Here is a 72,089-nt window from a genome sequence, read left to right as displayed (position 1 = left end):
AGGAAGAGCCACAACCGACTGACGTTACAGTACACGCACTAGCTAGCTACTCATACCCGCAAATGATAAAAGTTGGAGGCCTTCTCAAACAACAACCGATCACTATTCTCATCGACATGGGCAGTACTACTAACTTCCTAAATAGTAAGCTTGTTGTTCGGATAGCATTACCTATCGAGAATCGCTGCAGGTTTGATGTTAAGGTCATCGACGGACGGATTTTGAATTGTGATCATAGGCGCCCGCAGGAGAAACTATTGCTGAAGGACCAAGAGATAATTGCAGATTTCTTCCTTCTCACTCTTAACAATCATGAGGCAATGCTCAATATTAAATGGTTGACGACATTAGGTGATATTTTCTGAAATTTTATGAAACTAATTATGAAATTTTACAGTAAGGAGAAACAAGTGACATTGCACGGGAAACGTGGGGGCGACATAACAATGATTTGCACACAACAAATGGAGAATGTTTTGTATAAAGCATGCAGCGGCTTTTTGGTACAACTTGAGCACCAAACTAAGGAAGAGCCAATAGAATTTGAAGATCCAAATCTACTTCCTTTGCCATTGTATAACGATTCTTCCAGGCAAATCTTCAGCAAATACTTGGCCATATCAGTATCTACATATCCAGAAGGATGAAATAGAAAGGATTATAAAAGAGATGCTCGAAACAGGAGTTATTCAGCCGAGTTGCAACCTCTACTCTTCACCGGTGCTACTTGTACATAAGAAGGACGGAACATGGCGAATATGCGTTGATTACCGAGCTCTCAATGGCATAACCATCAAGGATAAATACCCTATTCCAGTACTAGATGAATTGCTATATGAAAGGGAGCACAAATCTTCACAAAGATGGACATTTGATCCAGGTATTATCAAATACGAGTGTACGAAGAGGTCATACCGAAAACCGCCTTCCGAACACACAACGGCCACTAGAAATTTTTACTTTCTTCAACAAAAGTTGGGATATCTTGGGCATATCATATCAGAGGAAGGTGTGACGGTGGACCCCTTCAAAATTGGAGCAATGCAAAACTGGCTGACCACGAAAAAAATAAAATTGCTATATGGCTTTCTGGGTTTAACAGGCTACTACCGCAAGTTCGTGAAAAACTATGAAAAGATCAGTGCACCACTTACTTCCTTACTGAACAAAGATGTCCTCCAATGGTTGGACAGAGCCTCCATGGCCTTCGACAAACTTAAGGCAGCCATGACGACAACGCCGGTGCTAACACTACCAGATTTCAACCGACCCTTCATTATTGAGGCCGACACATCTGGAGTCAGAATTAGAGTCATTCTCATGCAAGATGGTCGAACACTTGCATACACTAGCAAGGCATTATCTCCCTCCTATCAAAATAAGTCAACATATGATAAGGCGATGCTCGCCATTGTGCGCGCAGCAACGCGGTGGAGACCCTACTTGATTGGTCGACAATTTCAAATTAAAACCGACCAAAAAAGCCTTAAGTACTTTTTGGAGCGAAAGATATCATCCCTTGAGCAGCAAAAATGGGTAACAAAACTTCTTGGATTTGATTATGAAATAACTTACAAAAGGTGGAAAGAGAATATTGTTGCAGATGCGCTTTCGCAGTGACTTCCAACAAGCGACTTCCTTTAGGATATTAAGATGGAATGGCAGGAAGATTCAGATACTAGTAAGATTATAAAAAAATTGGAGGAAGCACCAAGCCCCATGGCTCATTACAATCGGGACTCAAAAGAATTATGCTATAAGGGACGCATTGTGCTTGTGACAAATTCTACTTGCATCTTCAAGAGCAGATTTTGGACAAAGTTATTCCATATGCAGGGTACTAAATTGAAAAGGAGTACGACATATCACCCACAAACCAACAGCCAGACGGAAGTTTTAAATAGGTGCTTGGAGATAGCCCAAAGCCACCCACCAAATATTACTACCCAAAGAGAACTCCAGACCCAGCCAAGTGCCATTATTGATCGACGGATCGTGACTCGATGACGACGACCCACTAATGAAGTGCTAATACAGTGGGCGAACCTACCAATAGAAGATGCCACTTGGGAGAACTATGACGACTTGAAGATCAAATTCCAAGAATTCACGAATCATCAGCCTCGAGGACAAGGCTGATTTGAAGAGGGCGAGTCTGTTAGGACTCTAGCTTGGAGAGTCCTAATTGAGAGGGACATTCATGTAAAACTGTTAGGACTCTAGCTAGGAGAGTTCTAATTGAGAGGGACATTCTGTTAGGACTCTAGCTAGGAGAGTCCTAATTGAGAGGGGCATTCATGTAGGAGGTGTTTTCTTAGAGAAGAATTAAGATTTGTAAGGGAATAAGAGTCTTGACTAGGAGTCCTATTAGGAGTTGGTTAGAAGTAAGAGTCTTAAGTAGGAGTCCTATTAGGAGTTAGGGTTTAGAAGCCCTATAAATAGCCATGTATTCCTTCTCTTTTCATAAGCGATAGATGAATCTTTTCTGCAGCCTTTGAGCAGCAACTTGGAGGGAGGAACCCCTATAGAGTTCCAAGGAGGCCGATCCCCTAAAGAGATCAACCCCAAGTTTAGAATCTACAAGGGTTCTAACATTCTAACACCTAGTATCAGAGCAGCTTTCTTGGCGTCTCGCTGCCCTTCCACAGCCATCCATCAACCCTCCGCAACCATCCAAAGCAATTCCCACAATTGCTTAAGAGATCGTCACCGAATTCCGCCATTATCTCCACCACCGCAGATCATCCTTTGATCTCCCCGTGAATTGTAATAGGTTCTGGTTTCCTACCTTACTGTTGCTGCAATTTAGTTATCCTTATTCAAAAATCAAAAAAAAAAAATCGTTCCTATATTGCTGCATAAACTTTTCGTTACAAAGTTTTCATCTCTACGACGAAAGATACATTGCAGAATTCCAGCCGCATAGCACCATCTATTTGATCTTGCTACTGTGCTTTTTCTATCCAAATTTCTACGAAATTTTTATGACATCTTTGACACTTCTAACAGTGGATTTCCCTTTAGTTTCATCAAAAAATTCTCAATATAAACTACTGATCTTTTTTGTCCAATCTGCTGCACTTGAATTGCAGAATTCAAGCCGCATAGCACCATATGTTTGATCTTGCTACTATGCTTTTTCTATCCAAATTTTTACAAAATTTTTATGACATCTTTGACACTTCCTAACAGTAGATTTCCCTTTGGTTTCATCGAAAAATTCTTAATATAAACTAATGATCTTTTATGTCAAATCTGCTGCACTTGAAAATCTATGCTGTAGAAAATTTCAGCTGCATATCGTTGCCTTAACCCATCTATTTACAATCTTTTTTGAATGAAATTTCTTATATACGTCATATATCATCATGGCTTCCATCTAAGATTGATCTATTAAGAAATTCATCTCTAAAAATAAATTTATGTTGCTGCAAATTTTCATCGTACCCCGCTGAAATTTTTCGACGATAATTCTGCAATTGCAATTTGCACCAATTTCCTTGCTGTTATACTGCCGAAATTTTCTTGATTGAATTAGATATCCTTGCTGTCATATAAAATGTGATTTTGCTATCAATTCCCTCCTCAATTCTCTCAAGTTTTTGGTGGAAATTACGTCGAGAAACTGTTGTTACTTCGACGACAATTCTACTCTTACAAGACAACACATACTTGCTGCAACTTCCACGGATTTCTGTCAAACCTTTGCTACCATCTACCATAGATCCAAAACTTTCAACCACAGCCCTAAAACTCTACTAAATCACACCCTCAAACTACACCCAAAATTGCCACAAAACAAGCCTAAATCGTAGCCTACATCCACCGATCCACGAACCCTTTCGACCATCACTTCTCTCAACCTATACATGCCTTTAACCTAATAACAAAAGAGAGATCTTAACATCATAGATTTTGAGGCATATACTATGGCATCTAAGGAGGCAATCAATGCTAAATTCGAAGCCTTGGAGGCGCGAATGGAGGATAAGATTCGGACGCTCTTTACCGAACTCAGATTGGGCCGTCGACTAAGCCCGAAGAAATCATATCAAGGAGGCTCAATCACACCAAGCCCGAATATATGACTTCCAAGGGAGGGGAGGCTATATGACTGACCCCAACTATCCATGCATGAGAGTGGACTTCCCTAGATGGGAAGAAGGAGACTCGATTGGTTGGATCTCGCGTGCGGAGCGATATTTTTGGTACCACAAAACCGCGGATGTATCTATGGTGAAAATTGCAGCTATACATCTTGAAGGGGATGCTATACAGTGGTTTTACTGGTTTGAACATACTTATGGCGTCCTTTCATGGCGTCAATTCAAAGGACTGCTGATTCGCTTCAGACCAACCGATTACGAGAATATTGACGAACAACTAGCAAAGATCCAACAAACCTCCACTATTCAGGAGTACCAAACCAGGTTTGAAAGGTTATCTAATCAAACTCGTGATTGGTCTAAAAAATAGCTATTGAGGACCTTCATTGAGGGCTTGAAGCCGGAGATCCGAGGAGAAGTTAAAGTGCGACAACCCTATACGCTTATGGCAGCCATCTCTTTCGCACAACATCAAGAGGAGCAATTGAACCATGAAGCTCGGAGGACTAGGGTCGCTTCTCAACCAGTAATATTGAAGCCCTCAGCCCCCCCTATTATTGACCAAGTCCCTACAGCAAAGAGGTTAACAAGAGAAGAGCTTCGGGAGCGATATGCGAACGGGTTATGTTGGCATTGTGACGAGCCGTGGAGCCGTGAGCATCGTTGTAGTAAAGGGGGACTTCTTATGATAGAACTGATAGAAGAAGAGATCATTGAACATCCAAAAGAGATCCTTGAACATGAAGAAGAAGATGCAGAAGAAGAGCCACAACCGACCGAAGTTACGGTACATACACTAGCTGGCTACTCAAACCCGCAAACGATGAAAGTTGGAGGCCTTCTCAAACAACAACCGATCACTGTTCTTATCGACAGGGGCAGCAGTAATAACTTCCTAAATAGTAATGTTGCTATCCATTTGAACTTACCTATTGAGAATTGCAGCAGGTTTGTTGTTAAGATCACCAACGGACGGATTTTGAATTGTGATCATAGGCGCCCGCAGGAGAAACTATTGCTGCAGGACCAAGAGATAATTGCAGATTTATTCCTTCTCCCTCTTGATGATCATGAGGCCATGCTCATAATTAAATGGTTGATGACATTATGTGATATTTCTTGGAATTTTATGCAACTAATTATGAAATTTTACAGTAAGGAGAAATAGGTGATACTGAACGGGAAACGTAAGGGCGACATAACGACGATTTGCACACAACAAATGAAGAAGGTTTTGCATAAAGCATGCAGCGGCCTTTTGGTACAACTTAAGCAGCAAACTAAGGGAGAGCCAACAAAATTTGAAGATCCAAATCTACTTCCTTTGCTTGCTAAATTTTCAGATATATATGACGAACCGTGCAACCTACCTCTTACCCGTCGGCATGATCATTGTATAACGATTCTTCCAAGCAAATCTGCAGAAAATGGTCAGCCATATCAGTATCCACATCTCCAGAAGGATGAAATAGAAAGGATTGTAAAAGAGATGCTCAAAACAGGAGTTATTCGGCCATGTTGCAACCCATACTCTTCACCAGTGCTCATCATAAGAAAGAAGGATGGAATATGGCGATTATGTGTTGATTACCGAGCTCTCAATGGCATAACCATCAAGGATAAATACCCTATTCCAGTAGTAGATGAGTTGCTAAGGGAGCACAAATCTTCACAAAGCTGGACCTTCCATCTAGGTATCATCAAATACGAGTATGCGAAGAAGACATACCGAAAACCACCTTTTGAAAACACAACAACCACTATGAATTTTTGCTTTCTTCATAACAAGGTGGAATATCTTGGGCATATCATATCAGAGGAAGGTGTGGCAGTAGACCCCTTCAAAATTGGAGCAATGCAAAACTAGCTGACCCCGTGAAACATAAAATTGCTACATGGCTTTCTGGGTTTAACAGGCTACTACTGCAAGTTCGTGAAAAACTATGGAGAGATTAGTGCACCACTTACTTCCTTACTGAAAAAAGATGTCTTCCAATGGTCGGACAGAGCCTCCACTGCCTTCGACAAACTTAAGGCAGCCATGACGACGACGCCGGTGCTAACACTACCCGATTTCAACCGACCCTTCATTATTGAGGCCGACGCATCTGGAGTCGGAATTGGAGCCATTCTCATGCAAGATGGTCGACCACTCATATACACTAGCAAGGCATTATCTCTCTCCCATCAAAATAAGTCAACATATGATAAGGAGATGCTCGCCATTGTGCGCGCAGCAACGATGTGGAGACCCTACTTGATTGGCCGACGATTTCAAATTAAAACCGACCAAAAAAGCCTTAAGTACGTTTTGGAGCGAAATATATCATCCTCTGAGCAGCAAAAATGGGTAACAAAACTTTTTATATTTGATTATGAAACAACTTACAAAAAGGGAAAAGAGAATGTTCTTACAGATGCGTTTTCGCAACTAACCGAGCAAGCTGAAGTTTCGACCGTTTTACTTCCGACCAGCGACTTCCTTGAGGATATTAAGATAGAATGGCAGGAATATTTAGAGACAAGTAAGATTATAAAAAAAAAAAAAATTGGAGGAACCACCAAGCTCCGTGGCTCATTACAATTGGGACTCAAAAGAATTACACTATAAGGGATGCATTATGCTTGTGACAAATTCTACTTGCATCTTCACAAGCAGATTTTGGACTAAGTTATTCCATATGTAGGGTATTAAATTGAAAAGGAGTATGGCATATCACCCACAAACCGATGGCTAAATAAAAGTTGTAAATAGGTACATGGAGATAGCCCAAAGCCACCCACCAAATATGACTACGCAAGGAGAACTCCAGACCCAACCAAGTGCTATTATTGATCGACGGATTGTGACTCAACGATGACAACCCACTACTGAAGTGCTAATACAGTGGGCGAACCTATTATCAGAAGATGCCACTTGGGAGAACTATGATGACTTGAAGATCAAATTCCCATAATTCAAGAATCGTCAGCCTCGAGTACAAGGCTGATTTGAAGAGGGCGGGTCTGTTAGGACTCTAGCTAGGAGAGTCCTAATTGAGAGGGACATTAATGTAAAACCTACCTAAGCCGACCCCTATTAAAGAGGTAAAGAGGCCGGCTAGGGTTAGGAGGTTGTTTCTTAAAGAAGAATTAGGAGTTGTAAAGGAATAGGAGTCTTAAGTAGGAGTCCTATTAGGAGTTGGTTAGAAGTAGGAGTCTTGAGTAGGAGTCCTATTAGGAGTTAGGGTTTAGAAGCCCTATAAATAGTCATGTATTCCTCCTCTTTTCATAAGCAATAGATGAATCTTTTCTGCAGCCTTTGAGCAGCAACTTGGAGGGAGGAACCCCTATAGAGTTCCAAGGAGGCCGATCCCCTAAAGAGATCAACCCCAAGTTTAGAATCTGCAAGGGTTCCATCAAAGAATTATGAGTTGTAAGGGAATAGGAGTCTTGACTAGGAGTCCTATTAGGAGTTGGTTAGAAGTAAGAGTCTTAAGTAGGAGTCCTATTATGAGTTAGTGTTTAGAAGCCCTATAAATAGCCATGTATTCCTTCTCTTTTCATAAGCAATAGATGAATCTTTTCTGCAGCCTTTGAGCAGCAACTTGGAGGGAGGAACCCCTATAGAGTTCCAAGGAGGTCGATCCGCTAAAGAAATAAACCCCAAGTTTAGAATCTGCAAGGGTTCTAACTGTAAACCATTGTGGAGGACTCAGTCATGTGCAAAATGTGGATTAAATTATGAGACAAGTCAGTGTTTTCAGATGACTGGAGTCTGTTTTGCTTGTGGAAAGTTAGATCATCAAGTAAGAGATTACCCATTTAACAAGAAGAAAGAGCCACAGTCTCCTAGACCCTCAGCCCATGCTAAAGTGTATGCTATCACTGAACAAGATTCTAAAGCTTCTAAATCAGTGGTTGAAAGTATTCTTCATGTTTCTAAAAGAAAAGCAAAAGTTTTGTTTGATCCCGGTTTCAACTTATCCTTTGTTTCACAATACTTTGCTTGTCACTTGAATATTCTACCTAGACCCCTGGATGATATGTTATATGTAACAACTGCTGTAGGGGATTCTTTGGTAACAAACTTGGTTTACCCATCTTGTTTGATCTCTATTGGAGAACATGAACTCCTTGCTGATTTGATTCTCCTAGAGATCCAAGATTTTGATATTATACTTGGCATGGATTGGCTATCTTCCTATCATGCTAGTGTTGATTGCCACACAAAAATAATTACTTTTTGTATACCATATCAGCCTATATTTTACTTTGAGGGCATTAGGCATGATTTGCTTCCTTGCTTGATATCAGCACTTCAAGCTTATCGTCTTATGCAGAAGGGCTGTTTTTGTTATATGGTGTGTGTAAAGGAGCATTCAAATCAAGAAACCCATCTAGATGAAATTTCAGTTGTCAAAGAGTTCCCTGATATATTCCCAGATGACTTACCTGGTTTACCTCTAGATAGAGAGGGTGAATTTGTTATTGATTTGGTCCCCAGGACAACCCCAATATTTAAGCCTCCCTACAGAATAGTACCACTCGAGCTAGAGGAATTAAAGAAGCAACTACAAGAATTATTAGATAAGGGCTTCATACAACCCAATGTCTCACCGTGGGGTGCTTCGGTATTATTAGTGAAGAAGAAGGATGAAACATTAAGGCTTTGTATTGATTATCGACAGTTGAATTAGGTGAACATAAAAAACAAGTATCTCATACCTAGAATTGATGATTTGTTTGATCAACTGTAGGGTGCACAAGTATTCTCTAAGATTGATCTGAGGTCAAGTTATTATCAATTGAAGATCAAGGAGGAGGATATTCCAAAAACAGCTTTTAGAACTTGATATGACACTATGAATTCTTGGTGATGCCTTTTGGTTTGACTAATGCCCCTGCAGCTTTTATGGCACTAATGAATAGGATATTTCAACCGCTCTTGGATGACTGTGTAATTGTATTCATTGATGACATATTGGTGTATTCAAGGAGTAATCAGGAGCATGAGGAATACTTGAGAAATGTATTGTCTATACTAAGAGAAAAGAAGTTGTATGCAAAGTTCAGCAAATGTGAATTTTGGTTGAATAAAGTTGTTTTCTTAGGCCATGTGATTTCAGGGAAGCGTATATCTGTTGATCCAAAGAAAGTGGAAGCTATAGTTGAATGTGATGTACCAACAAATGTAACAGAAGTTAGAAGCTTCTTGGGCATGGCAGGTTATTATAGGAGATTTGTGGAGGAATTTTCTCGAATCGCTCAACCTCTCACCAACCTCACTAAAAAGAATGTGAAATTTGTATGGGGTGATAATTGTGAGCAAAGTTTTCAAGAGTTAAAAAGAAGATTGACTAGTGCCCTTATTCTCACTATTCCAAGTGGTAGTGAGGGATTTGTAGTTTATACTGATACTTTAAGAAAGAGTCTTGGATGTGTTTTGATGCACGAAGGGGGAGTGATTGCTTATGCTTCTAGGCAACTAAAAGGTTATGAATTGAATTATCCAACTTATGATTTGGAATTGGCAGTAATTGTTTTTGCTCTAAAGATTTGGAGATATTATTTATATGGTCGACAATTTGAAGTCTTTACTAATCACAAGAGTTTAAAATATATTTTCACTCAGAAAGAGTTAAACATGAGGCAGAGAAGATGGATAGAACTTCTGAAGAATTATGATTATGCCATCCGTTATCACTCGGGCAAAGTCAATGTAATAGCTGATGCACTTAGTAGAAAATCTACATGTTTTATGGCTAGTCTGGTCGTGAAGAAATGGAAGTTATTAGAAAAAAATTTTGATTTGAATGCTATGAGGAAAGAGCAAGACTCAATGATATTGATGGCCTCTATTCAGATACAATCTGATCTTATTCAACAAATTAAGGAAGGACAATTACGAGATCCACGTTTAATCTACTTGAGGAATGAAGTAAAAAAGTAATTGAAGCTAAAATTTCAAGTGACAAAGGATGGCCTATTGAGATTTGGGGATAGAATATGTGTACCAAATGAACCAGATATCAAGAACTAAATCCTAAAAGAAAGTTATACTTCAAAGTATACCATGCATCCTAGGAGCACTAAGATGTATAGAGATATCCAAAGTCATTATTGGTGGGAAGGCATGAAGAAGGAAATTGCAATGTATGTTTCAAAATGTTTGACTTATCAGCAAATCAAAGCAGAACACCAAAGACCTGGAGGGTTGTTGCAACCTTTAGATATTCCTGAATAGAAATGAGAAAATACACAACCGAAGGATAAGAAAAAGGATGGTACAGTCCATCCAAAGTCGTAAGATGAATACCTTACCACCTTTTCATTTCTTTATTACTGATGAAGATAACATGTTGGAATGTTCGCTGACTTAATAAGCCGGAGAAATGTCGAGAGCTCAACAGAATAATCAAGTCTGCCGCATGTGATATTGTTATTCTAGTAGAAACGAAAATTAAACAATCGCGCGTTCAAGCTCAAAAGAATTTAATATGGCCGGACGCAGAACTGTTTACCAATGACTCAAATGAAACTTTTGGTAGAATATGGGTCTTATGGCATCCTAACTCTATTAATGCTTGGTTTATTTCTACTACTGATCAATTCATTCATCTTAAGGTAGAGGACAAAAAGAATGGCTGTCAATTCAATTTCACTGGTATATATGCTTCAAATAGTATGCAAGAAAGAAATACTCTTTGGTTTGACCTGACTAATATTGCAAATGACTATCTCAATATACCTTGGATTGTTCTTGGAGACTTTAATACTGTTCGGTACACAAATGAAAAAGAGGGGGGTAGACAACTTTCAGAAAGCCAGCTTCAAAGTTTTAATGATTACATTGACACTGCAGCTTTGTTTGATAGGTGTTAATCAAGGTGCAGCTAACAAAAAAATAATGGCTCGACTTGATAGGTGTTTGATTAATCATGAATGGTTAATAGTTTACCCAGATTCACTTCTTGAGTATGGTGCTCCTTCGTTTTCTGACCATTCTTTAATATATATACACGCAAACAAAGCGACACCAAGAGGCAAGAAACCGTTTAGATTATTTAACATGTGGAGTACTCATCCTCAATTTCTTGATGTTATCAGATCTACTTGGAATGTTATAGTGCATGGATCCCCCCCTTACATCTTATGTCAAAAGCTCAAAGCCTGTAAAGCAGCATTAAAGGAGTGGAATACAAATACCTTTGGCAATACTACCACCACAGTTCAATTTTGCAGGAAGGAACTAATGTCATTGAAACATGAGCTGCAACTTCAGCCAAATGATGAGAATATTATCTACAAAGAGACAGAAGCTAGAAATAACTTCATGCAAGCCTTAAAATAGGAGGAAAGTTTTGCAAAGTAGAAGTCTCGACAGCATTGGCTTACACTAAGATAACAACACTTGCATCGATAATAATCTTATTGAGAATTTAGATGAGGTTAAAACACACACAAAGCAATTTTTTTATTCCTTACTCAATCAAACAGGGAAAACTAATAACATTCATGTGGAGCCGACTAGAAAACTTGATTCGGAAGCTATTTCAATCCTCAATGCCCCAATTACAGACGACGAAATTGTATGTGTTGTCTTTAAGTCACCAAAGCACAAAAGCCCAGGTCCAGATAGATTTCCAGCTGAATTTTACCAAACTGCTTGGTCTATTATTGGAAATGATGTGATCAAGGCTTGCCAACATTTTTTCTCTTCAGGTCATATTCTTAGAGAGATGAATTGTACTTTTATTTCTTTAATTCCGAAGAATGCATGGGCTGATTCACTAGAGAACTATCGACCCATATCATTATGCAACTTTATTTACAAGATCATCTCCAAAGTATTGGCAAATAGAATACAAAAGGTAATACACAAGATCATTAGCCCAAATCAAGCTGCTTTCATCAAAGGGAGAAGTATACATCATAACATTTTGCTTGCTAATGACTTGGTCAAAGATTTGCATTCAAAAGCAAGAGGGACAAAATTATGTTTTAAAGCTGATTTACGGAAAGCCTTTGATTCAGTTAATAGGAAATTTATCTATAAGATGCTCCTCGATATGAACTTCCCACAGCAATGGGTTAATTGGATTCAATCTTGCCTGGAAACTCCAAAGTTTTCAATACTCTTTAATGGCTCACCTATTGGTTTTTTTGGGAGCATGAATGGCATCCGACAAGGTGATCCACTCTCTCCGTATCTCTTTACTATTGCGATGGAAGGACTTAGCTGTATGTTGGAACATGTAGTCTTAAATGGCAACATTAAGGTACCCAATGCTGGCTCTATTCATATATCACATATAACATTTGCAGATGATTTACTTATCTTTCTCCAAAATGATCCAACTTTAGTAAAGAACCTGGCTACTATTATGAATGACTTTGGTATGGTTTCTGGACTTCAGTTAAATCATGCGAAAAGCAAAGTATATATGAGCCCTTACGTTGAGGATAAGGTCTTTATTGCACAAACTTTGGGGGTTAGTGAGGGAAGCCTACCAGTTCCTTATTTAGGTCTCCCGCTCATATCCACAGGCATTCACAAAACCCACTGTCAGCCTATCCTGCAAAAAATAAAGAATAGAATTTCTTCTTGGAAAAATAGGCTTCTATCAAAAGCAGGACGACTCGAACTCATCAGTTCTGTATTGCACTCCTACTCTATATATTGGTGTAATGCATTTCTTCTACCTGCTGGACTTCTCCAAGATATTGAACGGTTATTAATGAACTTCTTCTGGAATGATACAAATGATAAGGCAATGCATATGGTAAATTGGGATAGCATTTGCAAACTGAAAGATGAAGGGGGGCTAAACTTGAGAAATACTAGAGATTGAAATCAAGCATGTCTGGTACAACAATTGTGGGATCTTTTGCAAAACAAATGTTCCTTATGGTCACAATATGTTTCTGCTAGGTATCTTTCAAAGGAATCAATCTGGGAAATTTCAACAAGAACATACCACTCTGTAGCTTGGAAAGGAATTTTAAAGGCAAGGAATTGACTAATCAAACACATTTCGTATGCAATTTCTTCTGGAACTAGTACTAATATGTGGTACGATCCTTGGGCGAATGGGAAGAGTATATTTCAATTATATGGCGACAGAATATGAAAAGATCTTGGGGCTCCCAAAGATTGGAAGGTTTCCGAGTTCATTGCTAATGGTACCTGGTGTCTCCCTAATCCTATTTCTCCCGAAATGTTATCACTTTGGCCGACTATCATAGCTATTCCAATCAGGAACAACTCTTCAGATATACTTATTTGGCCTCATGACAATGGCAAATTTAGTGCCACATCCGCATAGAATCAAATTAGGCAAAGAAATAACAAGTGGGTCCCAAGCAGTTGGACATGGGATCGACCGGGATCACAAAGACACTCCTTATGTACATGGCAGGCCCTTCTCAATAGACTACCTACAATAGACAATATGAAAAGAAGAGGTATCTATCATGTTAACCGATGCTCCCTTTGTTTGCAACAAGAAGAAACGGTTAACCACCTCTATTTTGCTTGTGATTATACAAAATGGATATGGAAGGAGATTCTCCAGCGATTTGAACTCAATAGACTGCCGCAACCAAACTTGCACCAAGAAATAGGCGACCTTATGCAATGTTGTTGAATCTCGGATTTTGATGATATAATCAATTGGTGGGTTAATTGATCTAATCCATATTATTGAGTTAAGTGTGCAGGATTAACTACGATAATCAGAAAACATAAAGCAAGGATACCGGAGTCGAGCTCGATGGACGTTTAAGAGACCGAAGAATCATCGGAGATGCTGCCGGAACCGTCCGAGAAGAAATCGGGAACGTGTCGGAAGTTCGCCGAAGAAATCGTCGGAGGCTCGCGGAGATCACCAAGAAGGCTCGGCTACTCGTTAAAGTCATCACAAAGATTGGGAGCTTGCAGGGAGTCCGTCGGAAGAAGTTCGTCGGAAAGCTCGCCGGAACAAGACTCGACGTTCGCGGTTAAAAAACTTGCTTAGGATGTTTTTTTTTTGTAGTTCACCTGTAATTAGGATTAGGATTAAGAGATAATCCTATATCCTGGTTAGGGGCCAACTGGGCCCAAAGTCAAATTTGGTTTGGGCGAAAAATAAGCCAAACCAATGAATCGGAAAGCCAGGCGGTGGAACCGCCTGGCTGGGCGGTGACACCTCCTTGGCTGGGCGGTTGCACCGTCCAGCACCCGAGCGCTGGGCGGTGGCACCGCCTGGCTGGGCGGTGGAACCGCCAGCACCGGGAACCCTAAGAGAATTCAAATTTTGGAGCCCAAAATTTGAATCCTCTTGAGGCCTATAAATACCCCTCAAATCTCAGCTGAGGTTACAACTTTTGAGAAGCATTTTGATTGAGAGAAAAGTCTTAGAAAGTCTTAGCAAGTCTTGTTTTCAATTTGCTAGAGAGTTCTCCTCCTTCTTTCTTATTGAAAATTTGTAAGAGGTTGAGCTGCTTGTAAAAGGTTGTAAGAGGGGTGTTTACCCTTCCATTTCAAGAGACTTGCTAGTGGAAGGTGGGAGCCTCATCGAAGAGGGGCCTCGCAAGTGGAGTAGGTCATTTGACCGAACCACTCTAAAAATCGGCGTAATCTCTGGTTTGATTTTTATTATTGTCATTTACATTACTGCAAATCTTCTTACTGCTTTAGTTCCTTATTACTCTTGCTGCGCAACTTTAAGAATACGCCTTCAAGTTAAATTTCTCAAGTTTCATTCTTAACGTACGAAAGATTTTGATTAAAATCGAAGTTTTAATCCGCTGCACTAATTCACCCCCCCTCTTAGTGCCGCTCCGATCCTAACAAGTGGTATCAGAGCAAGGTTATCTCTCATATTTGGTTTAATACCCAAGAGAGATGGCTTACTCCGGCATGCAAGAGGGCCATTCTATTGCACGACCACCTTTGTTTAATGGGTCGGATTACACATATTGGAAGACTCGCATGAGAATCTTCCTCATTTCTATGGACTTTGAGCTTTGGTCTATTGTCGAGAATGGATTTCAAAAATCTTCTCTTCCGATGAGCGAATGGAATGAATCGGAGAAGAAGGTTTTTGCTTTAAATGCAAAGGCTATGAATGCCTTGTTTTGTGCACTAGACAAAAATGAATTTAATCGTGTTTCAATGTGTGATTCGGCTTTTGATATTTGGAGAACTCTTGAGGTCACTCATGAAGGCACTAGCCGAGTGAAAGAGTCCAAAATCAACATCCTTGTGCACTCTTACGAACTTTTCCGAATGAAACCAAGTGAGTCCATCGGAGACATGTACACCCGGTTTACGGATGTCATCAATGGACTCAAAGCTCTTGGTAAAGATTTTACTAACTTTGAACTAGTAACTAAAATCTTAAGATCCCTCCCTAAAAGTTGGGATCCAAAAGTTACGGCCATTCAAGAGGCCAAAGACCTTAAAGCATTCCCTCTTGAAGAACTCATTGGGTCTCTAATGACCTACGAAATGACATGTCAAGCTCATGACGAGCTCGAGAACCCCCTTCCAAAGAACAGGAAGGATATGGCACTCAAATCACAAGAAGACCACTTGAAAGGAACATCAAGTGATGAGGACAGTGACAATGACATTGCACTTTTGACTCAAAAGTTTAAAAAATATTTAAGAAAGAACAGATTTAAAAATAATACAAAAAATAAATTTGAACAAAAGAAGGACCAAGTGATTTGCTATGAATGCAAAAAACCGGGACACTACAAGAACGATTGTCCTCAAGCCAAAAAGAGGACATCAAAGAAGAAGGCGTTCAAGGCAACGTGGGATGATTCAAGCGCATCCGAAGAAGAGGAGTCCAACACCGAGCAAGTTGCTCATTACGCGCTAATGGCTTTAGGAGAAGAGGTATGTGATTTACTTAATGAAGATTTATCTTTTGAAGAACTCTCTATCGCTTTTCATGAATTATTTGATGAATGTAGAACTGTTAGCAAGAAGTTAAGTATCTTAAAGAAAGAGCATGCTTTGCTACAAGATAAGTTTGATAATATTCAAACTCCTCCATGCTCTAAGTGTGAGCATTTAGAAGCAATAAAAAATGAAAATTTGCTTCTTAAAGAAACCTTAAACAAGTTTAAGGTTGGTAGCAAAGGATTAGATATGATCCTTGCACACAAGGGTCACATCGCAAATAGAAATGGAATTGGATTTGTAAAAGGATTACATCAAAATCCTACCACTTTCATAAAAGGACCTACATTACATGTTTCCTCTTATATGCAATGCAACTTCTGTTGCAAATCCGGACATATTGCCTACAAATGTCCTTTTAGGAAAATGAGTTCACAAAAATTAATATGGGTTCCTAAAGGAACTATAAAGGATTCGATAATAAATAACAAAGTTAGTGGGTCAATTTTTGAGGCACCCAAAATCAAATGGGTACCTAAAAATCATCCTCTTTTGTAGAAAAACCCACAAGCTAGGAGCAAGAGATGGTATCTCGATAGTGGATGCTCAAGACATATGACTGGAGATCCATCTCATTTCTCTATGCTCACTAGCAAAGAAGAAGGGTACGTCACCTTCGGAGACAACAACAAAGGCAAAATCATTGGCAAGGGAACTATTGGTAACAAATTTAGTTTTTCCATTGATGATGTTTTACTAGTTGATGGATTGAAACACAATCTCTTAAGTATAAGTCAACTATGCGATAAAGGTTATATCGTTAGGTTTGAATCAAATATGTGCATTATTGAAAAACCAAATCATAACATGACTATGATTGCTTTAAAACAAAATAATGTCTATACCATCAATCTTGATGAACTAAGTAATGAAATGTGCTTCTCCGTCGTAAATGATGATGCTTGGCTTTGGCATAGGAGATTAGGCCATGCAAGCATGAAAACAATATCTAAGATCTCATCTCAAGAATTAGTACGAGGAATTCCAAATTTAAAGTTTATTAAGGACAAAGTATGCGATGCATGTCAACTAGGCAAACAAATAAAAACAAGCTTCAAACCAAAAAATCAAATTAGCACTACTAGACCATTACAATTGATCCATTTGGACTTATTTGGACCAATTGATACAACAAGTCTAGGTGGAAGCAAATATGCTTTTGTGATTGTGGATGACTACTCTAGATACACTTGGACCTATTTCTTAGCTCACAAAAGTGATTGCTTCAAGTGTTTCTCTAAATTTTGTAAACTCACTCAAAACGAAAAAGGCTTCACGATTTCATCAATTCGGAGTGATCACGGTGGTGAATTCCAAAACCGTGACTTTCAAAATTTTTGCGAAAGTAATGGGTACAATCACAACTTCTCAACTCCAAGAAATCCTCAACAAAATGGAGTAGTTGAAAGGAAAAATAGAAACCTACAAGAAATGGCAAGAACTATGTTGAATGAACAATGTTTACCTAAGTACTTTTGGGCCGAAGCTGTAAATACGGCTTGCTACATTATGAATAGAGTCCTAATAAGACCATCCTTATCCAAAACTCCCTATGAATTATGGAATAACAAAAAACCAAACATCTCCTATTTTAAAGTTTTTGGTTGTAAATGCTTTATTTTAAATGAAAGGGATGCTTTAGGAAAATTTGATGCTAAATCCGATGAAGGCATCTTTCTTGGTTACTCTTCCGTTTCTAAAGCTTTTCAGGTTTTTAATAAAAGAACTTTAGTAATTGAAGAGTCTATTCATGTAGTTTTTAATGAAATTTCCGATTTAAAGAAAAATGATTTTGATGATGATCTTGGTTTTGATAATTTGAATTTAAATGAACCCTCTCCTCAAAATAGCCATTTGAATGCATCTTCTTCCGAAATTTCTTTACCAAAAGAATGGAAGTATGTAGATGCTCATCCAAAAGAGCAAATTATAGGAGATACATCAAAAGGGGTTCAAACTCGTTCTTCTTTCAAAAATTTTTGTGCTAACGCCGCCTTCCTTTCTCAAATTGAACCTAAATGCATTGACGAAGCCTTAAAAGATGATTTTTGGATCATTGCAATGCAAGAAGAATTGAACCAATTTGAGAGGAATGAGGTATGGAAGCTTGTTCCTAGACCAAGTGACCACTTAGTCATAGGTACTAAGTGGGTCTTTAGAAACAAGCAAGACGAAAATGGTATTGTGGTTAGAAACAAGGCTAGATTAGTGGCCAAAGGTTTCAACCAAGAAGAAGGTATCGATTACGAAGAAACCTTCGCTCCCGTGGCTCGATTAGAAGCCATAAGGATGCTCCTTGCCTATGCTAGTAGTAATAATTTTAAACTATTTCAAATGGATGTTAAAAGTGCTTTCTTGAATGGTTTTATTTCCGAAGAAGTATTTGTCGAACAACCTCCCGGATTTGAAAATTCTCTTCTTCCTAATCATGTATTCAAATTGACTAAAGCTCTCTATGGCTTAAAACAAGCTCCTAGAGCTTGGTATGAAAGGCTTAGTTCCTTTCTTATTTTAAATAATTTTACCAAAGGCAAGGTTGATACTACATTGTTTATTAAACATTTTGAAAATAATTTTCTTATTGTGCAAATTTATGTTGACGATATTGTGTTTGGCTCTTCGGATGAATCACTATGTGAATCATTTGCCAAATGTATGAGTCTTGAATTTGAAATGAGTTTAATGGGTGAATTAACTTTCTTTTTGGGATTACAAATCAAACAACTTAGTGATGGTATATTTCTTAACCAATCCAAATATACATTAGAATTGTTAAAACGATTTAACATGGATAATTCAAAAGCAATAAACACCCCTATGAGTACTGCGACTAAGTTAGATATGGATGAAAATGGTGAAAGTTTCGATCAAAAAACATATAGGGGAATGATAGGTAGTCTACTCTACCTCACTGCGACTAGACCGGATATTATGTTTAGTGTAGGACTTTGCGCTAGGTTTCAATCTAATCCTAAATTATCTCATCTTAAGAGTGTTAAAAGAATATTTAGGTATCTTAAAGGAACTTCAAATTTAGGATTGTGGTATCCAAAATCTGAAAATTTTGATTTAATAGCCTATGCGGATGCCGATTTTGGCGGATGCAGAATAGATAGAAAAAGTACATCCGGAACATGCCAATTTTTAGGACATGCACTTGTTTCTTGGACTTCCAAGAAACAAAATTCAGTTGCACTATCTACGGCAGAAGCCGAATACATAGCTGCAAGTGCATGTTGTGCACAAGTCATTTGGATGAAAAATACATTAGAAGACTATGGAATTCACTTTAAAAATATTCCCATAAAATGTGATAATACTAGTGCCATATGTCTTACTAAAAATCCAATTCAGCATTCTAGAACTAAGCACATCGACGTTAGGCATCATTTCATACGCGATCATGTCCTTAACAATAATGTTGTTCTAGAATTCATTGACACAAAGCATCAATTAGCAGATATATTCACAAAAGCTCTGAACGAAGATCAATTTGAATTCATTAGAAGGGAATTAGGCATGTTAAATTGTCCCTAAAATGAGCTTCACGAAAAATGACTCGTTCTTTTCCTTTCTTTTATGGATTTGATTTCTTCTTCAATTCAAAATAATCCATTAAAGTATAACTTATTATCTTGAGGGAAGCAAACAAAAAAAAAAGGTGAGCGCTCGGGCGCCAGGCGGTGACACCGCTCGGTTTGGCGGTGGCACCGACCGAGCGACCCTTATTAACCCAAGGGGTTAGGGCCGGCGGTGACACCGCCCCCAACCCGAAGAGAGAGTTCTCAAAACCCACTCCCATTTCCTCTAACCCTCATTCTAACTCTTAGAAACATTGGAGAAGGATTCTTGGTGGTCCAAGCCTTCCATCTCTCAACATAATCTCCACAAGGTAACTCTTGAAATCCCTCCTTTCTTTTCTCTTTCTCTTGCTTATTTTTAACAATTGGTATCATCATCCTGTCTAGAAAATGGCTCCAAAGAGATCAAAAGGAATAAGGATTCAAGGAGATTCATATAACCATGACCTTTTTAGATCAAAAGAGGTAGCCCTTAGCTTTCCAAAATTTGAAACACGATGTGTCCATAAGGGAAAATACATTGATTTGGATGAACTAGAAGACTTAGATCCAATTAAATGGTTTGCTCAACTAGAAGCTCTACCTCTACTACAAATAGATGAACCAATCTATCCACGGTTAGTGAGATTGTTCTATACCAACCTATATGAAGACAATGATAGCCTAAGCACTTACATTCTAGGAACACCCATTAGAATTTTTGACAGCACCATTTGTGAGCTAATTGGCATAACTGAAAAAGATAGGGGATGCTATTTTAAAGGTAAATGGGACGTCAAAAAAATAGGAGCAACCTATTCCGAAGCCGTGAAAACAATTTTTGCAAATCCAAACCTTGACTTCCTACCCAAGAGCTGTGAACACTTAATGCCTTTCAACTCTAAAATTCTTCATCACATTATCACGAGCATCATATTCCCCAAACAATTTCATCTTGACGAAGTAAGTCAATTAGAGATAGGAACCATGTATTGGATTATGACCGGTCAGCATAATTGTTTCGGGTACTTGATTCGCCAACACATGCAGGAAATTATGACTAAGGATACTATATTGCCATATGGGAGGTTAATCACTAGAATTCTTCATGCCTATGACATTTGCATTCCACCCAATGAAGAATCTATTCAAAATGATCGATATAACATAATAAATAAAAACCTGCTAAAAAAACTTAGGTGCACTTTTAGCAATGGCATATGGGTTAGGCAGCCTAGAAGAACGGATCCAATTCCTACACCAATAGAACAACCCGAAACACCAATTCTTATGGGAAATGAATCTCCTCCTCCTAGTCCCTTTGGAGCAGCACCTTCAGCTCCTGTTTCCTCCTCTGAAGATATCATTATGGCGGAGCTATCTCAGATCAAATCACAGCAAAAACAAATTCAGAATCAACAAGTTGAAATTTTGAAGACACTACGACAGATGAATGAAAAAATAGATATCATGTATCAGCACTGTGGATTACCTCCTAAGGATTAAATTGATGTATCTTTTTATTCTGTCCTGTTTGCTGTTAAAAAACAAGTTCATGTTTGTCATCGATTGTACGATAACTGATCTTTCCTTTAGATAACTACTGTCTTAATCTGCATAGATGATGATGTCTTTTGGACAAACTATTTCTGGAAAATTTGAATGAAGAACTTTGATAAATGCTAAACCTTTTTCTATGATCATCAATTAGCTGGCTTGTCTCTTTTTGTTGATGACAAAGGGGGAGAAGTGATGACTTACACCAGAACGATAGCATGGCTAATATGAATTTGTGATATGAATGTCTTATATGACTTGCAAATCCTTGAAAATATCACAAGATTGATATCATGAAATTTTTATTGAAAATCTTTATCTTCTATCGTAGCAAAACTCGTCCCGTATCATTTAACTTATGATTTTCATCGAAGTTTCGTACTCACTATTGTTTAATGAGGATAACGATAAAGTTCCACGATTAGAACTTATCGGGTTATGATTGAATCCAATGGGATGGAATTCAAGTGTTTTTTCTTTTTCTCATAATATGGCATATAGATAGGGGGAGTTATGTTTAACTCCGTCATCAATTGATTGTCATCATCAAAAAGGGGGAGATTGTTGAATCTCGGATTTTGATGATATAATCAATTGGTGGGTTAATTGATCTAATCCATATTATTGAGTTAAGTGTGCAGGATTAATTATGATAATCAGAAAACATAAAGCAAGGATACCGGAGTCGAGCTCGATGGACGTTTAAGAGACCGAAGAATCATCGGAGATGCTGCCGGAACCGTCCGAGAAGAAATCGGGAACGTGTCGGAAGTTCGCCGAAGAAATCGTCGGAGGCTCGCGGAGATCACCAAGAAGGCTCGGCTACTCGTTAAAGTCATCACAAAGATTGGGAGCTTGCAGGGAGTCCGTCGGAAGAAGTTCGTCGGAAAGCTCGCCGGAACAAGACTCGACGTTCGCGGTTAAAAAACTTGCTTAGGATGTTTTTTTTTTGTAGTTCACCTGTAATTAGGATTAGGATTAAGAGATAATCCTATATCCTGGTTAGGGGCCAACTGGGCCCAAAGTCAAATTTGGTTTGGGCGAAAAATAAGCCAAACCAATGAATCGGAAAGCCAGGCGGTGGAACCGCCTGGTTGGGCGGTGAAACCGCCCAGCACCCGAGTGCTGGGCGGTGACACCTCCTTGGCTGGGCGGTTGCACCGTCCAGCACCCGAGCGCTGGGCGGTGGCACCGCCTGGCTGGGCGGTGGAACCGCCAGCACCGGGAACCCTAAGAGAATTCAAATTTTGGAGCCCAAAATTTGAATCCTCTTGAGGCCTATAAATACCCCTCAAATCTCAGCTGAGGTTACAACTTTTGAGAAGCATTTTGATTGAGAGAAAAGTCTTAGAAAGTCTTAGCAAGTCTTGTTTTCAATTTGCTAGAGAGTTCTCCTCCTTCTTTCTTATTGAAAATTTGTAAGAGGTTGAGCTGCTTGTAAAAGGTTGTAAGAGGGGTGTTTACCCTTCCATTTCAAGAGACTTGCTAGTGGAAGGTGGGAGCCTCATCGAAGAGGGGCCTCGCAAGTGGAGTAGGTCATTTGACCGAACCACTCTAAAAATCGGCGTAATCTCTGGTTTGCTTTTTATTATTGTCATTTACATTACTGCAAATCTTCTTACTGCTTTAGTTCCTTATTACTCTTGCTGCGCAACTTTAAGAATACGCTTTCAAGTTAAATTTCTCAAGTTTCATTCTTAACGTACGAAAGATTTTGTTAAAATCGAAGTTTTAATCCGCTGCACTAATTCACCCCCCCCCTCTTAGTGCCGCTCCGATCCTAACACATGTTTCTCAAGAAATGGGCCTCTTACACAACTGGCAAAGGTTACTTTCAGATGCGCTATTTGGTGGATGTGGAAGGAGAGATTTAATAGAATCTTTGAATGTCAACACACAAACAATGCTCAGCTCTTGAAAGAGATTATTAGAGACTCAAGATCTTGTATGGAGCATGATCTCAAAACCGAGCACTTCACCCGAAGAGAAAAAGATATTTTTATCAAATTTAATTTTGCTATTAGCTAAAGATCTTGGGAATGATGCCAAATAATGTACCCACAGGTAGTTATAGTCTACAGCATGTGTAGTCATAACTATCACATTCGCACTCTATGAGTTACTTGGCTTTGTCTATGACTTGTATAGATAAAGCTTTTTTTTTTTTTGTATCGATAAAGCTATTTGTAGAAACTTTACACATAATCAATTTACTTTTACTTACAAAAAAAAATGGGAATGTGTTACCATGGATTTTGTTTCAGGACTACCCAGAACCTCTAGAAAGCATGATGCTATTTGGGTTATCATCGATAGGTTAACAAAATCTATACATTTTCTACCGATTAATATGACTTATTCGCTTGATAGACTTGCAGATTTCTATGTCAATGAAATAGTAAGACTTCATAGTATTCCAAAGGAGATCATCTCTGATAGAGACTTTAGATTTTTCTCTAGATTATGGAGAAGATTATAGGAATCTATGGGCACTAAAGTCAAGTTTAGTACTACTGTATATCATCCTCAAACTGATGGTCAATCAGAAAGAACAATTCAAACACTAGAGGATTTGCTTAGAGCCTATGTTATGGATTGGAAAGGTGAATGGGCTAAAGATATTTCACTTATTGAGTTCACTTATAATAATAGTTATCATTCAAGTATTCTGAGGGCTCCTTATGAAGCTTTATATAGGCGAAAGTGCATAACACCTATATGTTGGGAGGAAGTCGGTGATAGAAAGTTGTTAGCACCAGACAAAGTATAAGATACTACCGAGAAAATTCAAGTTATAAGGAAAAGTTTAAAAACTGCTCAAAGTACATGGCAGGCCCTTCTCAATAAACTACCTACAATAGACAATATGAAAAGAAGAGGTATCTATCATGTTAACCGATGCTCCTTTTGTTTGCAACAAGAAGAAACTGTTGACCACCTCTATTTTGCTTGTGATTATACAAAATGGATATGGAAGGAGATTCTCCAGCGATTTGAACTCAATAGACTGCCGCAACCAAACTTGCACCAAGAACTAGGCGACCTTATGCAATGTTTCTCAAGAAAAGGGCCTCTTACACAACTGGCATAAGTTACTTTCAAATGCGCTATTTGGTGGATGTGGAAGGAGAGATGTAATAGAATCTTTGAATGTCAACACACAAACAATGCTCAGCTCTTAAAAGAGATTATTAGAGACTCAAGATCCTGCATGGAGCATGATCTCAAAACCGAGCACTTCACCCGAAGAGAAAAAGATAATTTTATCAAATTTAATTTTGCTATAAGCTAAAGATCTTGGTAATGATGTCAAATAATGTACCCACAGGTAGTTATAGTCTACAGCAAGTGTAGTCATAACTATCGCATTCGCACTCTATGAGTTACTTGGCTTTGTCTATGACTTGTATAGATAAAGCTATTTGTAGAAACTTTACACATAATCAATTTACTTTTACTTACCAAAAAAAGATCAATTTGAATTCATTAGAAGGGAATTAGGCATGTTAAATTATCCCTAAAATGAGCTTCACGAAAAATGACTCGTCCTTTTCCTTTCTTTTGTGGATTTGATTTCTTCTTTCTTCTTCAATTCAAAATGATCCATTAAAGTATAACTTATGATCTCGAGGGAAGAAGCTAAACAAAAGGGAGGAAGAAAATTTTTTTTTCTTTCCTCCGCGGGATGCCAGCGGTGGCACCGCCAGATCCGGCGATTGCACCGCCTGGCTCTCGGGCGCCAGGCGGTGACACCACTCGGTTTGGTGGTGGCACCGACCGAGCAACCCTTATTAACCCGAGGGGTTAGGGCCGGCGGTGACACCGCCCCCAACCCGAAAAAAAGGCTCTCAAAACCCTCTCCCATTCCCTCTAACCCTCATTCTAACTCTTAGAAGCATTGGAGAAGGATTCTTGGTGGTCCAAGCTTTCCATCTCTCAACATAATCTCCATAAGGTAACACTTAAAATCCCTCTTTTTGTTATCCCATTCCCTCTTTTCTTTCCTCTTTCCCTTACTTATTTTTCACAATTTCATCATCATCTTGTCTAGATAATGGCTCCTAAGAGATCAAAAGGAAAAAGGATTGAAGGAGATTCATTTGACCATGATCTTTTTAGATCAAAAGAGGTAGCCCTTAGCTTTCCAAAATTTGAAACACAATGTATCCATAAGGGAAAATACGTTGATCTAGATGAACTAGAGGACTTATAACCCATTAGGTGGTTTGCACACCTAGAAGCTCTACCTCTACTACAAATAGATGAACCAATCTATCCGCGATTAGTTAGATTGTTCTATGCCAACCTATATGAGGACAACGATAGCCTAAGTACTTACCTTCTAGGAACACCCATTAGAATATTTGACAGTACTATTTGTGAGCTAATTGGCATAACTGAAAAAGATAGGGGATGCAATTTTAAAGGTAAATGGGACGTCAACACAATAGGAGCAACCTATACCGAAGCCGTAGAAATAATTTTTGCAAATCCAAATCTTGACTTCCTACCCAAGAGCTGTGAACACTTACTGCCTTTCAACTCTAAAATTCTTCATCACATTATCACAAGCATCATATTCCCCAAACAATTTCATCTTGACGAAATAAGTCAAATAGAGATAGCAACCATGTATTGGATTATGACCGGTCAGCATAATTGTTTTGGGTACTTAATTCGCCAACACATGTAGGATATTATAGCTAAAGATACTATATTGTCATATGGGAGGTTAATCACTAGATTTCTTCATGCCTATGGCATTTGCATTCCACCCGATGAAGAATCTATTCAAAATGATCGATATAACATAATAAATAAAAACTTACTGAAAAGACTTAGGTGCACTTTTAGCAATGACATATGGGTTGGGCAGCCTAGAAGGACGGATCCAATTCCTCCACCAATAGAACACCCTGAAACACCAATTCTTATGGGAAATGAATCTCCTCCTCCTAGTCCCTTTGGCGCAGCACCTTCAGCTCTTGTTTCCTCTTCTGAAGATCTCATTATGGCGGAACTATCTCAGATCAAATCACAGCAAGAACAAATTCAGAATCAACAAGTTGAAATTTTGAAGACACTACGACAAATGAATGAAAAAATAGATATCATGTATCAGCACTGTGGATTACCTCCTAAGGATTAAATTGATAGATCTTTTTATTCTGTTCTGTTTGCTTTTAACAACAAGTTCAAAGTTTGTCATCGATTGAACGATAACTGATCCATCCTTTTAGATAACTACTGTTTTGATCTGCATAAATGATGATGGCTTTTGGATAAACTATTTCTGGCAAATTTGAATGATGAACTTTGTTTCCTATTAAATGCTAAACATTTTTTCTATGATCATCAATTAGCTGGCTTGTCTCTTTTTGTTGAGACAAAGGGGGAGAAGTGATGACTAAGTGATGACTTATATGAATTACAAAAACTTGTGTGATATGAATGTCTTATATGCCTTGTAAAATCCTTAAAAATATCACAAGATTGATTGATCATATTGAAGACATGCCTGACACGGGAGTGTCTAATTTACTACAATCTGATTATATGAGCCTTGATTATGATCTAGTATCTTTTTCAATCAATAATGATGCCTCATAATCTTTATCTCAGCACACTCAAATATGACAGCTCATCAGCATATTCTCTGCACAAAGTTAAAGCTGTTTCAAGGTGCTTTTCTTCAAAACAAAGGAATGCATTAAAGGAGTTGGTTGGTAGTTGTGAACATTTCTTCATTACCAATGAGTGCATTAAAATAGTTGGTTAGTAGCTGTAAACACTTAATTTCGAAATTCCCTATGCATGAAGGGTTGTTTCATGCACTAGTATTTATTTTGGTGTTTAGGACTTAGAAAGGGTTTTTAGAAAAACTGAGGATATTGGCCGAAGCTCTCTTGGAGTGCTCTTTTGAACTCTGTATCTCTTGGATGTGTCCTTGAGTGGTGAGTCTTTCGCTTTCAGTTCTGTATCCTTGTTTATTATCATTAGGGTGGTGATCTTCTGTATCCCTTTTGATTTTTAAACTTGGTGGTGAGCTATATATCGTTTTATCGAAGTTTCTTCAAAAGTGCGTTCCTTGCCTTTTGTGACATTTTCTATCTGAACAACTGTTATATCAGTTTTCTATCGACATCCATTATGCATTTTTTCCCTCCCCGGTATCAGTTTGGTATCAGAGCTAAAGGCTAGAGATCATGACAAGGCGGAATGGAAAAGATATAGTTGGTGAAGGTAGCGACCACGAAGATGACGTTGAGTCGTTGAGGCTACAGCTACGAAAATTGCTGCGTAGCCTACAAGAAAAAAATGAGATAATCGACGAACTTCAAAGTAGACATAACCAATATGAAAATGAAGCTCGAGAGTTTACTTTTGTTGATGATGCACCTCTTCCAAGGGAGTCGAGAAGATGTCGGAGAAGAAATGAAGTCCAAGACGAGTCGTAGAATAAATATAATCCCAGATTTGATATTCCAGAATTTGAAGGGAAAATAAATGTTGATGACTTTATCGATTGGCTTAATACAGTAGAAAGAATCTTCGATTTTCATGAACCACCAGAACAACAGAAGGTCAAACTTGTGGCACTCAAACTCAGGCGGAATGCATCTTTTTGGTGGGAAAATCTGAAGAAACAAAGAGAACATGAGGGGAAGAGTAAGATCGTTACATGAGAGAAAATGAAAAGGGAGCTAAAGAGAAAATATTTACCTCATAATTATAGATAAGAGATCTTTCTCAAAATAATGATTTCAAGCAAAAAGATCTTAGTGTGGAGGAGTACACTGTAGAATTTGATAATTTGATGTTAAAATGAGAGCTTGTGGAACCGGAAGAGCAAACAATTGCAAGATACTTAGGAGGTCTGAAGTATGAGATTGCTAAAGTTGTTCAGCTACAGCCATATTGGTCTTTAAATGATGTGAGCAAGCTGGCATTAAAAGTTGAAAAGCAACAAAAGTTTGAAAAGAGTTTTCGGTATGGCTCAAAAGAAGGCTACACAAAAGGAGGAACTTCCAAGCCTACTGTCCAAAGCAAGGTGATATCGAAGGTGCAAGAAAAGGGTGAAGAGTCTGCTGGCAACAAAAAAACACCTAATTCTTCTACCCCAAGTGGTCGAAAATGCTTCAAATGTCATGGTTTTGGGCATATTGCTTCGGATTGTCCAAATAGGAGGATTGTAACTTTGGTTGAAGATCATAGTGATGGAGGCGAAGATGAAGCTGACGATGAACCAAAATACGATGATGATGAGGAAGAGATTACTTATGCTGATCATGGTTTGTCTATTGTATTGCAACGTAGTTTACAAGTGTCATATGTGGCCGACGATGAAAGTTGGGTGAGAAAAAATGTGTTTCACACTAAATGCACTTCTCTTGGCAAAGTATGCTTGGTAATCATCGACAGCGGCTGCTTTGAGAATGTGGTACCGCTGGGCGGTGGCACCGCTTGGCTGGGCGGTGGCACCGCCAGTATCGGGAACCCGAAGAGAATTCAAATTTTGGAGCCCAAATTTGAATCCTCTTGAGGCCTATAAATACTCCTCAAATCTCAGCTGAGATTACAACTTTTGAGAAGCATTTTGTTTGAGAGAAAAGTCTTAAAAAGTCTTAGCAAGTCTTGTTTTCAATTTGCTAGAGTGTTCTCCTCCTTCTTTCTTATAGAAAATTTGTAAGAGGTTAAACTGTTTGTAAAAGGTTGTAAGAGGGGTATTTACCCTTCCATTTCAAGAGATTTGCTAGTGGAAGGTAGGAGCCTCATCGAAGAGGGGCCTCGCAAATGGATGTAGGTCATTTGACCGAACCACTCTAAAATCGGCGTAATCTCTGGTTTGCATTTCATTATTGCTGTTTACATTACTGCAAACCTTCTTACATGCTTTAGTTCCTTATTACCTTTGCTGCGTAACTTTAAGAATACGCTTTCAAGTTAAGCTTTTCATGTTCCGTTCTTATCGTACGAAAGATTTTTCTAAAACCGAAATTTTAATCCGCTGCACTAATTCACCCCCCCCTTTTAGTGCCACTCCGTTCCTAACAGCATCAACGTCCGGAGCCTCTTCTGCATCAAAAAACCATCGGCGCTTTTTCGAACGATCAAGGAATCGCTATTGCAAGCTCTCTCCGAGCCCTAGCCCAACAACTGCATATCGGTCATGGCATGCGCGCACCGAATCCTTCGGCACTTTCTCGAACGATCTCGGAATTGCTATTGCGACACCAGTCCGGAAAGCTCTCTTCGAGCCCCATGATACTGATAGCGTAGCGATCACAGCAAATTCCAAGCCCCAAATCCATCTCCTTAGAGTTTGATGGGAGAGGTTTTCGTATCTCATGAAGCAATAAGGAGTGCAACACGAGGACTTCCTAGGGGTTCACCCATCCTAGTATTACTCTCGCCTAAGCACGTTATCTTCGGAGTTCTGATGGGATCCGGTGCTTTAGAGCTGGTATGATCGCAGGTGTTTCGCGTGCTTCATCCCACGCTTATGTGCATGTTGTGACTGGCGCATCAATGTCCGGAGCTTCTTGCACGTCACGAAATCATCGACGCTTTCTCGAGCAATCATGGAATCGCTATTGCTAGCTCTCTTTGAGCCCCAGCCCAATGACTGCGCAACGGTCATGGCAAGCGGGAGCCGAATAATTCGGCACTTTTTCGAATGATCTTGGAATCGCTATTGCGATCCTAGACTGGAAAGGTCTCTCCAATCCCCACAATACTGGCAGTGTAATGGTCACGGCAGATTTCGAGCCCCAAACCATCTCCTAGGAGTTCAACGGGAGAGGTTATCGTATCTCGGGATGCAAAAAGGAGTGCAACACAAGGACTTCCCAAGGGGTCACCCATTCTTGTATTACTCTTGTTGAATCTCGGATTTTGATGATGAAACTAATTGATTGTGTTTAAATGTTTGACTACATTTTGAGTGATACAGGTCTACTCGATCAGGATTAGACAATTAACGCAGGAGGAATTGACGTTGCGTCGGAGGAGATCACGTCAGGATATTGGATGGCAGAAGGCTTCGGGCGTCGGGCATCGGGCCAAGGAGAGCGAAATTGCGCCAAGGATATCGGGGTTGCGGAGGTCAACCGCCGATTGGGCAACAAGCTGCAAGAGAGGACGATGCACCGAAGAATCGGATGAAGCGCCAACCAATGACGTGCCGGGCAACAGAATGTCAATTTGCGTTATAATAATTGTCTAGATCGGAGTAGAGTGTTTGCTTGTGTGTGCAGGATTAACTACGATAACCAAAAAACACAAAGCGAGAATACCGGAGTCAAGTTCGATGGACGTTTAAGAGTCCGAAGAATCGTCGGAGATGCTGCCAGAACCAACCGAGAAGAAATCGGGAACCTGTCGGAATTTTCGGAAGTTCGCCGAAGAGATCGTCGGAGGTTCACGGAGATCACCGAGAAGGCTCGGCTACTCATTAAAGTCATCACAAGTTCGGGAGCTTGCTAGAAGCCCGTCAGCAGAAAGTTCGTCGGAAAGCTCGCTAGAACAAGACTCGACGTTCGCGGTTGAAAATTTGCTTAGGATGTGTTTTGGTTATGTAGTCCACTTGTAATTAGGATTAGGATTAAGAGATAATCCTATATCCTGGTTAGGGGCCAACTGGGCCCAAAGTCAGAGTTGGTTTAGGCTAAAAATTAAGCTAAACCAGCGAACTAGAGAGCCAAGATTGAAGCCCAACTAGTGGCTGAAAACACTGTAGTCGGGCTGAAAACACTGTAGGCGGTGGCACCGCCTAGCTGGGCGGTGGCACCGCCCACCACCCGAGAGCTGGGCGGTGACACCTCCTGGCTGGGCGGTGGCACCGCCCAGCACCCGAGCCCTGGGCGGTGGCACCGCTTGGCTGGGCGGTGGCACCTCCAACAGCGGGAACCCAAAGAGAATTCAAATTTTGAAGCCCAAATTTGAATCCTCTTGAGGCCTATAAATACCCCTCAAATCTCAGCTGAGAGAACAACTTTTTGAGCAGCAAGTGTTTGAGAGAAAAGCCTTAGAAAAGTGTTAGCATTGTCTTGTTTTCAATTTGCTAGTGTTCACCTCCTTCTTTCTTGTTGAAAATCTGTAAGAGAGTGAACCGCTTGTAAATGTTGTAAGAGGGGTATTCACCCTTCACTTTCAAGAGACTTGCTAGTGGAAGGTGGGAGCCTCATCGAAGAGGGGCCTCGCAAGTGGAGTAGGTCATTTGACCGAACCACTCTAAAAATCGGCGTAATCTCTGGTTTGCTTTTTATTATTGTCATTTACATTACTGCAAATCTTCTTACTGCTTTAGTTCCTTATTACTCTTGCTGCGCAACTTTAAGAACACGCCTTCAAGTTAAATTTCTCAAGTTTTGTTCTTAACATACGAAAGATTTTTTTATTAAAACCGAAGTTTTAATCCGCTGCACTAATTCACCCCGCCTCTTAGTGCCGCTCCGATCCTAACAATTGGTATCAGAGCCACGGTTTTCTACTTTGGTTTAACACCCAAATAGAAATGGCTCTTTATGGCTTTCAAGAGGGTCACTCTCTCATTCGTCCTCCCTTTTTCAATGGGACGGACTACACTTGTTGGAAAACTCGAATGAGAGTTTTCTTACTTTCTTTGGATTTGAATTTTTGGGACATAGTCGAAAATGGATTTGAAATGTCTTCTCTCCCAATGAACCATTGGAATGATTTGGAGAAGAAGATGTTTTCTTTAAATGCAAAGGCTATGAATGCCTTATATTGTGCACTTGACAAAAGTGAATTTAATCGCGTTTCGATGTGTGACTCGGCTTTTGATATTTGGAGAACTCTAGAGGTCACTCATGAAGGCACTAGCCGAGTGAAAGAGTCCAAAATCAATATTCTTGTGCATTCTTATGAACTTTTCCGGATGAAACCAAGTGAGTCCATCGGAGACATGTACACCCGGTTCACGGATGTCATCAATGGACTCAAAGCTCTTGGTAAAAGTTTTTCTAATTTTGAACTAGTCACTAAAATCTTAAGATCCCTTCCAAAAAGTTGGGATCCAAAAGTTACGGCCATTCAAGAGGCCAAGGACCTTAAAACATTCCCTCTCGAAGAACTTATTGGGTCTCTAATGACCTACGAAATGAACAATGTGGCAAAAAAGAAACTCGAGAACAACCTTCCAAATGATAGGAAGGATTTGGGACATAGAACACATGAATACCACTCGAGCATAAGCTCAAGTGATGGTGAACTTAAACTACAAATGAAACAAAAATTAAAAAGCAAAAAGAATGGAACTACTTGCTTTGAACGCAAGAAGAACAAAAGTTGGGATGAATTGAGCTCTTCCGAAGACGAGGAGAAAATCAAGAAAGGCGAGGTGGCAAACTATGCCTCACCCTCTTTCAACAATGAGGTAATCAAAATCCCACTAATTCATTTCGAAATTACATAATACTTTCTTGAGTTATTTTTAATTTAGTTTAGGATTAATTTTCTTGAAAATTGCTTGTGTTATGTTAATGCAATAAAATGTTAGATATAAATATAATGCTTATACACCTAGTAAGATTAATCTTATATATGTGCTTGAGAAGCAAGAATTTGTACTTTGACGATTTCCATATTGATTTTCAATGTCGATGCATGACTTTTGAATGGAAGGTTTTATGATTTTTTTTATGAACCTTATCTTTGGTTTTCAAACATGATGTATAGTTTTGACATAAGAACAAAAATTTGAAGCATGCTAATATAAAGTCAATCATATAAAGTAAAACTAAAGAAATTTTAAATATCTATAAGAATCATTCAAAATTATGTTCAATAAAACCTTACTTGATGTTGTAATGAAACTATTGAAAGTTTTGATGCTATGATTTGATGATTTTATGCATGAGATTGTAAAGTTATACATGATGATTTTTTGGTCTTGATGGTTTTTATGACAAAATTCATTTTTCGATCCTAAATGTTGATGCACATTTTTATCTAGCATAAATGACATGAATTTAAATAACTAAAAAGAGAAAAGCATTGTTCTTGAAAATTATTTTTCTCTATCTTGTTGATTTATATGAATCCCTTGAAAATGATTTTGGTTTGATGATTTGAATTACAAATGAGTTATATCAAAATCATGATATTGATTTGACTTGAAGTAATGAGTTGAAATCATTTTTTTTTGGAATTATGTGTTGCACTTTTTTATATTGATGATCTTTGATTTTTTTTTTTTTTTGTTTTAAAACGATGATGCATGGATTTGAAAGAAAAGGAGATGCATGCATGGAATCAATCAATAAGTTGAAACAAAAGGAGGAAAGATTTTTTATTGAAAATTTTCTTTTTCTCTATCTTATTGATTTATACCTAAGAGACCAATAAAATTATTTATGTCATTTTGAATCTCTTGAAAGAAATGTTGAGATTTTGATGATTTAGACGATTTGAATTTGAATGAGTTTTATCTAAAATCATGATCTTGATTCCGTGATATTTACAAATTAAGATTTATTATGAATCAAGATTTTTCATTAATCGATCTCCTAAGATTTTCTTTTGATTATTAATGAGTAGGTTTTTCAAAAAGAAATCATGTCTTCTGGTATTCACATGTTCTAATCCTTCATGATAAAATTTTTATGTAATTCCTTATATTCAGGAAATGTTTATCTCATCACCAATTATTTTCTTCTTGATATTCCTTATTTGGTGATATAAAATCATGCATGAAATACTCTTGAGATTATTTTGATGCATACAAATGAAAAGTTATGATCATGCATGGTAGGATGCAATTTGACAAATTAATACCATTATGATTTGAAATATTTATAATTTGGAATGATGCATGCAATACTTATGCCTTTTATTATGATAATATATGTGATGTATTGCATATGATGTGAATCATGAATGCTTTAAATGATAAATGTCTTGATATCATGATTGATGATTTTGTTCTATGCATAAGATTTTTAAAATTATGCATAATGAATCTTGTAATTTACAGATTATCGATTTTCTTTTTACCATAATGAAAGTGCCTTATTGATCCTTGTCATAATAAATCTAGCACTTTCGGTTTTAAACATGATACATGTTTTTATTTGACATAAAAAAAAAGGGAGGCATGCTTGAATGAAATAAATCACATGAATTGAAGTAACTAAAAGAGAAGAACATTTTTCTTCTTGAAAATTATTTTTTCTATATTATTGATTTTGATGAATCTATTTGTATTATTTTTATGAATCTCATGGATTATGAAAATGATTTGAATTTAATGGATTTTATTGAAATCATGATCTTGATTTCTCACAATTTTCTATTGAATGAATCAAGTTTGTTTTCTATTTAAAAGGATATTTATCAAAATTTTCATGGTCTTTTAGTATTCATGATATTGATAATTATATTTTGAAACTCTATGTAAATCAAGATTCTTCATCATGATTCTCTCGTTTTATAAAAGAGGAGATGTTCTATGTGAATCATAAGATTTTATATGCATGAATTGAGATTCTTTTTGCTATTAACTAGCAAGAAACTTGTTTTTGTAAACCATGACATGCTACTTGACATCTTGATAATTTATAACTTGAGTTTTCTTTTTGAATCAAGATTGTTTCCTATCATGTTTTCTATCTACAAAAGAAGAAATTTGTCAAAAATGATATATGTCTTTTGACATTCATTTTTCATCTTTATTATTTACCCTTATCATGATTTGAATATTATAGTAAAGAGAAATGAATTACATGATTGTATTGTTATTCCCTTCTATTTGACACTGACAAAGGGGGAGCAAAACTTGCTAGATAGCAAATTTGCTAGCTTGCACAATTTGAAAAGAGGCAAAATAGTCCAACTTGCACTTTGCAACGGAAGCAAAATTGCTAGCTCAAACATTGCAAAGGAAGCAAAAATTTGCTAGCTTACAATTTGCATATTTCAAGAAGCAAGAGTTGCTTTCTTGAACATCTCAATATTGCTAGCTTGCATGATGTAGAACTTGCTATCTTGAACATTACCAAAAGTGCTATCTTATATGCTGTAAAACTTGTATATCTAAAACTTGATAGCTTGAATGTCCCAAGCATGATGCATTACTTGCTAAATTTTCTATCTTCAAAATTGCATGATGATAAAAATTTAATATTATGTTTTTCATGCAATGGTTTGAACCCATATAATAAACACATAAGAGTAGCTACTTCTCCTTTTTGTTGATAACATAGGGGGAGAAGTATATTGATGACTTCATGCATTGAATTAAATATTTTATATATTTGCATGATAGTTTAAATGTTTTTCATAACATGTGATGAATGTTACTTGGATTTGGGATAATCCAAGTGTTCTATCAATGGCATATTGATAGGGGGAGTTTAGTTAAACTCCGGGGAGTTAAGGTTAACTCCGTTAGTCATCAATTAGTTGTCATCATCAAAAAGGGGGAGATTGTTGAATCTCGGATTTTGATGATGAAACTAATTGATTGTATTTAAATGTTTGACTACATTTTGAGTGATACAGGTCTACTCGATCAGGATTAGACAATTAACGCAGGAGGAATTGACGTTGCGTCGGAGGAGATCACGTCAGGATATTGGATGGCAGAAGGCTTCGGGCGTCGGGCATCGGGCCAAGGAGAGCGAAATTGCGCCAAGGATATCGGGGTTGCGGAGGTCAACCGTCGATTGGGCAACAAGCTGCAAGAGAGGACGATGCACCGAAGAATCGGATGAAGCGCCAACCAATGACGTGCCGGGCAACAGAATGTCAATTTGCGTTATAATAATTGTCTAGATCGGAGTAGAGTGTTTGCTTGTGTGTGCAGGATTAACTACGATAACCAAAAAACACAAAGCGAGAATACCGGAGTCAAGTTCGATGGACGTTTAAGAGTCCGAAGAATCGTCGGAGATTCTGCCAGAACCAACCGAGAAGAAATCGGGAACCTGTCGGAATTTTCGGAAGTTCGCCGAAGAGATCGTCGGAGGTTCACGGAGATCACCGAGAAGGCTCGGCTACTCATTAAAGTCATCACAAGTTCGGGAGCTTGCTAGAAGCCCGTCAGCAGAAAGTTCGTCGGAAAGCTCGCTAGAACAAGACTCGACGTTCGCGGTTGAAAATTTGCTTAGGATGTGTTTTTGTTATGTAGTCCACTTGTAATTAGGATTAGGATTAAGAGATAATCCTATATCCTGGTTAGGGGCCAACTGGGCCCAAAGTCAGAGTTGGTTTAGGCTAAAAATTAAGCTAAACCAGCGAACTAGAGAGCCAAGATTGAAGCCCAACTAGTGGCTGAAAACACTGTAGTCGGGCTGAAAACACTGTAGGCGGTGGCACCGCCTAGCTGGGCGGTGGCACCGCCCACCACCCGAGAGCTGGGCGGTGACACCTCCTGGCTGGGCGGTGGCACCGCCCAGCACCCGAGCCCTGGGCGGTGGCACCGCTTGGCTGGGCGGTGGCACCTCCAACAGCGGGAACCCAAAGAGAATTCAAATTTTGAAGCCCAAATTTGAATCCTCTTGAGGCCTATAAATACCCCTCAAATCTCAGCTGAGAGAACAACTTTTTGAGCAGCAAGTGTTTGAGAGAAAAGCCTTAGAAAAGTGTTAGCATTGTCTTGTTTTCAATTTGCTAGTGTTCACCTCCTTCTTTCTTGTTGAAAATCTGTAAGAGAGTGAACCGCTTGTAAATGTTGTAAGAGGGGTATTCACCCTTCACTTTCAAGAGACTTGCTAGTGGAAGGTGGGAGCCTCATCGAAGAGGGGCCTCGCAAGTGGAGTAGGTCATTTGACCGAACCACTCTAAAAATCGGCGTAATCTCTGGTTTGCTTTTTATTATTGTCATTTACATTACTGCAAATCTTCTTACTGCTTTAGTTCCTTATTACTCTTGCTGCGCAACTTTAAGAACACGCCTTCAAGTTAAATTTCTCAAGTTTTGTTCTTAACATACGAAAGATTTTTTTATTAAAACCGAAGTTTTAATCCGCTGCACTAATTCACCCCCCCTCTTAGTGCCGCTCCGATCCTAACAACTCTCACCCAAGAATGCTTATCTTCGGAGTTCGGATGGGATCCTATGCTTTAATGCTGGTATGATCGCACCTGTTTCGTGTGCTTCGTCCCTCGCCAATGTGCACGTCGCGGCTGGCGCATAAATGTCCGGAGCATCTTGCGCGTCACAAAACCGTCGGTGCTTTCTCGAACGATCAGGGAATCGCAAATGCAATCTTTCTCCGAGCCCCAGCCCAACGACTGTGTATTGGTCACGGCAAGTGCGTGTCGAATCCTTCGGCACTTTTTCGAACGATCTTGGAATCGCTGTTGCGACCCCAGTCCAGAAAGCTGTCTCCGAACCCCCATGATACTGTCTGCGTAGTGGTCACAACAAATTTCGAGCCCCAAAACCAATGCCTCGGAGTTCTACGAGAGAGGTTTTCTTATCTCGGGACGCAATATGGAGTGCAACACGAGGACTTCCTAGGGGGTCACCCATCCTAGTATTACTCTCGCCCAAGCATGCATATCTTTGGAGTTCTGATGGGATTCGGTGCTTTAATGCAAGTATGATCGCACCCATTTCGCGTATTTCGTCCCTCGCCTATGTGCACGTAACGGCCGGCGAATCAACGTCCGGAGCCTCTTGCGCGTCACAAAACCGTCGGCGCTTTCTCGAACGATCATTGAATCACTATTGCAAGCTCTCTCCGAGCCGCTGCCCAACAATACTGTGACTACGCATCGGTCACAGTATGCGTGAGCCGAATCCTTCGGCACTTTCTCGAATGATCTCCGAATCGCTATTGTGACTCCATTCCGGAAAGATCTCTCCGAGCCCCATAATACTGACAGCGTAGCGTTTACGGCAGATTTTGAGCCCCAAATCCATCGCCTCAAAGTTCGATGGGAGAGGTTTTCGTATCTCGGGACGCAATAAAGAGTGGAACATGAGGACTTCCTAGGGGTTCTCCCTTCCTAGTATTACTCTCGTCCATGCACACTATTCCTCGAAGTTCTGATGGGATCCGGTGCTTTAGTGCTGGTATGATGGCACCCGTTTCGCGTGCTTCGTCCCTCGCCCATGTGCATGTCGTGACTGGTGCATCAACATCCGGAGCCTCTTGCGCGTCACGAAATCGTCGACGCTTTCTCAAGAAATCACGGAATCGCTATTGCTAGCTCTCTCCTAGCCCTAGCCCAACGACTGCGTATCAGTCACGGCAAAGCGTGATCCAAATCCTTAGGCACTTTTCGAACGATCTCGGAATCATATTGCGACCCCAATCCGGAAAGCTATCTCCGAGCCCCATGATACAATCTGCGTAGCAGTCACAACAAATTTTGAGGCCAAAAACTATCGCCTCAGAGTTATAAGGGAGTGGTTTTCAAATCTCTGGATGCAATATGGAGTGCAACATGAGAACTTCATAGGGGGTCACCCATCCTTGTATTACTCTCGCCCAAGCACGCGTATCTTTGGAGTTCTGATGGGATCCGGTGCTTTAGTGCTGGTATGATCGCACGTGTTTCGCGTGCTTTGTCCGTCGCCTATGTGCATGTCGTGACTGGCGCATCAACGTCCGGAGCCTCTTGCGCATCACGAAGTCATCGACGCTTTCTCGAGCAATCATGGAATCGCTATTGCTAGCTCTCTTCGAGCCCCTGCCCAACGACTGCCTAACGGTCATGGCAAGCGGGAGCCGAATAATTTGGCACTTTTTCGAATGATATCGGAATCGCTATTGCGACCCTAAACCGGAAAGGTCTCTCCAATCCCCACAATACTGACAGTGTAATGGTCAAGGCAGATTTCGAGCCCCAAACCATCGCCTACGAGTTCGACCGGGGAGGTTTTCGTATCTCGGGATGCAAAAAGGAGTGCAACACAAGGACTTCCCAAGGGGTCACCCATTCTTGTATTACTCTCACCCAAGAATGCTTATCTTCGGCGTTCGGATGGGATCCTATGCTTTAGTGCTGGTATGATCGCACCTGTTTCGCCTGCTTCGTCCCTCGCCAATATGCAAGTTGCGGCCGGCGCATCAACGTCCAGAGCCTCTTGCGCATCACAAAATCGTAGGCACTTTCTCGAACGATTAGGGAATCGCAAATGCAATCTTTCTCCGAGCCCCAGCCCAACGACTGTGTATTGGTCACGGCAAGCGCGTGACGAATCCTTAGGCACTTTTTCGAACGATCTTGGAATCGCTGTTGCGACCCCAGTCCAGAAAGCTGTCTCCGAACCCCATGATACTGTCTGCGTAGCGTTCACGACAAATTTCGAGCCCCAAAACCATTGCCTCGGAGTTCTACGAGAGAGGTTTTCTTATCTCGGGACGCAATATGGAGTGCAACACGAGGACTTCCTAGGGGGTCACCCATCCTAGTATTACTCTCGCCCAAGCATGCATATCTTTGGAGTTCTGATGGGATCCGGTGCTTTAATGCAAGTATGATCGCACCCATTTCGCGTATTTCGTCCCTCGCCTATGTGCACGTAACGGCCGGCGAATCAACGTCCGGAGCCTCTTGCGCGTCACAAAACCGTCGGCGCTTTCTCGAACGATCACAGAATCACTATTGCAAGCTCTCTCCGAGCCGCTGCCCAACGACTACGCATCGGTCACAGTATGCGTGAGCCGAATCCTTCGGCACTTTCTCGAATGATCTCAGAATCGCTATTGTGTCTCCATTCCGGAAAGATCTCTCCGAGCCCCATGATACTGACAGCGTAGCGATTACGGCAAATTTTGAGCCCCAAATCCATCGCCTCAAAGTTCGATGGGAGAGGTTTTCGTATCTCGGGACGCAATAAAGAGTGGAACATGAGGACTTCCTAGGGGTTCTCCCTTCCTAGTATTACTCTCGTCCATGCACACTATTCCTCGAAGTTCTGATGGGATCCGGTGCTTTAGTGCTGGTATGATCGCACCCGTTTCGCGTGCTTCATCCCTCGCCTATGTGCATGTCGTGACTGGTGCATCAACATCCGGAGCCTCTTGCGCGTCACGAAATCGTCGACGCTTTCTCAAGAAATCACGGAATCGCTATTGCTAGCTCTCTCCTAGCCCTAGCCCAACGACTGCGTATCAGTCACGGCAAAGCGTGATCCAAATCCTTAGGCACTTTTTCGAACGATCTCGGAATCATATTGCGACCCCAATCCGGAAAGCTATCTCCGAGCCCCATGATACAATCTGCGTAGCAGTCACAACAAATTTTGAGGCCAAAAACTATCGCCTCAGAGTTCTAAGGGAGTGGTTTTCAAATCTCTGGATGCAATATGGAGTGCAACATGAGAACTTCATAGGGGGTCACCCATCCTTGTATTACTCTCGCCCAAGCACGCGTATCTTTGGAGTTCTGATGGGATCCGGTGCTTTAGTGCTGGTATGATCGCACGTGTTTCGCGTGCTTTGTCCGTCGCCTATGTGCATGTCGTGACTGGCGCATCAACGTCCGGAGCCTCTTGCGCATCACGAAGTCATCGACGCTTTCTCGAGCAATCATGGAATCGCTATTGCTAGCTCTCTTCGAGCCCCTGCCCAACGACTGCCTAACGATCATGGCAAGCGGGAGCCGAATAATTTGGCACTTTTTCGAATGATATCGGAATCGCTATTGCGACCCTAAACCGGAAAGGTCTCTCCAATCCCCACAATACTGACAGTGTAATTGTCACGGCAGATTTCGAGCCCCAAACCATCGCCTAGGAGTTCGACGGGATAGGTTTTCGTATCTCGGGATGCAAAAAGGAGTGCAACACATGGACTTCCCTGGGGGTCACCCAATCTTGTATTACTCTCACCCAAGAATGCTTATCTTCAGAGTTTGGATGGGATCCTATGCTTTAGTGCTGGTATGATCGCACCTATTTCGCGTCCTTCGTCCCTCGCCAATGTGCACGTCGCGGCCAGCGCATCAACGTCCGGAGCCTCTTGAGCGTCACAAAACCGTCGGCGCTTTCTCGAACGATCAGGGAATCGCAAATGCAATCTTTCTCTGAGCCCCAGCCCAACGACTGTGTATTGGTCACGGCAAGCGCGTGATGAATCCTTCGGCACTTTTTCGAACGATCTTGGAATCGCTATTGCGACCCCAGTCCAGAAAGCTCTCTCCGAACCCCATGATACTGTCTGCGTAGCGGTCACGACAAATTTCGAGCCCCAAAACCAATGCCATGGAGTTCTACGAGGGAGGTTTTCATATCTCGGGACGCAATATGGAGTGCAACACGCTTATCTTTGGAGTTCTAATGGGATCTGGTGCTGTAATGCTAGTTTGATCGCACCCATTTCGCGTATTTCGTCCCTCGCCTATGTGCACGTAACGGCCGGCGAATCAACGTCCGGAGCCTCTTGCGCGTCACAAAACTGTTGACGCTTTCTCGAACGATCACAGAATCACTATTGCAAGCTCTCTCCAAGCCGCTGCCCGATAACTACGCATCGATCACGGAATGCGCGAGCCGAATCCTTCGGCACTTTCTCGAATGATCTCGAAATCGCTATTGTGACTCCATTCCGGAAAGATCTCTCCGAGCCCCATGATACTGACAGCATAGCGATTACGGCAAATTTTGAGCCCCAAATCCATCGCCTCAGAGTTCGATGGGAGAGGTTTTCGTATCTCGGAACGCAATAAAGAGTGCAACATGAGGACTTCCTAGGGGTTCTCCCATCCTAGTATTACTCTCGTCCAAGCACGCTTTTCCTAAAAGTTCTGATGGGATCCGGTGCTTTAGTGCTGGTATGATCGCACCCGTTTCGCGTGCTTCATCCCTCACCTATGTGCATGTCGTGACTGGCGCATCAACGTCCGGAGCCTCTTGCGCGACACGAAATCGTCGACGCTTTCTCAAGCAATCACGGAATCGCTATTGCTAGCTCTCCCCGAGCCCCAGCACAACGACTGCGCATCAGTCATGGCAAAGCGTGATCCAAATCCTGAGGCACTTTTTCGAACGATCTCGTAATCGTATTGCGACCCCAATCCGGAAAGCTATCTCCGAGCCCCATGATACAATCTGCGTAGCAGTCACAACAAATTTTGAGCCCAAAAACTATCGCCTCAGAGTTCTAAGGGAGAGGTTTTCATATCTCGGGACGCAATATAGAGTGCAACATGAGAACCTCATAGGGGGTCACCCATCCTTGTATTACTCTCGCCCAAGCACGCTTATATTCGGAGTTCTGACGGGATCCGGTGCTTTAGTGCTGATATGATCGCACGTGTTTCACGTGCTTCGTCCCTCGCTTATGTGCATGTCGTGACTGGCGCATCAACGTCCGGAGCCTCTTGCGCGTCACGAAATCATCGATGCTTTCTCGAGCAATCATGGAATCGCTATTGCTAGCTCTCTTCGAGCCCCTGCCCAACGACTGCATATCGGTCACAGTATGCGCGAGTCGAATCCTTCGGCACTTTTTCAAACGATCTCGAAATTTCTATTGCGACCCCAGTTCAGAAAGCTCTCTCCAATCCCCACAATACTGATAGTCTCATGGTCACGGCAGATTTCGAGCCCCAAACCATCGCCTAGGAGTTCGACGGGATAGGTTTTCGTATCTCGGGATGCAAAAATGAGTGCAACACAAGGACTTCCCAGGGGGTCACCCATTCTTGTATTACTCTCACCCAAGAATGCTTATCTTCGGAGTTCGGATGGGATCCTATGCTTTAGTGCTGGTATGATCGCACCTGTTTTGCCTGCTTCGTCCCTCGCCAATATGCACGTCGCGGCCGGCGCATCAACGTCCGGAGCCTCTTGCGCATCGCAAAATCGTAGGCACTTTCTCGAACGATCAGGGAATCGCAAATGCAATCTTTCTCCGAGCCCCAGCCCAACGATTGTGTATTGGTCACGGCAAGTGCGTGACGAATCCTTAGGCACTTTTTCGAACGATCTTGGAATCGCTGTTGCGACCCCAGTCCAGAAAGCTCTCTCCGAACCCCATGATACTGTCTGCGTAGCATTCACGACAAATTTCGAGCCCCAAAACCAATGCCTCGGAGTTATACGAGAGAGGTTTTCTTATCTCGGGACGCAATATGGAGTGCAACACGAGGACTTCCTAGGGGGTCACCCATCCTAGTATTACTCTCGCCCAAGCATGCATATCTTTGGAGTTCTGATGGGATCCGGTGCTTTAATGCAAGTATGATCGCACCCATTTCGCGTATTTCGTCCCTCGCCTATGTGCACGTAATGGCCGGCGAATCAACGTCCGAAGCCTCTTGCGCGTCACAAAACCGTCGGCGCTTTCTCGAACGATCACATAATCACTATTGCAAGCTCTCTCCGAGCCGCTGCCCAACGACTACGCATCAGTCACAGTATGCGTGAGCCGAATCCTTCGGCACTTTCTCGAATGATCTCGGAATCGCTATTGTGACTCCATTCCGGAAATATCTCTCCGAGCCCCATGATACTGACAACGTAGTGATTACGGCAAATTTTGAGCCCAAATCCATCGCCTCAGAGTTCAATGGGAGAGGTTTTCGTATCTCGGGACGCAATAAACAGTGCAACATGAGGACTTCCTAGGGGTTCTCCCATCCTAGTATTACTCTCATCCAAGCACGCTTTTCCTCGAAGTTCTGATGGGATCCAGTGCTTTAGTGCTGGTATGATCGCACCCGTTTCGCGTGCTTCGTCCCTCGCCTATGTGCATGTCATGACTGGCGCATCAACGTCCGGAGCCTCTTGCGCGTCATGAAATCATCGACGCTTTCTCGAGCAATCATGGAATCGCTATTGCTAGCTCTCTTCGAGCCCCTGCCCAACGACTGCGTATCGGTCACAGTATGCGCGAGCCGAATCCTTCGGAACTTTTTCTAACGATCTCGGAATTTCTATTGCGACCCCAGTTCGGAAAGCTCTCTACAAGCCCTTGTCACGGTAAATTTTGAGCCCCAAAACCATCGCCTCGGAGTTCTACGGGAGAGGTTTTCGTATCCCGGGACGCAATATGGAGTGCAATACGAGGACTTCCAAGGGGGTCACTATTAGGACTCTAGCTTGGCGAGTCCTAATTGCGAGGGACATTCATGTAAAACTGTTAGGACTCTAGCTAGGAGAGTCCTAATTGAGAGGGACATCCATGTAAAACTGTTAGGACACTAGCTAGGAGAGTCCTAATTGAGAGGGACATTCTGTTAGGAGGTGTTTTCTTAGAGAAGAATTAGGAGTTGTAAGGGAATAGGAGTCTTGACTAGGAGTCCTATTAGGAGTTGGTTAGAAGTAAGAGTCTTAAGTAGGAGTCCTATTCGGAGTTAGGGTTTAGAAGCCCTATAAATAGCCATGTATTCCTTCTTTTTTGATAAGCAATAGATGAATCTTTTCTGCAGCCTTTGAGCAGCAACTTGGAGGGAGGAACCCCTATAGAGTTCCAAAGAAGCCGATCCCCTAAAGAGATCAACCCCAAGTTTAGAATCTGCAAGGGTTCTAACACCTGGTATCAGAGCAGCGTTCTTGACATCTCGCTGCCCTTCCACAGTCATCCATCAACCCTCCACAACCATCCAAAGCAATTCCCATAATTGCTTAAAAGATCGTCACTGAATTCCGCCATCATCTCCACCACCGCGGATCATCCTTTGATCTCCCCGTGAATTGCAACAGGTTATGGTTTCCTACCTTACTGCTGCTGCAATTTAGTTATCCTTATTCGAAAAAAAAAAAAAATCGTTCTTATATTGCTGCATAAACTTTTCGTCACAAAGTTTTCATCTCTACAACGAAAGATACATTGTAGAATTTGTGAGGACTCTAGCTTGGAGAGTCCTAATTGAGAGGGACATTCATGTAAAAATGTTAGGACACTAGCTTAGAGAGTCCTAATTGAGAGGGACATTCTGTTAGGACTCTAGCTAGGAGAGTCCTAATTGTGAGGGGCATTCATGTAGGAGGTTTTTTCTTAGAGAAGAATTAGGAGTTGTAAGGGAATAAGAGTCTTGAGTAGGAGTCCTATTAGGAGTTGGTTAGAAGTAAGAGTCTTAAGTAGGAGTCCTATTAGGAGTTAGGGTTTAGAAGCCCTTTAAATAGCCATGTATTCCTTCTCTTTTGATAAGCAATAGATGAATCTTTTCTGCAGCCTTTGAACAGTAACTTGGAGGGAGGAACCCCTATAGAGTTCCAAGGAGGCCGATCCCCTAAAGAGATCAACCCCAAGTTTAGAATCTGCAAGGGTTCTATCACCTGGTATCAGAGCAGCATTCTTGGTGTCTCGCTGCCCTTCCACAGCCATCCATCAACCCTCTACAACAATCCAAAGCAATTCCCACAATTGCTTAAAAGATCGTCACCGAATTCCGTCATCATCTCCACCACCACGGATCATCCTTTGATCTCCCCGTGAATTGCAACAGGTTCTGGTTTCCTACCTTACTGCTGCTGCAATTTAGTTATCCTTATTCGAAAATCCAAAAAAAAAAAAAAAATCGTTCCTATATTGCTGCATAAACTTTTCGTCACAAAGTTTTCATCTCTACGACGAAAGATACATTGCAGAATTCCAGTCGCATAGCACCATCTATTTGATCTTGCTACTGTGCTTTTTCTATCCAAATTTCTACGAAATTTTTATGACATCTTTGACACTTCTTAACAGTGGATTTCTATTTGGATTCATCAAAAAATTCTCAATATAAACTACTGATCTTTTATGTCCAATCTGCTGCACTTGAATTGCAGAATTCAAGCCGCATAGCACCATCTGTTTGATCTTGCTACTGTGCTTTTTCTATCCAAATTTCTACAAAATTTTTATGACATCTTTGACACTTCCTAACAGTAGATATCCCTTTAGTTTCATCGAAAAATTCTCAATATAAACTACTGATCTTTTATGTCCAATCTGCTGCACTTGAAAATCTATGCTGCAGAAAATTTCAGCTGCATATCGTTGCCTTATCCCATCTATTTGCAATCTTTTTTGAATGAAATTTCTTATACACTTTATAGATCATCTTGGCTTCCATCTAAGATTGATCTATTAAGAAATTCATCTCTAAAAACGATTTTATGTTGCTGCAAATTTTCATCGTGACCCGCTGAAATTTTTCGACGATAATTCTGCAATTGCAACTTGCACCAATTTCCTTGCTGTTATACTGCCGAAATTTTCTTGATTAAATTTGATATCCTTACTGTCATATAAACTGTGATTTTGCTATATTCCATCCTCAATTCTCTCAAGTTTTTGGTGGAAATTACATCGAGAAACTGTTGTTTCTTCGACGACAATTCTCCTCTTACAAGACAGCACATGCTGCAACTTCCACGGATTTCTGTCAAACCTTTGCTACCATCTACCACAGATCCAAAACTTTCAACTACAGTCCTAAAACTCTACTAAACCACACCCTCAAACTGCACCCAAAACTGCCAAAAAACAAGCCTAAATCGTAGCCTACATCCACCAATCCACCAACCCTTTTGACCATCACTTCTCTCAACCTATACATGCCTTTAACCTAACAACAAAAGAGAGATCTTAACATCATAGATTTGGAGGCATATATTATGGCATCTAAGGAGATAATCAATGCTAAATTCGAAGCCTTGGAGGCGCGAATGGAGGATAAGATTCGGATGCTCTTTACCGAACTCAGATTGGGCCGACCACTAAGCCCGAAGAAATCACATCAAGGAGAGAGCTTTGCCCAATCACACCAACCCCAAAGATATGACTTCCAAGAGAGGGGAAGCTCTATGACCAACCCCAACTATCCATGCATGAGAGTGGACTTCCCTAGATGGGAAGAAGGAGACCCGATTGGTTGGATCTCGCGCGCGGAGCGATATTTTCGGTACCACAACACCGCGGATGTATCTATGGTGAAAATTGCAGCTATACATCTTGAAGGGGATGCTATACAATGGTTTAACTGGTTTGAACATACTTATGGAGTCCTTTCATGGCGACAATTCAAAGAAGGACTACTGATTCGCTTCAGACCAACCGATTACGAGAATATTGACGAACAACTAGCAAAGATCCGACAAACCTCCACCATTCAGGAGTACCAAACCAGGTTTGAAAGGTTATCTAATCAAAATCATGATTGGTCTCAAAAACAGCTATTGAGGACCTTCATTGAGGGCTTGAAGCCGGAGATTCGAGGAGAAGTTAAAGCGCGACAACCGTATACGCTTATGGCAGCCATCTCTTTCGCACGACATCAAGAGGAGCAATTGAACCATGATGCTCGGAGGACTAGGGTCGCTCCTCAACCAGTAATATTGAAGCCCCCAGCCCCCCCTACTGTCGACCAAGTCCTTGCACCAAAGAGGTTAACAGGAGAAGAGCTTCGGGAGTGATATGCGAAGGGGTTATGTTGGCATTGTGACGAGCCGTGAGCATCGCTGTAGTAAAGGAGGACTTCTTATGATTGAATCGATAGAAGAAGAGGTCATTGAACATCCAAAGAGATCAACCCCAAGTTTAGAATCTGCAAGGGTTCTATCAGAATTCCAGCCGCATAGCACCATCTGTTTGATCTTGCTACTGTGCTTTTTCTATCTAAATTTCTACGAAATTTTTATGACATCTTTGACACTTCCTAACAGTAGATTTCCCTTTAGTTTTAACGAAAAATTCTCAATATAAACTACTGATTTTTTATGACCAATCTGCTGCACTTGAAAATCTATGCTGCAGAAAATTTCAGCTGCATATCGTTGCCTTAACCCATCTATTTGCAATCTTTTTTGAATGAAATTTCTTATACAGTTCATAGATCATCTTGGCTTCCATCTAAGATTGTTCTATTAAGAAATTCATCTCTAAAAACGATTTTATGTTGCTGCAAAATTTCATGGTAACCTGCTGAAATTTTTCGACGATAATTCTGCAATTGCAACTTTCACCAATTTCTTTTTTTTTGGTAAGTAAAAGTAAATTGATTATGTGTAAAGTTTCTACAACTAGCTTTATCTATACAAGTCATAGACAAAGCCAAGTAACTCATAGAGTGCGAATGCGATAGTTATGACTACACATGCTGTAGACTATAACTACCTGTGGGTACATTATTTGGCATCATTCCCAAGATCTTTAGCTAATAGCAAAATTAAATTTGATAAAAATATCTTTTTCTCTTCGGGTGAAGTGCTCGGTTTTGAGATCATGCTCTATACAGGATCTTGAGTCTTTAATAATCTCTTTCAAGAGCTGAGCATTGTTTGTGTGTTGAAATTCAAAGATTCTATTACATCTCTCCTTCCACATCCACCAAATAGCGCATCTGAAAGTAACCTTTGCCAGTTGTGTAAGAGGCCCTTTTCTTGAGAAACATTGCATAAGGTCGCCTAGTTCTAGGTGCAAGATTGGTTGCGGCAGTCTATTGAGTTCAAATCGCTGGAGAATCTCCTTCCATATCCATTTTGTATAATCACAAGCAAAATAGAGGTGGTCAACAGTTTCTTCTTGTTGCAAACAAAGGGAGCATCGGTTAACATGATAGATACCTCTTCTTTTCATATTGTCTATTGTAGGTAGTTTATTGAGAAGGGCCTGCCATGTACATAAGGAGTGTCTTTGTGATCCCGGTCAATCCCATGTCCAACTGTTTGGGACCCACTTGTTATTTCTTTGCCTAATTTGATTCCATGCGGATGTGGCACTAAATTTGCCATTGTCATGAGGCCAAATAAGTGTATCTGAAGACTTGTTCCTGATTATAATAGCTATGATAGTCGGCTAAAGTGATAACATTTCGGGAGAAATAGGATTAGGGAGACACCAAGTACCGTTAGCAATGAACTCGGAAACCTTCCAATCTTTGGTAGCCCCAAGATCTTTTCATATTCTGTCACCATATAATTGAAATATACTATTCCCATTCACCCAAGGATCGTACCACATATTAGTACTAGTTCCAGAAGAGATTGCATACGAAATATGTTTGATTAGCCAATTCCTTGCCTTTAAAATTTCTTTGCTGTTATACTGCCGAAATTTTCTTGATTAAATTAGTTATCCTTGCTGTCATATAAACTGTGATTTTGTTATCAATTCCCTCCTCAATTCTCTCAAGTTTTTGGTGGAAATTACGTCGAGAAACCGTTGTTTCTTCGACGACAATTCTACTCTTTAAAGACAGCACATACTTGCTGCAACTTCCACGGATTTCTGTCAAACCTTTGCTACCATCTACCACAGATCCAAAACTTTCATCCACAGCCCTAAAACTCTACCAAACCACACCCTCAAACTGCACCCAAAACAGCCACAAAACAAGCCTAAACCGCAACCTACATCCACCAATCCACCAACACTTTCGACCATCACTTCTCTCAACCTATACATGCCTTTAACCCAACAGCAAAAGAGAGATCTTGACATCATTGATTTGGGGCCATATACTATGGCATCTAAGGAGGCAATCAATGCTAAATTCGAAGCCTTGGAGGCACGAATGGAGGATAAGATTCGGACGCTCTTTACCGAACTCAGATTGGGCCGACCACTAAGCCCGAAGAAATCATATCAAGGAGAGAGCTTTGCCCAATCACACCAAGCCCGAAGAGATGACTTCCAAGGGAGGGTAGGCTCTATGACCAACCCCAACTATCCATGCATGAGAGTGAACTTCCCTAGATGGGAAGAAGGAGACCCGATTGGTTGGATCTCGCGCGCGGAGCGATATTTTGGGTACCACAAAACCGCGGATGTATCTATGGTGAAAATTGCAGCTATACATCTTGAAGGGGATGCTATACAGTGGTTTGACTGGTTTGAACATACTTATGGAGTCCTTTCATGGCGACAATTCAAAGAAGAACTGCTGATTCACTTCAGACCAACCGATTACGAGAATATTGACGAACAACTAGCAAAGATCCGACAAACCTCCACCATTCAGGAGTACCAAACCAGGTTTGAAAGGTTATCTAATCAAAATCATGATTGGTCTAAAAAACAGCTATTAAGGACCTTCATTGAGGGCTTGAAGCCGGAGATCCGAGGAGAAGTTAAAGCGCGACACCCGTATACGCTTATGGCAGCCATCTCTTTCGCACGACATCAAGAGGAGCAATTGAACCATGATGCTCGGAGGACTAGGGTCGCTCCTCAACCAATAATATTGAAGCCCGAAGCCCCCCCTACTGTCGACCAAGTCCCTGCACCAAAGAGGTTAACAGGAGAAGAGCTTCGGGAGCGATATGCGAATGGGTTATGTTGGCATTGTGACGAGCCGTGAGCATCGCTGTAGTAAAGGAGGACTTCTTATGATTGAATCGATAGAAGAAGAGGTCATTGAACATCCAAAAGAGAGCCTTGAACATGAAGAAGAAGATGCGAAAGAAGAGCCACAACCGAATGACGTAATAGTACACGCACTAGCCAGCTACTCAAACCCGCAAACGATGAAAGTTTGAGGCCTTCTCAAACAACAACCGATCACTGTTCTCATCGACACGGGCAGTACTACTAACTTCCTATATAGTAAGCTTGTTGTTCGGATAGCATTACCTATCGAGAATCGTTGCAGGTTTGATGTTAAGGTCATCAACGGACGGATTTTGAGTTGTGATCGTAGGCACCCGCAGGAGAAACTATTGCTGAAGGACCAAGAGATAATTGCAGATTTCTTCCTTCTCCCTCTTAACAATCATGAGGCAATGCTCAGAATTAAATGGTTGACGATATTATGTGATATTTTCTGGAATTTTATGAAACTAATTATGAAATTTTACAGTAAGGAGAAACAGGTGAAATTGCACGGGAAACGTGGGGGCGATATAACAACGATTTGCACACAACAAATGGAGAATGTTTTGCATAAAGCATGCAGTGGCTTTTTGGTACAACTTGAGCAGCAAACTAAATGAGAGCCAATAGAATTTGAAGATCCAAATCTACTTCCTTTGCTTGCTGAATTTTCAAATATATTTGACGAACCGTGCAACCTACGTCTTACCCGTCGGCATGATCATTGTATAACGATTCTTCCAGACAAATCTTCAGTAAATACTTTGCCATATCAGTATCTACATCTCCAAAAGGATGAAATAGAAAGGATTATAAAAGAGATGCTCGAAACAGGAGTTATTCAGCCGAGTTGCAACCTCTACTCTTCACCGGTGCTACTTGTACACAAGTCGAACTTTGCATCGGACGAAAACCTTGGTCATCAGCATATGGGGGCTGTGTTCCACTAAGGGAAAAGTTCAAATGCAAGTACCAGTGAGTTCCATGGGAGGGACTTGATCATGCAGAGGTATGATCGAAGCAGCTGGAGAGTTGGACTGCTCCAGAGCTCATATTCGCTTAAGGGAGCCCGACAGGTCAGAGGACAAGGTCGAGTAAGCGAACGTTGCTACCAAGGAAGCTAAGGAGAACAGAATCGGTGCAAACCCTACAATGTGATGGCAGAGGCCATGCATGGGAGTTGCAGTCTGTCTTTCCATCGACCAAACAGACTGCTTGGAGAACACAGATGTGTTGAAGCAGGAGGTCGAAAGGGGCGAGGAAGCGACGACAAGTCCAGAGGGACTTAGCTACCCAAAATCAAGCAATCAGTGAGAATGGAGGTGGACTCAGAGGAGTGTCACGAAGGCATATCTACTGATTGTGAAGAAAAGGGATGTAGATGCGAGGCGACGGATAGTAGGGCCATGGGCATGGCAGCGCCATGGTACCGCAGAGGCGGGACTTCCGTCAAAGTCATTGATCCCTTGCTCTCACGGAGGGAGAGCGCTTGGTCGTGAAAGGGGCCGAGGAGGTGGAGCATGCAGAGGCAATCTCGAAGTACCGAGACAAGGCTGAAGGGCAGAGGCCAAGAAACTTCGTAAGACCGGTGTCAACAAGTTTCTCATCAAGATAGCCGTAAGTGAAGGACTTCGGGTCATGCAAGAGTGCACGACCAAGGAACGAAGCAGGCAGTACGTGGTGCTGTACCTTTGCTACTCAGTGGAGTAGGCGGCAGGGTTGATGGAGAAGACGGTACAATCCCAGAGGCGACCTCATCTATCAGAGAATTACTCTAAGTTGGGGTGAAAACTTCCTGCATTCCAGAAGTTCAATGGCGTTGAGAAGGTGAATCACAGTAGCTAACTCAACGCAAGGAGTGCAAACACTTCAAGTGCTTCAGAAGTGTGAGCAAAGAGCAGGCGAAGGCCAGTAACCAGCTCGATGCATGAAGTACAACCTCGAGGAGGCGGGCGAAGTCAAGTAACCTTTGCCTTCTCAACTCTTAAGAGAATGGGCGAAACCGAGTACCCCAGTTCTCTTATCTATCCAGCAGAGGAGCTCTGCACAAGTTCAAAGACCCTTCGAAGATAATGGAAGATAATAGTTGTCAAATCCTCACCAACGGTGATCAGTGCTACTGAGAGTAGATTGTCCGCTTCATTTCCCAACGAAATGCCAATCGAAAGCGGAAGTCATGCGAACCTACTTGGATGTGACAACTAACTGAAAGAAGAGTCAATGAGCAGATTTTGTGGAGGAAGGACCCAAAACTTCAGAAGTTTGTGAGGCGATGCTCGTTAAAGCTCCAACAAGCATCCACCCAGTTCAAGCAGCATGTGGAAATTTTGAGAAACTAGCGTAGTAAGAATGGTCTTTTCCTTCATTTGGTGGATCCGCAGGAATCAACGAGGATCAATACAACTCAGCCAACCCCACACCAGAGTCAGAGTCATTGGCGAGTTGAAGCAGCATTGCGGATCAAAGGTTCGACTACTCAGAAACAGCAGCGGAGAGCAGTTGGGAACCAGGAGGCGCATTGCAGCTGGAGCAGAAGATTGAAGACTCAGCAAAGGCGAAGAGTTGCAGTGTTCACAAAGGCTTCGACGAGGACGTCGAAGGGATAAGTGGGGGAGAATGCCACGGACAAACTTCTAAACAAGGTGTTTGATGTAATGCTTATATCTGTCCGTGTCTATTGGCATGTTCATGCCTTGTACAACATTTAAAGGGGCGGCCGAAGGCTTAATAGTCCCATTTTAGTTGGGTTGGTGGCCTCTTTAGGCTTGTAAATAAAGGTTGTGTCATGTAGACACGTGCGAGAGCTTTTCGATCTGTAATGGACCATTTTACCCTTTGTTGTGCCACTGTTCAGAGCTTGTAAAGTCTGTTTGTAATTTGCTTTGTCTATGAAGTGTTTTTCGGACATGTTTGCTTGTGGATCCCGTTTGAGGCGTTCTCTTTAACCCGTTCTCTCTTTTGTTGGTCCTAAGGGACAATGGGAGGCTTCGGGGAGGCTGACCTTTGCGGACGGACGCGCCTGCCACGACGTGCACATAGGTGATGGACGAAGCACGCGAAATGGGTGCGATCCTACCAGCACTAAAGCACCGGATCCCATCAGAACTCCAAAGATAAGCGTGCTTGGGCGAGAATAATACTAGGATGGGTGACCCCCAAGGAAGTCCTCATGTTGCACTCCTTGCGTACTCATGTAGAACTCTGAGGTGATGGTTTTGGGGCTCAGAATTTGATGTGACCGCATTGCATTCAGTATCATGGGGCTCGGAGAGAGCTTTCCGGACTAGGGTCGCAATAGCGATTCCGATATCGCTCGAAATAGTGCTGAAGGATTCGGCACGTGCTTGCTGTGACCAATACGCGGTCGTTGGGCTGGGGCTCGGAGGGAGATTGCAATAACGATTCCGTGATCATTCAAGACAGCACCGACGGTTTCGTTATGCACAAGAGGCTTCGGACTTTGATGTGCCAGCCGTGAAGTGCACGTTGGCGAGGGACGAAGCACGTGAAACGAGTGGTGATCATACCAGCATTAAAGCACCGGATCCCGTTAGAACTCCGAAGATAAGTGTACTTGGGCGAGAGTAATACTAGGATGGGTGGCCCCCTGGGAAGTCCTTGTGTTGCACTCATTTTTGCATCTCGGGATATGAAAACCTCTCCTGTCGAACCCCTAGGCTATGGTTTTGGGGCTCAGAATTTATCGTGACTGTTACGCTGTCAGTATCATGAGGCTCGGAGAGAGCTTTCGGGACTGAGGTCACAATAGCGATTCCGAAATCGTTCGAGAAAATGCTGAAGGATTCGGCATGTGCTTTTTTTTGGGAAGTAAAAGTAAATTGATTATGTGTAAAGTTTATACAAATAGCTTTATCTATACAAGTCATAGACAAAGCCAAGTAACTCATAGAGTGCGAATGCGATAGTTATAACTACACATGCTATAGACTATAACTCCTAATTATAGTCAACATAGAAAATATTTATCCAATTATATCAAAACTACCTGTGGGTACATTATTTGGCATCATTCTCAAGATCTTTAGCTAATAGCAAAATTAAATTTGATAAAAATATCTTTTTCTCTTCGGGTAAAGTGCTCGGTTTTGAGATCATGCTCCATATAGGATCTTGAGTCTCTAATAATCTCTTTCAAGAGTTGAGCATTGTTTATGTGTTGACATTCAAAGATTCTGTTACATCTCTCCTTCCACATCCACCAAATAGCGCATCTGAAAGTAACCTTTACCAGTTGTGTGAGAGGCCCTTTTCTTGAGAAACATTGCATGAGGTCGCCTAGTTCTCGGTGCAAGTTTGGTTGCGGCAGTCTATTGAGTTCAAATCGCTGGAGAATCTCCTTCCATATCCATTTTGTATAATCATAAGCAAAATAGACTTATTTGGCCGACTATCAAAGCTATTCCAATCAGGAACAACTCTTCAGATATACTTATTTGGCCTCATGACAATGGTAAATTTAGTGCCACATTCGCATGGAATCAAATTAGGCAAAGAAATAACAAGTGGGTCCCAATCATGTTAACCGATGCTCCCTTTGTATGCAACAAGAAGAAACTGTTGAACTCAATAGACTGCCGCAACCAAACTTGCACCAAGAACTAGGCGACCTCATGCAATGTTTCTCAAGAAAAGGGCCTCTCACACAACTGGCAAAGGTTACTTTCAGATGTGCTATTTGGTGGATATGGAAAGAGAGATGTAACAGAATTTTTGAATGTCGACAAACAAACAATGCTCAGCTCTTGAAAGAGATTATTAGAGACTCAAGATCCTATATGGAGCATGATCTCAAAACCGAGCACTTTACCCAAAGAGAAAAAGATATTTTTATCAAATTTCATTTTGCTATTAGCTAAAGATTTTCTATGACTTGCATGTGTAGTTATAACTATAATTGGATAAACATTTTTTATGTTAACTATAATTAGGAGTTATAGTCTACAGCATGTGTAGTTATAACTATCGCATTTGCACTCTATGAGTTACTTGGCTTTATCTATGACTTGTATAGATAAAGCTATTTATAGAAGTGCAAGTAGCATAATGCTTTCATTGAGATTTGAACTCAAGACCTCCCGCTTACTAAACGGGTGCTCTAACCAACTGAGCTATGAAAGCCAATTTCATATGCAATCTCTTCTAGAACTAGAACTAATATGTGGTACGATCCTTGGGTGAATGGGAAGAGTATATTTCAATTATATGGCGACAGAATCCGAAAAGATCTTGGGGCTCCCAAAGATTGGAAGGTTTCCGAGTTCATTGCTAACGGTACTTGGTGTCTCCCTAATCCTATTTCTCCCGAAATGTTATCACTTTGGCCGACTATCATAGCTATTCCAATCAGGAACAACTCTTCAGATACACTTATTTAGCCTCATGACAATGGCAAATTTAGTGCCACATCCGCATGGAATCAAATTAGGCAAAGAAATAACAAGTGGGTCCCAAGCAGTTGGACATGGGATCGACCGGGATCACAAAGACACTCCTTATGTACATGGCAGGCCCTTCTCAATAAACTACCTAGTACTAATATGTGGTACGATCCTTGGGTGAATGGGAAGAGTATATTTCAATTATATGGCGACAGAATACGAAAAGATCTTGGGGCTCCCAAAGATTGGAAGGTTTCCGAGTTCATTGCTAACGGTACTTGGTGTCTCCCTAATCCTATTTCTCCCGAAATGTTATCACTTTGGCCGACTATCATAACTATTCCAATCAGGAACAACTCTTCAGATACACTTATTTGGCCTCATGACAATGGTAAATTTAGTGCCACATCCGCATGGAATCAAATTAGGCAAAGAAATAACAAGTGGGTCCCAAGTAGTTGGACATGGGATCGACCGGGATCACAAAGACACTCCTTATGTATATGGCAGGCCCTTCTCAATAAACTACCTACAATAGACAATATGAAAAGAAGAGGTATCTATCATGTTAACCGATGCTCCCTTTGTTTGCAACGAGAAGAAATTGTTGACCACCTCTATTTTGCTTGTGATTATACAAAATGGATATGGAAGGAGATTCTCCAGCGATTTGAACTCAATAGACTGCCGCAACCAAACTTGCACCAAGAACTAGGCGACCTTATGCAATGTTTCTCAAGAAAAGGGCCTCTTACACAACTGGCAAAGGTTACTTTTAGATGCGCTATTTGGTGGATGTGGAAAGAGAGATGTAATAGAATCTTTGAATGTCTACACACAAACAATGCTCAGCTCTTGAAAGAGATTATTAGAGACTCAAGATCCTGTATGGAGCATGATCTCAAAACCGAGCACTTCACCCGAAGAGAAAAAAGATATTTTTATCAAATTTAATTTTGCTATTAGCTAAAGATCTTGGGAATGATGCCAAATAATGTACCCACAGGTATTTATAGTCTACAGCATGTGTAGTCATAACTATCGCATTCGCACTCTATGAGTTACTTGGCTTTGCCTATGACTTGTATAGATAAAGCTAGTTGTAGAAATTTTACACATAATCAATTTACTTTTACTTACAAAAAAAAAAGCTATTTATAGAAACTTTACACAATCAATTTACTTTTACTTCCCAAAAACAAGCAAAATAGAGGTGGTCAACAGTTTCTTCTTATTGCATACAAAGGGAGCATCGGTTAACATGAAAAAACGAGGGATTCGGCGTGTGCTTGCTGTGACTGATACACAGTCGTTGGGCTGAGGCTCAGAGAGAGCTAGCAATAGCGATTCCGTGATCAATCGAGAAACCGCCGACGATTTTGTGATGCGCATGAGGCACCGGACGTTGATGTGCCAGCCACGACGTGCACATAGGCGAGGGACGAATCACATGAAACAATTGCGATCATACCTGCACTAAAGTACCGGATCTCATCAGAACTCCGAAGATAAGCTTGCTTGGGCGAGCGTAATACTAGGATGGGTGACCCCCTTGGAAGTCCTCGTTTTGCACTCCTTATTGCGTCCCGAGATATGAAAAACTCTCCCGTAGACCTTCGATGCGAAGGTTTTGGGGCAAGGAATTTGCCGTGACCGCTACGTAGTCAGTATCGTGGGACTTGGTGAGAGCTTTCCGTAATATGAGATCATTCGAGAAAGTGCCGAAGGATTCGGCGCTTGCTTACCATGACCGATACGCAGTCGTTGGGCTAGGGCTCGAAGAGAGCTTGCAATAGCGATTATGTGATCGTTCGAGAAAGTGCCGACGGTTTCGTGATGCGCAAGACGCTTCGGACGTTGATGCGACGGCCGCGACGTGCACATAGGCAAGGGACGAAGCACGCGAAACAGGTGTGATGATTAGCATGCTTGGGCGAAAGTAAAACTAGGATGGGTGGTCCTCCTAGGAAGTCCTCGTGTTTCACTCCTTATTGCGTCCCGCGATACGAAAACCTCTCCTATAGAACTCCGAGACAATGGTTTTGGGGCTCGGAATTTGCTGTGATCGCTATGCATTCAGTATCAAGGGGCTTGGAGAGAGATTTCCGAACTAGGGTCGCAAAAGCGATTCTGAGATCGTTCGAAAAAGTGCTGAAGGATTCGGCTCGCGCTTTCCGTGATCGATACGTAGTCGTTGGGTTGGGGCTCGGCGGGAGATTGCAATAGTGATTCCGTGATCATTCGGGAAAGCGCCGACGGTTTCGTGATGCGCAAGAGGCTCCGGACGTTGATGCGCCGGCCGTGAAGTGCAAGTTGGCAAGGGAAGAAGCACGCGAAACGGGTGCGATCATACCAGCACTAATGCATCGGATCCCATCAGAACTCCGAAAATAAGCGTACTTGGGCAAGAGTAATACTAGGATGGGTGACCCCCTGGGATGTCCTTGCGTTGCACTCCTTTTTGCATCTTGAGATATGAAAACCTCTCCCATCAAACTCCTGGGCGATGGTTTTGGGGCTCAGAATTTGTCGTGACTGCTACGCTATCAGTATCGTGGGGCTCGGAGAGGGTTTTCCGGACTGTGGTCGCAATAGCGATTCCGAGATCGTTTGAGAAAGTGCCGAAGGATTCGGCGCATGTTTATATTGACCGATATGCAGTCGTTGGGCCACGGCTCAGTGAGAGCTTGCAATAGCGATTCCGTGATAGTTCGAGAAAGCGCCGACGGTTTCATGATGCGTAAGAGGCTTCGGGCATTTATGTGTCGGCTGCGATGTGCACATAGGCTAGTGACGAAGCATACGAAATGGGTGCGATCATACCAGCACTAAAGCACTAGATCCCATCAGAAAACCAAAGATAAGCGTGCTTGGGCGAGAGTAATACTAGGATGGGTGACCCCCTAGGAAGTCATCGTGTTGCATTCCTTATTGCCTCTCGAGATACGAAAACCTCTCCTGTAGAAATCCAAAGCGATCATTTTGGGGCTCAAAGTTGCCATGACCGCTTCGCAGTCAGTATCATGGGGCTCAGAGAGAGCATTCCAGACTAGGGTTGCAATATCGATTACGAGATTATTTGAAAAAGTGTCGAAGGATTCGGCGCGCGCTTGTTGTGACCGATGTGCAGTCATTGGGCTAGGGCTCGGAGGGAGATTGCAATAGCGATTCCGTGATCATTCGAGAAAGCGCCGATGGTTTCTGATGCGCAAGAGGCTCTGGACGTTGATTTGTCGGCCGCGAAGAGCAAGTTGGCGAGGGATGAAGCACGCGAAACGGGTGCGATCATACCAGCACTAAAGCACCGGATCCCATTAGAACTCCGAAGATAAGTGTACTTGAGCGAGTGTAATACTAGGATGGAACTGGCTAATCAAACACATTTCGTATGCAATCTCTTCTGGAACTAGTACTAATATGTGGTACGATCCTTGGGTGAATGGGAAGAGTATATTTCAATTATATGGCGATAGAATACGAAAAGATCTTGGGGCTCCCAAAGATTGGAAGGTTTCCGAGTTAATTGCTAACGGTACCTAGTGTCTCCCTAATCCTATTTCTCCCGAAATGTTATCACTTTGGCCGACTATCATAGCTATTCCAATCAGGAACAACTCTTCAGATATACTTATTTGGCCACATGACAATGGCAAATTTAGTGCCACATCCGCATGGAATCAAATTAGGCAAAGAAATAACAAGTGGGTCCCAAGCAGTTGGACATGGGATCGACCGGGATCACAAAGACACTCCTTATGTACATGGCAGGCCCTTCTCAATAAACTACCTACAATAGACAATATGAAAAGAAGATGTATCTATCATGTTAACCGATGCTCCCTTTGTTTGCAACAAGAAGAAACTGTTGACCACCTCTATTTTGCTTGTGATTATACAAAATGGATATGGAAGGAGATTCTCCAGCGTTTTGAACTCAATAGACTGCCACAACCAAACTTGCATCAAGAACTAGGCGACCTTATGCAATGTTTCTCAAGAAAAGGGCCTCTTACACAACTGGCAAAGGTTACTTTCAGATGCGCTATTTGGTGGATGTGGAAGGAGAGATATAATAGAATCTTTGAATGTCAACACACAAACAATGCTCAGCTCTTGAAAGAGATTATTAGAGACTCAAGATCCTGTATGGAGCATGATCTCAAAACCGAGCACTTCACCCGAAGAGAAAAAGATATTTTTATCAAATTTAATTTTGCTATTAGCTAAAGATCTTGAGAATGATGCCAAATAATGTACCCACAGGTAGTTATGGTCTACAGCATGTGTAGTCATAACTATCGCATTCGCACTCTATGAGTTACTTGTCTTTGTCTATGACTTGTATAGATAAAGCTATTTGTAGAAACTTTACACATAATCAATTTACTTTTACTTACAAAAAAAAAAATACTAGGATGGGTGACCCCCTAGGAAGTCCTCGTGTTGCACTCCTTTTTGCATCTCGAGATACGAAAACCTCCTCCGTCGAACTCTTAGGCAATGGTTTTAGGGCTCCGAATTTGCCGTGACAGCTACGCTATCAGTATCATGGGTCTCGGAGAGAGCTTTCCGAACTAGGGGCACAGTACAAAGCGACACCAAGAGGCAAGAAACCGTTTAGATTCTTTAATATGTGGAGTACTCATCCTCAATTTCTTGATGATATCAGATCTGCTTGGAATGTTAATGTGCATGGATCCCCCCCTTAAATCTTATGTCAAAAGTTCAAAGCCTGTAAAGCTGCACTAAAGGAGTGGAATACAAATACCTTTGGCAATATTACCACCAGAGTTCAATTTTGCACTAAGCGACGAACGCTTCGGACGTCAGGCATCGGGCCAAGGAGAGCGGAAATGCGCCAAGGATATCGGGGTTGCGGAGGTCAACCGTCGATTGAGCAACATGCCGCAAGAGAGGACGATGCGCTGAAGAATCGGACGAAGCGCCAACCAATGACGTGCCGGGCAACAGAATGTCAAGTTGCATTGTAAAAATTGTCTAGATCGGAGTAGAGTTTTAGATTGTGTGTGCAGGATTAACTACGATAATAACGAAGACATAAAGCAAAACAAAGTGTCGGAGTCAAGCACGAAGGATTCGTTGTGAGTTTGAGAGTTCGACGGAAGTCCGAAGGTTCGTCGGGAATGCTGCTGGAACTAGCCAAGAATGAGTAGGGAGCTTGCCGAAGGGTTTTTCGGAAGCTCGCCAAAAGATCCGTTGGAAGTTCGCGGAGCTCGCCGAGAAAGATCGGAGCTTGCCGAAGAAGCTCGTTGGAACTCGCCAAGATCAAATCGTGAAGTCTAGGAGCTTGCCGGGAGTCCGCAGAATGGTTTCCGAGAGTTTATCGAAAGACCGTCGGAAGTTCGCCGAAAGCTCATCGGAAGAAGTCTTGACTTACGGACTTTGTAATAGCTTAGAAAATATCTTTAAATTCATAGTTAGCATGTTAATTAGGGTTAGGATTAGGTGTTAATCTTATAACCCAAGTAGGGGACAATTGAGACCGAGTTCGGATTGGTTTGGGCCAAGTTTGGAGCCCAACCAATGAGCTGAATTGGCCTAGGCGGTGGCACCGCCTAGACTGGGTGGTGGCACTGCCCAACAATTGAGACCTGGGCGGTGGCATCGCTTGACTGGGCGGTGGCACCATGTTACAACCCTTGCAGATTCTAAACTTGGGGTTGATCTCTTTAGGGGATCGGCTTCCTTGGGACCCTATAGGGGTTCTTCCCTCCAAGTTGCTGCTCAAAGGCTGCAGAAAAGATTCATCTATTGCTTATGAAAAGAGAAGGAATACATGGCTATTTATAGGGCTTTTAAACCCTAACTCCTAATATGACTCCTACTTAAGACACTTACTTCTAACCAACTCCTAGTATGACTCCTAGTCAAGACTCCTATTCCCTTACAACTCCTAATTCTTCTCTAAGAAAACACCTCCTACATGAATGCCCCTCTCAATTAGGACTCTCCTAGCTAGAGTCCTAACAGTTTTACATGAATGTCCCTCTTAATTAGGACTCTCCAAGCTATAGTCCTAACAGACCCGCCCTCTTCAAATCAGCCTTGTCCTCGAGGCTGATGATTCGTGAATTCTGGGAATTTGAACTTCAAGTCGTCATAGTTCTCCCAAGTGGCATCTTCTATTGATAGGTTGGCCCACTGTATTAGTACTTCATTAGTGGGTTATCGTCGTCGAGTCACGATCCGTCGATCAATAATGGCACTTGGTTGGGTCTGGAGTTATCTTTGGGTAGTCATATTTGGTGGGTGGCTTTGGGCTGTCTCCAAGCACCTATTTAAAACTTTCGTCTGGCCGTCGGTTTGTGGGTGATATGCCATACTCCTTTTCAATTTAGTACCATGCATATGGAATAACTTTGTCCAAAATCTGCTCGTGAAGATGCAAGTAGAATTTATCGTAAGCACAATGCGTCCCTTATAGTGTAATTCTTTTGAGTCCCAATTGTAATGAGCCATGGGGCTTGGTGCTTCCTGCAACTTATTTATAATCTTACTAGTATCTGAATCTTCCTGCCATTCCAACTTAATAACCTTAAGAAAGTCGCTGGTCAGAAGTGAAACGGTCGAAACTTCAACTTGCTCGGGTATCTGCGAAAGTGCATCTATAAGAACATTCTCTTTCCCCTTTTTGTAAGTTATTTCAAAATCAAATCCAAGAAGTTTTGTTACCCATTTTTGCTTCTGCGCACTATCATTTGTACAACTAGTAGAATCCTCTTTGGAAGATAGCATAGATAATTCATCAAAAGTAACATCTCTACTGATTATAAATTTTGGGGATTTGGGATCAGGACACCATAATCTGTATCCTTTCACCCCAGAAGCATACCCAAGGAAAATGCACTTTTTATCCCAAGGCTCTAATTTTCCTTCATTTACATGCATGTATGCTGGGCACCCAAAAATTTTAAAATCAGAATAATCAGCAGGAGTACCTGACCAAACTTCCTCTGGAGTTTTAAAGTTAAGTGCTGCAGAAGGAGCGCGGTTGACAACGTAACAGGCCATATTAATCGCCTCTGCCCAAAAGTCTTTTGTCAACCCTGCATTTGAAATCATACACCTTGCTCTCTCCAAGAGTGTTCTGTTCATACGTTCGGCCACACCATTTTGCTAAGGCGTCATCCTAACAGTGCGATGCCGAACGATTCCTTCATTTTTGCAGAATTCTTCAAAGTCACCTTCACAAAATTCCATGCCATTATCTGTTCGAAGCCGCTTAATCTGTTTACCTGTTTGTTTCTCAATCAAAGTCTTCCATTGTTTAAAGGTTAGAAAAACATCATTTTTATGCTTCAGAAAATAAACCCAAACTTTCCTGGAATAATCGTCAATGAAAGTCAACATATACCTGGCACCACCCTTAGACTGAACATGAGCTGGACCCCAAAGGTCTGAATGAATATAGTCAAGAGTACCTTTCATTTTGTGAACTGCTGGAGAAGTGAAGCTGACTCTTTTCTGCTTTCCAAAAATGCAGTGTTCAAAAAAATCAAGTGGCCCAGTACTCTGTCCGCAAAGTAGACCCCTTTTGCTCAATATGCTCAAACCTTTCTCACTCATATAACCCAACGCATATGCCATAATTTGGTGATGTCAGAATCAGACAATGATGATGGCGAAACTGCAACCGAACCTTTGACAGTAGTTCCCTGCAGAATATACAAGCTACCAGACCTACAAGCTTTCATAACAACAAGGGCATTTCTAGAAACTTTCATAACTCCACCTTCAGTTGTGTATTTACACCCAAGGGCCTCTAGGGTGCCTAAAGAGATGAGATTCTTTTTCAAATCAGGAACATGTCTAACATTAGTGAGCGTCCTCACAATACGATCATGCATTTTAATTCGGATTGTTCCTCTACCAACAACATCACATGCGGCATTATTGCCCATCAAAACAATTCCACCATTACAAGATTCATTTGTGGAAAACAAATCCCTATTGGGACACATGTGATAAGAACAACCTGAATCTAAAATCCATTCATTTTTAGACTTTGTCCTATCATCAATAGCAAAGAAAATATTTCCAAAATTCTCATCAGATGCTACACTAGCTTCAGCAGATTCAATAGTTTTCTCAACAAATTTTTCCTTTTGCTTTAATTTATTTTTCAATTTAAAGCAATCAGATTTAATGTGCCCCATTTTATGACAATATCTGCATTCCAAATTTCTATGTCTGGATTTAGATCTAGATTTAGATCTACTACTATCAAATTCTCTTTTATCCATTCTCCCCCTAACAACCAGACCCTCAGCCTGATTCTCTCTACTTTCCCCAGTGATATTCTTGTCTATCTGCTCCTTAGATTTCAGTGCAGATTTAATTTCTTGATACCAAACTGTTTCTTTTCCATAAATCAAAGTATCACGAAAATGCTTAAAAGATTGGGGAAGAGAACACAAGAGCAACAAAGCCTTATCCTCATCATCAATTTTTGCATCTATATTCTCCAAATCCATAACCAAAGAATCAAACTTATCAAGATGCGAGAGTATAGATGTACCTTCAACCATCCGAAGCATATACAGACTCTGCTTCAAGTAGAGACGATTCTCCACTGTCCTCTTCATGTACAAGGCTTTAAGTTTGTCCTACATGCTCTTAGCCGTAGTCTCCGTAGCTACCTCCCGTAAAACCTCATCAGAGAGATCTTCCTTTGATGCTGGATCGGGCCTTCTTATCCATACCCGCAAGATCTTCCTTTGATGTACCATCTGGAATGTTCTCATCACCCTGAAGTGCCAAATCAACTCCGTCTTGAACCAGAATGGCCTTCATCTTGAGTTGCCATATGCCGAAGTTGACATTTCTATCGAATTTCTCAACAACAATCTTTGTTATTGTCATCGTTGCCAAAAGATCCCAGAACCAGGCTTTGATACCAGTTTGTTAGAGCTAGCCCCAGGATAACTCTGATACCAGTTTGTTAGAAATTTGGATAGAAAAACATAGTTTCAAGATCAAACAAGCAGTGCTATGCGGCTGAAATTTTCTGCAGCATAGATTTTCGAGTGCAGCAGATTGGACATAAAAGATCAGTAGTTTATATTGAGAATTTTTCGATTAAACCAAAGGGAAATCTACTGTTAGGAAGTGTTAAAGATGTCATAAAAATTTCATAAAAATTTGGATAGAAAAAGCATAGTAGCAAGATCAAACAGATGGTGCTATGCGGCTGGAATTTTGCAATGTATCTTTCGTCGTAGAGATGAAAACTTTGTGACGAAAAGTTTATGCAGCAATATATGAACAAATTTTTTTTTTTTTTCGATTTTCGAATAAGGATAACTAAATTGCAGCAGTAGTAAGATAGGAAACCATAACCTGTTGCAATTCACGGGGAGATCAAAGGATGATCCGCGGTGGTAGAGATGATGGCGGAATTCGGTGACGATCTTTTAAGCAATTGTGGGAATTGCTTTGGATGGTTGTGGAGGGTTGATGGATGGCTATGGAAGGGCAGCGAGACGCCAAGAACGCTGCTCTGATACCAGGTGTTAGAACCCTTGCAGATTCTAAACTTGGGGTTGATCTCTTTAGGGGATCGGCCTCCTTGGAACTCTATAGGGGTTCCTCCCTCCAAGTTGCTACTCAAAGGCTGCAGAAAAGATTCATCTTTTGCTTATGAAAAGAGAAGGAATACATGGCTATTTATAGGGCTTCTAAACCCTAACTCCTAATATGACTCCTACTTAAGACTCTTACTTCTAACCAACTCCTAGTAGGACTCCTAGTCAAGACTCCTATTCCCTTACAACTCCTAATTCTTCTCTAAGAAAACACCTTCTACATGAATGCCCCTCTCAATTAGGACTCTCCTAGCTAGAGTCCTAACAGTTTTACATGAATGTCCCTCTTAATTAGGACTCTCCAAGCTAGAGTCCTAACTGTTAGAACCCTTGCAGATTCTAAACTTGGGGTTGATCTCTTTAGGGGATCGGCCTCCTTGGAACTCTATAGGGGTTCCTCCCTCCAAGTTGCTGCTCAAAGGCTGTAGAAAAGATTCATCTATTGCTTATGAAAAGAGAAGGAATACATGGCTATTTATAGGGCTTCTAAACCCTAACTCCTAATATGACTCCTACTTAAGACTCTTACTTCTAACCAACTCCTAGTAGGACTCCTAGTCAAGACTCCTATTCCCTTACAACTCTTAATTCTTCTCTAAGAAAACACCTCCTACATGAATGCCCCTCTCAATTAGGACTCTCCTAGCTAGAGTCCTAACAGTTTTACATGAATGTCCCTCTTAATTTGGACTCTCCAAGCTAGAGTCCTAACTGTTAGAACCCTTGCAGATTCTAAACTTGGGGTTGATCTCTTTAGGGGATTGACCTCCTTGGAACTCTATAGGGGTTCCTCCCTCCAAGTTGCTGCTTAAAGGCTGCATAAAAGATTCATCTATTGCTTACGAAAAGAGAAGGAATACATGGCTATTTATAGGGCTTCTAAACCCTAACTCCTAATAGGACTCCTACTTAAGACTCTTACTTCTAACCAACTCCTAATAGGACTCCATGTCAAGACTCCTATTCCTTTACAACTCCTCATTCTTCTCTATGAAAACACCTCATACATGAATGTCCCTCTCAATTAGGACTCTCCTAGCTAGAGTCCTAACAGAATGTCCCTCTCAATTAGGACTCTCCTAACTAGAGTCCTAACCGTTTTCCATGAATGTCCCTCTCAATTAGGACTCTCTAAGCTAGAGTCCTAACAAGCCCGCCCTCTTCAAATCAGCCTTGTCCTCGAGGCTGATGATTCATGAATTCTGGGAATTTGATCTTCAAGTCGTCATAGTTCTCCCAAGTGGCATCTTCTATTGGTAGGTTCGCCCACTGTATTAGAACTTCATTAGTGGGTCGTCGTCGTCGAGTCACGATCCATCGATCAATAATGGCACTTCGCTGGGTCTGGAGTTCTCTTTGGGTAGTCATATTTGGTGGGTGGCTTTGGGCTGTCTCCAAGCACCTATTTAAAACTTTCGTCTGGCCGTCGGTTTGTGGGTGATATGCCATACTCCTTTTCAATTTAGTACCATGCATATGGAATAACTTTGTCCAAAATCTGCTCGTGAAGATGCAAGTAGAATTTATCGTAAGCACAATGCGTCCCTTATAGTGTAATTCTTTTGAGTCCCAATTGTAATGAGCCATGGGGCTTGGTGCTTCCTCTAACTTATTTATAATCTTACTAGTATCTGAATCTTCCTGCCATTCCAACTTAATATCCTTAAGAAAGTCGCTGGTCAGAAGTGAAACGGTCGAAACTTCAACTTGCTCGGGTATCTGCGAAAGTGCATCTATAAGAACATTCTCTTTCCCCTTTTTGTAAGTTATTTCAAAATCAAATCCAAGAAGTTTTGTTACCCATTTTTGCTGCTCAGGCGATGGTATCTTTCGCTCCAAAGAGTACTTGAGGCTTTTATGGTCGGTTTTAATTTGAAATCGTCGACCAATCAAGTAGGATCTCCACCGCGTTGCTGCGCGCACAATGGCGAGCATCTCCTTATCATATGTTGACTTATTTTGATGGGAGGGAGATAATGCCTTACTAGTGTAAGCGAGTGGTCGACCATCTTGCATGAAAATGGCTCCAATTCTGACTCCAGATGCGTCGGCCTCAATAATGAAGGGTCAGTTGAAATCTGGTAGTGTTAGCACCGGCGTCGTCGTCATGGCTGCCTTAAGTTTGTCGAAGGCAGTAGAGGCTCTGTCCGACCATTGGAAGACATCTTTTTTCAGTAAGGAAGTAAGTGGTGCACTGATCTATCCATAGTTTTTCACAAACTTGCATTGGTAGCCTATTAAACCCAAAAAGCCATGTAGCAATTTTATGTTCCTTGGGGTCAGCCAGTTTTGCATTGCTCCAATTTTAAAGGGGTCTACTGCCACACCTTCCTCTGATATGATATGCCCAAGATATTCCACCTTCTTTTGAAGAAAGCAAAAATTCATAGTGATTGTTGTATGTTCAAAAGGTGGTTTTCGGTATGTCTTCTTCGCATACTCGTATTTGATGATACCCGGATCGAAGGTCCAGCTTTGTGAATATTTGTGCTCCCTTTCATCTAGCAACTCATCTACTACTGGAATAGGGTATTTATCCTTGATGGTTATGCCATTGAGAGCTCAGTAATCAACATATAATCGCCATATTTCATCCTTCTTTCGTATGAGGAGAACTGGTGAAGAGTAGGGGGCTGCAACATGCCCGAATAACTCCTGTTTTGAGCATCTCTTTAACAATCCTTTCTATTTCATCCTTTTGGAGATGTGGATACTGATATGGCTGAGCATTTGCTGGAGATTTGCCTGGAAGAATCGTTATACAATGATCATGCCGACGGGTAAGAGGTAGGTTGCGCAGTTCGTCAAATATATCTGAAAATTCAGCAAGCAAAGGAAGTAGATTTGGATCTTCAAATTTTGTTGGCTCTCCCTTAGTTTGCTGCTCAAGTTGTACCGAAAAGCTGCTGCATGCTTTATGCAAAACCTTCTCCATTTGTTTTGTGCAAATCGTTGTTACGTCACCCCCATGTTTCCCGTTCAATATCACCTGTTTCTCCTTACTATAAAATTTCATAATTAGTTGCATAAAATTCCAAGAAATATCACTTAATGTCATCAACCATTTAATTCTGAGCATGACCTCATAATCATCAAAAGGGAGAAGGAAGAAATATGCAATTATCTCTTGGTAAGGCCTCACTTGCGGGCGCCTTCGATCATACTTCAAAATCCGTCCGTTGGCGACCTTAATGACAAACCTGCTGCAATTCTCAATAGGTAAGTTCATATGGATAGCAACCTTACTGTTTACGAAGTTATTAGTGCTGCCCGTGTCGATGAGAACAGTGATCGGTTGTTGTTTGAGAAGGCCTCCAACTTTCATCGTTTGCGGGTTTGAGTAGCCAGCTAGTGTATGTACCGTAACTTTAGTCGATTGTGGCTCTTCTTCTGCATCTTCATGTTCAAGGCTCTCTTTTGGATGTTCAATGACCTCTTCTTCTATCGGTTCAATCATAAGAAGTCCCCCTTTACTACAGCGATGCTCACGGCTCCACGACTCGTCACAATGCCAACATAACCCCTTCGCATATCGCTTCCGAAGCTCTTCTCTTGTTAACCTCTTTGGTGTAGGGACTTGGTCGATAGTAGGGGGGGCTAAGGGCTTCAATATTACTGGTTGAGGAGCGACCCTAGTCCTCCGATCTTCATGGTTCAATTGCTCCTCTTGATGTCGTGCGAAAGAGATGGCTGCCATAAGCGTATATGGTTGTCGCGCTTTCACTTCTCCTCGGATCTCCGGCTTCAAGCCCTCAATGAAGGTCCTCAATAGCTGTTTTTGAGACCAATCATGATTTTGATTAGATAATCTTTCAAACCTGGTTTGGTACTCCTGAATGGTGGAAGTTTGTCGGATCTTTGCTAGTTGTCCATCAATATTCTCGTAATCGGTTGGTCTGAAGCGGATCAGTAGTCTTTCTTTAAATTGTTGCCATGAAATGACTCCATAAGTATGTTCAAACTAGTCAAACCACTGTATAGCATCCCCTTCAAGATGTATAGCTGCAATTTTCACCATAGATGCATCTGCGATTTTGTGGTACCGAAAATATAGCTCCCCGCGCGAGATCCAACCAATCGGGTCTCCTTCTTCTCATCTAGGGAAGTCCACTCTCATGTATGGATAGTTGGGGTCGGTCATAGAGCCTCCCCTCCCTTGGAAGTCATCTCTTCGGGCTTGGTGTGATTGGGCAAAGCTCTCTCCTTGATATGATTTCTTCGGGCTTTGTGGTCGGCCCAATCTAAGTTCGGTAAAGAGCGTCCGAATCTTATCTTCCATTCGCGCCTCCAAGGCTTCGAATTTAGCATTAATTGCCTCCTTAGATGCCATAGTATATGCCTCCAAATCTATGATGTTAATATCTCTCTTTTGTTGTTGGGTTAAAAGCATGTATAGGTTGAGAGAAGTGATGGTCGAAAGGGTTGGTGGATTGGTGGATGTAGGCTGCGGTTTAGGCTTGTTTTGTGGCTATTTTGGGTGCAGTTTGAGGGTGTGGATTGATAGAGTTTTAGGGATGTAGATGAAAGTTTGGATCTGTGGTAGATGGTAGCAAAGGTTTGATAGAAATAAGTAGAAGTTGCAGCAAGTATGTGCTGGTCTTGTAAGAGTAGAATTGTCATCGAAGAAACAACGGTTTCTCGACGTAATTTCCAACAAAAACTTGAGAGAATTGAGGAGGGAATTGATAGCAAAATCACAGTTTAAATGACAGCAAGGATATCTAATTTAATCAAGAAAATTTCAGCAGTATAACAATAAGGGAATTGGTGCAAGTTACGCTTGCAGAATTCTCGTCGAGAAATTTCAGCGAGTTACGACGAAAATTTACAGCAACACAAAATCATTTTTTGAGATAAATTTCTTAATAGATCAGTCTTAGATGGAAGCCAAGATGATCTATAAAGTGTATAAGAAATTTCATTCAAAAAGGATTGCAAATAGATGGGTTAAGGCAACAATATGCGACTGAAATTTTCTGCAGCATAGATTTTCAAGTGCAGCAGATTGGACATAAAAGATCAGTAGTTTATATTGAGAATTTTTCGATGAAACCAAAGGGAAATCCACTGTTAGGAAGTGTCAAAGATGTCATAAAAATTTCATAGAAATTTCGTAGAAATTTCATAGAAATTTTTTTTGTTTGTTAGAGTTAGCCGCATAGCAAAAGAGGGACACTTACAAATGCCTTAGGAAGATGTTCCTAGGCCATAAAACACCTTCAGCTTACTAAACAAGAAAAACCCAAACCGTAAACAGGTTTTCTTGTGGTGCCTCTTGTGCTGCATGTGGTACCACTTGTGGTGCCTCTTGTGCTGCATGTGGTACATCTGACTTCAAAGCCCAGGCCCTTATTTATAGTTCCAAGATGAGACAACAAGTCTAATTTTCCCGACGTGGGACTATGGGACTTGCCAAACTAACAAATCTCCACCTTGGCATGTCCCAACAAAACTTGCTCCACCTTCTTCAGAAAAGCCCCAACGGGCAATCACCAAAAATGAATACCAACCAAGTCCAAGCACTTCTTGAACTTGTAAACTGAAACAGGCTTCGTAAGCATATCAACTGGATTGTCCTTCGTATGAATTTTCTGAACAAGGACTTTCCCCTCAGCAATGGTATCCCATTTGCATCCAACAATTTTCTTATCCGAAGATGGCTTCACAAGATCCTAAGTTCTATTCCGATGGAGAGACTCAATTTCTTCATTCATCGCAATCAACCACTTAGCGGAATTATCACAAGAAACTGCATCTGAGTAGGAAGTAGGCTCACCAACTTCACTTGTCTCTTCTGCAACAAACAAAGCATATGCAACCAAATTTGCATATCAATGTGGTGGTCGAATATTTCTCTGTGGAATATTGCTCCCTCTGGATCAACTGCGTCAGTAGACTCAGGACCACCTACTGGCATTCTTTGAGTAGAAGAGTTCAACTTAAAAGAATCTAAACTACCAAACTCAAGCTCCACCTGCTTCTGCGCACTATCATTTGTACAACTAGTAGAATCCTCTTTGGAAGATAGCATAGATAATTCATCAAAAGTAACATCTCTACTGATTATAAATTTTGGGGATTTGGGATCAGGACACCATAATCTGTATCCTTTCACCCCAGAAGCATACCCAAGGAAAATGTACTTTTTATCCCGAGGCTCTAATTTTCCTTCATTTACATGCATGTATGCTGGGCACCCAAAAATTTTAAAATCAGAATAATCAGCAGGAGTACCTGACCAAACTTCCTCTGGAGTTTTAAAGTTAAGTGCTGCAGAAGGAGCGCGGTTGACAACGTAACAGGCCATATTAATCGCCTCTGCCCAAAAGTCTTTTGTCAACCCTGCATTTGAAATCATACACCTTGCTCTCTCCAAGAGTGTTCTGTTCATACGTTCGGCCACACCATTTTGCTAAGGCGTCATCCTAACAGTGCGATGCCGAACGATTCCTTCGTTTTTGCAGAATTCTTCAAAGTCACCTTCACAAAATTCCATGCCATTATCTGTTCGAAGCCGCTTAATCTGTTTACCTGTTTGTTTCTCAATCAAAGTCTTCCATTGTTTAAAGGTTAGAAAAACATCATTTTTATGCTTCAGAAAATAAACCCAAACTTTCCTGGAATAATCGTCAATGAAAGTCAACATATACCTGGCACCACCCTTAGACTGAACATGAGCTGGACCCCAAAGGTCTGAATGAATAT

The 72,089-nt window shown here is 41.3% G+C and overlaps 8 non-coding genes and 11 pseudogenes across 8 annotated transcripts; 5 read left to right on the top strand and 14 right to left on the bottom strand.

Moving 5' to 3' along the window:
- Positions 1-29,518: 29,518 nt before the first annotated feature.
- On the bottom strand, positions 29,519-29,636 carry LOC135592551 (5S ribosomal RNA; annotated as a pseudogene).
- Positions 29,637-37,619: 7,983 nt separating this feature from the next.
- LOC135592467 (5S ribosomal RNA) lies at positions 37,620-37,738 on the bottom strand. The gene has a single exon (XR_010479070.1). It is a non-coding gene; the product is annotated as a 5S ribosomal RNA (ribosomal RNA).
- An 828-nt stretch (positions 37,739-38,566) lies between these two features.
- LOC135592475 (5S ribosomal RNA) lies at positions 38,567-38,685 on the bottom strand. Its single transcript, XR_010479072.1, has one exon. It is a non-coding gene; the product is annotated as a 5S ribosomal RNA (ribosomal RNA).
- A 350-nt stretch (positions 38,686-39,035) lies between these two features.
- On the bottom strand, positions 39,036-39,154 carry LOC135592573 (5S ribosomal RNA; annotated as a pseudogene).
- A 351-nt stretch (positions 39,155-39,505) lies between these two features.
- On the bottom strand, positions 39,506-39,624 carry LOC135592299 (5S ribosomal RNA). The gene has a single exon (XR_010478988.1). It is a non-coding gene; the product is annotated as a 5S ribosomal RNA (ribosomal RNA).
- Positions 39,625-39,975: 351 nt separating this feature from the next.
- On the bottom strand, positions 39,976-40,094 carry LOC135592619 (5S ribosomal RNA; annotated as a pseudogene).
- Positions 40,095-40,445: 351 nt separating this feature from the next.
- On the bottom strand, positions 40,446-40,564 carry LOC135592472 (5S ribosomal RNA). Its single transcript, XR_010479071.1, has one exon. It is a non-coding gene; the product is annotated as a 5S ribosomal RNA (ribosomal RNA).
- Positions 40,565-40,914: 350 nt separating this feature from the next.
- LOC135592598 (5S ribosomal RNA) lies at positions 40,915-41,033 on the bottom strand (annotated as a pseudogene).
- A 771-nt stretch (positions 41,034-41,804) lies between these two features.
- LOC135592570 (5S ribosomal RNA) lies at positions 41,805-41,923 on the bottom strand (annotated as a pseudogene).
- Positions 41,924-42,274: 351 nt separating this feature from the next.
- LOC135592500 (5S ribosomal RNA) lies at positions 42,275-42,393 on the bottom strand (annotated as a pseudogene).
- Positions 42,394-42,743: 350 nt separating this feature from the next.
- Positions 42,744-42,862, bottom strand: LOC135592546 (5S ribosomal RNA; annotated as a pseudogene).
- A 351-nt stretch (positions 42,863-43,213) lies between these two features.
- Positions 43,214-43,332, bottom strand: LOC135592295 (5S ribosomal RNA). The gene has a single exon (XR_010478987.1). It is a non-coding gene; the product is annotated as a 5S ribosomal RNA (ribosomal RNA).
- Positions 43,333-43,682: 350 nt separating this feature from the next.
- Positions 43,683-43,801, bottom strand: LOC135592543 (5S ribosomal RNA; annotated as a pseudogene).
- Positions 43,802-53,442: 9,641 nt separating this feature from the next.
- LOC135592420 (5S ribosomal RNA) lies at positions 53,443-53,561 on the top strand. Its single transcript, XR_010479040.1, has one exon. It is a non-coding gene; the product is annotated as a 5S ribosomal RNA (ribosomal RNA).
- A 332-nt stretch (positions 53,562-53,893) lies between these two features.
- Positions 53,894-54,011, top strand: LOC135592522 (5S ribosomal RNA; annotated as a pseudogene).
- A 1,434-nt stretch (positions 54,012-55,445) lies between these two features.
- Positions 55,446-55,519, bottom strand: TRNAT-AGU (transfer RNA threonine (anticodon AGU)). The gene has a single exon. It is a non-coding gene; the product is annotated as a tRNA-Thr (tRNA).
- Positions 55,520-57,236: 1,717 nt separating this feature from the next.
- Positions 57,237-57,355, top strand: LOC135592496 (5S ribosomal RNA; annotated as a pseudogene).
- A 763-nt stretch (positions 57,356-58,118) lies between these two features.
- On the top strand, positions 58,119-58,237 carry LOC135592483 (5S ribosomal RNA). The gene has a single exon (XR_010479079.1). It is a non-coding gene; the product is annotated as a 5S ribosomal RNA (ribosomal RNA).
- Positions 58,238-58,588: 351 nt separating this feature from the next.
- On the top strand, positions 58,589-58,707 carry LOC135592501 (5S ribosomal RNA; annotated as a pseudogene).
- The last annotated feature ends 13,382 nt before the right edge of the window (positions 58,708-72,089 follow it).

Source organism: Musa acuminata, chromosome BXJ1-1, assembly GCF_036884655.1.
Source record: "Musa acuminata AAA Group cultivar baxijiao chromosome BXJ1-1, Cavendish_Baxijiao_AAA, whole genome shotgun sequence".
Lineage (NCBI taxonomy): Eukaryota > Viridiplantae > Streptophyta > Magnoliopsida > Zingiberales > Musaceae > Musa > Musa acuminata.
This window is presented reverse-complemented; position numbering and strand designations above follow the sequence as displayed.